Source organism: Castor canadensis, chromosome 14 (assembly GCF_047511655.1).
Source record: "Castor canadensis chromosome 14, mCasCan1.hap1v2, whole genome shotgun sequence".
Lineage (NCBI taxonomy): Eukaryota > Metazoa > Chordata > Mammalia > Rodentia > Castoridae > Castor > Castor canadensis.
This window is the reverse complement of record NC_133399.1, coordinates 45,636,741-45,708,829: the sequence shown is the minus strand read 5'-3', so window position 1 is coordinate 45,708,829 and position 72,089 is coordinate 45,636,741. Positions and strand designations below refer to the sequence as shown.

The following is a 72,089-nucleotide window of genomic DNA, read 5'->3' as shown; positions in this document are numbered from 1 at the left end:
GCTTTCAATTATGTTTGCTTTTTATCTTTTAATCAACCAATCAACTTTCTATGAACAAGCTGATGTCAAGGCTGTAAGTTTTGTAAAACAATGTTTTTATTTCTCAAAGAAGTTTTATTCTTTGGAAATGACAAGAATAATATTAATTAAACAATTAAATAGCAAGACAAGCTAAAAAATGTTGGGATGTTTTAAACAGAATAATGTAGGCAACATAAGACAGAGACTGGTAAGATCAAGGTGAATCCAGAGACCCTAGAAAGAATGACTTTTAATTAAAACTTTAATAATTACAATTTATCAATATCTTTTATTGGCTTTTTTTCCTCTTTGCTATTACTTGTAAAAATGCACTTGTCTTAAAAATAGGAACATAACTTTAGAACACTACATAAATATATTGCTGAACTGTGAAGGTTTGTTTTTGACTACTAATGAAACAATTGCCAATTGTGTAAGATGATCTTATTAGAAAGCGATATTTTGAATGACATGTTTGTGATCAGAGACAAATTCATGGGTTCAAGGAGTTTATATGACCTAATAAAAGGATGATTTTATCAACGAAATGGTAGAAGAAAATGTCAATTATAAAAATCATGCTCTCAATGCAGTTACAGTTAACAATTTCTATACGACATTTCATGGCTGTGAAAGAGTGTCCCATACATTGTGGTTGTTGAGAGTTGGCCCACAGTCTGTAAAGCCAGTGACAGATGTACTCAGAGTGCATAATCATCACAATGAATCTACACAGAGGGCTGCAAACACCTCAACTGATCCAGCAGTTCAGGAGTAACTGATCCACATGCGTTTGAGGAACATCTGGAGTGCATACATGTGTGTGTATGCACACACATGCATACACACAGACAAACACACAAGCACACAAACCTTGGTGATTATGTATGAATTTATCTTTCAGGTTTGATCATTTCACTCTACATATTAAGCTGTCATCCATGGCCACATGTCACCTTCCACAAAATCCAAATACTACAAAATATCTTTCAAAGAATTTAGTTTCAAGAATTCAATCAAAACACGCAAATAAAAATACTAAAAATTTTTTGTTGCTCGTATTATTATTAACACTACCAGATAGTATTCTTCCAATAAGCTGTATCAGATTGTAGAAAATCTTATTTGAAGAATATTGTTTTTACACAGTGTAACATTTCTTTAACACTCATGGTGGCATGTTCACTTGTTTTTATTTTGTAAATTCATCTTTAGCAAGGTTTTTGGTTTTGTCATGACTCTTTTTTCAATACTAGGAAATTCAAATCCAGAACAGTATAAGGTGTGAGACACTGTCAGCCAGACTAGGTCTGAACCTTAATGTATATAAAATTGTAAGAATTTACTTTAGAGATAGAGCAATCATAGGATAAAATATAGAATGAGGGAAAGTAACGGCCTGTATTTAAAGGATTTGGAGGCTAAAGGCACTGACCTGACTGACTTTGGATACGAGTAAGGTTTTAAAATTAGCAAAAGTGGAAATTGGACCCAAATTGTATCCTCACTGTTAAGGTGTTTGCCATGAGGAGATGAGTTGAAAATCTGAAACCAGTGTACACATGTTCTGGAATGGGACAATTAGCAAATGATGTGATCCAAGATTGTTTCACTGTTATGTGAAGTAAGAGAAAAGAAAGAGGAGACAAAAATCATTGAGGTCATAGTAGATTAGAGTTGAATATAACAGCATGAATTCATGTTCAGTTTAATATAGACACAGATTGGAGCATACCAAATTACTCAGGGATATGTGTATATCTGGTCACTACCATGTATTTGTCCTCTTAACATGCTCTGAGAGTGTCTAAATGCAACATACTCCAGTAGCAATGAGTACCCAGATCTTCAGCTGTAATATTATCTCCCAATAGAGCCAGAATTCTTTATAGGAGTTTTTGATCCTAGGACAATGAGTCTGGAATATCTTTGTGTGCCAAAAAGTAAGAAGGTGCTCAAAAAGAAAACATGTATGGAAAACAAGCAGCAAATAACACATAATGTTGGGGAATTTCTAACAGATTTCAGAGGCAACTGAACAGAGTGACTTCCTACAAATCATCCAATATGGAAGAGGTGACGGGACAGTAACTGCACAGGAGAGACAACTGTCAGAGACTACTGCAGGCAAGTGCTCAAGCTTACTGACAGCAGAGTCAAGAAATGTTAATACTATGCACCCTTTACATGATGGGATGAGTGGGGCATTGCACCTCTCTTCCAAAACACATCACATGAACATCACGAGAACAATCTGAGACAAATACCAATAGATAGATATTCTTAATACTATGCAAAACTATGATATTCATAAAAAGTAAGCAAATCAGAGAAATGGTCACATCCTAGTGTTGACTATACAGACCTGACAACTAAATGCTATTTGGGGTTCTGGATGGTATCTCTGAACAGAAAAAGTACTTTCAGTGGAAAACCTAAAAACAATCTTAATAAAGTAAGGATTCTAGTTAAAAATAATGTATTTGTGTTGGTTTGTTGTGAAAAAATATATTATACTATGATTTTACTAATTGGATAAACTGGGTATATGAGATATGGAAATTTTCTATACTCTTTTGCCTCCTTTCTAGAAATCTAAAACTGTTTTAAAATTTAAATTTTATTTTTTAATAAAAGGGGAAATGGCCATTAAACACTATAATCCTCACAGGACAACAAGTCTAAATGCTTTTTTCAATTTCCATTTAACTTCTAAAGAATCATTCTAGTATTCTTTAAATGATTCTGATCCATGCACAGACATGATCATTTGGTTTTACAAGCTTTTATATTTAGGAAACCTCAACTAGATATGAACAAATTTATAAAACAGTACAGGGAGTTATGAGTTATGACATACAATGCAACAATACTGAATGTACTGAATCAGATCCCTCTGCTGCCTTAACAAATCACCACAAATTTAGTGGATTGAAACAATAGATACTTATTATTTGACAGATCTGGAAGTCAGAGTTTATTTTTATTGTATATATTTAAGGTTTTCATATGACGTTTTGATATAAATGGGCATGGTAAAATGATAGCTACAAGTAAGCAAATTACCATACATAATTTCTCACATGTTCACTTTGTGATCCTGTGTGTGTTTTGTGTGTGTCTGTGTTTGGTAAGAGCATCTGAAATTTACTCTGTTGTTAAATTTCCAGTGAACACACAATATTATTAACTAGAGTTTTCATGCAATACATTATTTCTCTATATTTACTCCTCCTACACATATGTAACTCAGTGTCTTTATATGAAACCTTTCCATTCCTCTGTATGTGGCCCTGATAACATAGTTTTACTTGTGCTACCCTCTGTCTTTATGTGTTCAATTATTTAGATTCCATATATGTGATATGCAATATTTCTTCTGTGTGTGGTTTACTTCACTTAACATAATGTCCTCCAGATTCACCTGGGTTGTCACAAATGGCAGTATCTTATCTTTTATGATCAAGAAAGTGCAAATCAAAACCAAAATTAGGTATCATCTCCTGTTAGGACTGCTGTTGACCAAAAGACAAGAGATGAGATGACCAAAGACAAGTGTTAAAAAGGATATAGAGGAAAGGGAACTCTTTATGGGAATGTAAATTGCATAACCATTGTGGAAAGCATAGCAGTTGATTAAGAAGTTAGAAATGGAAATGCTATATGATCAATCAATCCTACTTCTAGGTAGATATCCAAGGGCAATGAAATCCGTGTTACATGGACATACCTGTGTTCGCATGTTCACTGCAGTGTTATTCTTAAGATCTAAGACATCAAAATAACCTAATCTCCATCAACAAATGGATGGATATAGAGATTGTGAGATTGTGTGTGCATGTGAGTGTGTGCGTGTTTAGTTTATCTACCTTCTAGAAGCTGCTCACATTCCCTGGCTCGTGATCACAGTACTCCAAGCTCTGTTTCCACTGTCAAGGCTGTGAGTCTCACTCCTGCCTCCCTCCTCACCTACTACTTGTGTAGTTACACTGTGAATGCATGGATCATGTCATTTTTAAATTCTTATTCAAATGAAAAAAGTCCATTTCGCCATTTCAAATTTGGGGATTGGGAGTGAAACATCTTTGAGGGACTATTACAGGTTTCAAGTACACATGAAAATATTTTCATAAAAACAACTAACATGAAAAATCAAGTGGTTCTTTTTTTAGGTCTATTGATCTATTATATGTCTACAAGTTATCGTATTTAATAACTAGCTCATGAACTTATATAAAGTCCTTTGTTATGTGTTACCATTAACTCATTAATGTCTAACTCCAAGTCACATTTTAAGCTCATAGGTTTACAGACTACACCATAATTACTATGATTGTACTCTTAGGGTTTAACAGTGCCAGATATATTTTGAGTATTCAATAAATAATGTTATACTTTAGAAAAAAATTTACGTTTATTTTAATGAGTACAGTTATTTAGGTTTTGTAAGTATATAGTTATTTTAGTACATAGATCTAGAGTGATATATTAGTAAGTGTGGTTTCCTTTTGGACTGCATGGTTTGTAATCTCACTGGATTCACCCTCTAGATATGTTATCATAGTCAAATCACATAAACCACATATTTTAAATTACTTCTCCCTAAATTTTGATAGTGAGGGGACATAGTCTATGGAATTTGTGAAGGTAACATTTTATATTACATGTAAAACACTTAGAAAAAAGCTTGTTCATATTGTGTATCTTGTGCTACTACTGTTTTTACTGTTGTTATTACAATCTCATTATACTTGGTTCTTTTACATGGTTCTTTTACAAAGCAATGCATTATTTTGTTAATATTACTAATATAAAATGCAGCTAATGTAGAAAAACCTCCATGAAATTCATTAAAACTGATGAATATATATTAGAATTTCTAGTCATGGAGTTTGGATATACTTTTCATAAAATGTATTTTTTTAAGTGATCACAAAATAAAATTTTATTTTTTTTGTTTTTTAAATTTTTTTGTTCATTTATTCACATGTGCATACATTGTTTGGGTCATTTCTCCACCCTATCCCCCTTCCCCACCCTTCCCTCCCTCCCCTCCTCAGTTTCAGGCAGGTCCAGTTCTGCCCTTGTGACTGATTTTGTTGAAGAAAAGACATAAGCATAATAAGAAAGACAAAGCATTTTTGCTAGTTGAGTTAAGGATAGCTATACAGAAACATTCCTACTATTGCTCTCATGTATCCATGTGTTACGACCCATGTTGACTTAACTCTAACTGATCTTTACATTGGTTCCTGATCCCCTGCTAGTGATAACCTGTCATTTTAATGTTTCTGTATTAGTCCCTCTGGAGTGGGGACATCAAACGCTTTCATATTTTGGGTTTTCTACCTATTCCTATATCTCCCATATGTGCTCTCCCCTTTAATTGTGATACAAGTCTAACAACATTGGTGCATTTGCCCTAGATCTAAAGTACACATATGAGGGAGAACATATGATTTTTGGCTTTCTGAGCCTGACTGACCTCGCTCGGAATGATGTTCTCGAGTTCCATCCATTTACCTGCAAATGATAAGACTTCATTTTTCTTCATGGCTGAGTAAAACATAAAATGTATTTTTACCTTTTCTTCTTTGAAAGCAAATCAATTTTTAATATACATTGAATGATATTCTAACCTCTACAGTAGAGAGAAAGAAAAACTACATTTCTTACACTGTTAGTATGATGCATTTTATTTTGTGATGTAAATACATATGGAAAAATCTAATTATATTTGGATATGTATATATGCACATATATATAATTTTTAATTGTCTTAGCTCTACAACAAGGTAGAACTTACCCTACTCTCTGAGCATACCACTGAGCCACTTGGACATAAATGTTGTGCATTTGTTTGCCATGTATATCCAGTTGGCTTTTTATTCATTACTGCTACAATGTATATGTACACATACACAGACAAACATATGACTTCAAAACTGGCATATGTTTCTAATGAAATAGATGACTTACAGGAACAGAATATCATAGTAGCACTTTGTTTTGAAAAACAGCTCCTAGTAGGCAGTGCTATAGAATGATAAAATCTTCAGTGGTTTTCAGGTGTTTCATCTTGGGAGAGGATTGAACATATAAAACACTAAAACTATTCCTTTTAATTATGTACCTCTGGGTTCATAACATTGTGGATTTATCAATAAGTGTAAAACTTCACAATATGAACCTCAATACAAACATGTAATATACATATAATATATACATACACACATACTTATATATATATGTGTGTGTGTGTGTGTGTGTATTTGGAAGAATTTAATACAGAAAATGACAAAACTATAATAACATTATAAATGTATGCAATCACCTCATTGGTGGGTGTGGAGGAAAAGTGCTAGCCTAATTTCTTCAGAAGTATATCTAAAGGTAAAATAAAATATACACAAGCACTGTATTCCCCTTAATAAAGCTGCTTCCTACAGAGGAACAGGCTAAAAAGTCTGATAATGCTACATTTGCATTCATAAAACAAATTGGTAAGTGGGTGATGGGAGACAGATTCTTCACTATTGAAATGAGAGTTCATAGATAAGCAAAGGAAGGAAGGCTGGATAATGCCGCTTATTACCTGACTCAGATAGAGATACACGCACATATGTCTGCATGTTATGGATGTGTGCACACATTGCTTAGTATACACACATGCATGTCCTTGTCTTCACAAGGCACAACCTGGAAGTAAGGATCTGCAGTACAGCAGGAAGGCAATGCCTGAATCTTGCTTTCTACTACTATGCTTCCATAAAATAATCAGTGCAATGAAGAAATGGATGACTGCATGACTGGGGGAAGAAGTGTACAACATGATCCTGCTATGTCATTTAGTATCAGAAAGCAAGGAATTGACGAGGCAACAGCAAAAGCAAGAAGATAGAAAAAAAGTCAACAGTGGTGAGGGTGTGTCACAAAGGTACAGGGGCTTCATGATAACATTCCCATGGCTAAAATTTGAAGTTTCCATAAACAAACTCCAATAGCATTAAATTATAACCAACACAATTTTATTTGTTTATTTATATATTTATTTATTTACTTGGCAGTACTGAAGTTTGAGCTCAGGGCCTCACTCTTGCTAAGCAGGTTCTATATCACTTCCATTACACGTTGTTACACACCATCTGTTTCCTATCTCCTGAAGGATATTTAATATGCACTGATTTCATGATTGGTACTTTGATCCCAACATATCTTATAAGCCAATGACAATATAACTGCCATTTTTGCTAAAAGCTGGAATTTTCAACTTCCTTCTAAGATTATATCTGGAAGCAAGATGGTAAATTTACAAAGATGTATAAAATTTCATTGTTTTCAATGTCATGGGAAAGTCAAACAAGGGCTATTTACATTAAAACGTGACTCATCTGTGGATATCTTTCATTACAACCTAGATACAAGGAGGATTTCCTGTCACTCAGCTATCACTTTATTTTATTTATCTGGTTAGAATAACAGCATGAAAGCACTAATTTATTTTTCTTTAAAATGTATGTGATTTTATAACACACATAATATTGTTTCATTGTAGGCAGTGTTTTAGAGAGTGGAATGAAAATTAAGTAGTATGTATATGCATATAGATACATACAAATATATGTCTATGTAGATGTATGTGTACATATGCACACACATGCATGTACACACAGGATAAACCCATTTTAAAAGAAAATGACAGCAAAGCATTCACCAGCTCATGTAAGTACATGTGTGTTTTGTGCATTTACAAAACTTAAAATTTATTCCCAAAAGGCTGTGCTAATACTTGTTTAAGTCACATAAAAGGGTCAGTTTTTTTACATTTTTCCATGATAAAATAGTTTGGTTGCTAACTGTAACCAATTGCTATAAAAGTAAGTATAAATTATTTCTGTCAAGAGCAAAAAGAAAGGGTTTTGAAGGTTTTTATACAAATACGGTAAGTGTTTGAGGAGACAGATATGACACATAATACATATAACTGAAATGTCACAAAGTACAATTTTATGTGTCAGTTTTTAAAGTAATGTGGTAGTTTGGGTGCTGCAGAAAATCACACTCTTGAGATCTCTGACTTAAAGCTTTTGTCAAAATTTAAATGTATATTTTTCATGATCTTGAAGAAAAATCATGGTTTTATCCAAGAAAAAGATTCTTTCACTGACAGGTTGACTCGCTCAAAGCTAGGGAGGCACTATTTATAAGTCACCACTAAGCTCAGTGCCAAGTTAAAACCTCTTCATAAACTCTTCTAGTTTTGAAACTTATATTTCAGAAAATGTAGATATCCATGGAGGTGAATCTTGGATGCATGAAATACTCCATGACATAAATTTGAAGGCATATTTTAAATATCTATCCTATGTCTTCACTGTGTTTGTGATGTGTAAATAAATATGTAGTGGTGACTATTTGGCATTAACTTTCTTCTTAGGGAAAATTATTAAAGATCTTCCAATTTATAACAGTAGATAAAAGTGGGACTCACATCAGGTAAACATGAACTAAACAGTGAAAAAGACAAAAGATATTCAGGACTCCCATTTCATTCCAGTAAGAGTCCTTACAGCTTCTCCCAAAGTAGGACATAATTAGTGTCTTCTATGACTAAGTTCAGAAACTTACTCACAGGAAATTGTTTAAGCTAAATATTGAAGCATTCACTGAAGAATGCTCAATAGCCCTTCCTTTGGAAGTCAGGACAGTCATCACATCCTAATTTTAACAATTTAGTGAGTACATGAGAATAATCTTGGTTGTTAAAGTTACAAAGCTTCTGCTCCAGTACTGAAGGAATACTCTGTCTGAGGCAGAGAAAGCCAGTTGTTCATCAGCTGCACTTCTTCCTGTGGACACAAATGCACTACTTCTCAGCATTGCAATTACATATTGTACCGATCCAAGTTCTAGTCAGTGGAAAGTAAACCAAAGAGAAAAGACCAATAGTGAAAAGACCTATCATTAACACAAACAGGAATCCTATCACCAACCTCTCACACTCTCTTCTACAACTGACAATCACAACCCACAGTACACTGGAAACCCACTCATTATAAAATCTAATGGTCACACACTCCCCATGCACTTTTGTTCCAGAGTTTACCTTGTGCAGCTTCCCTCTCCACAGAATTGAAACATGTTCATCTCTTTACAGGAATAAGAAACACATTTCTATTTTATTTGAATATTTATTTTCAGTTGTTTTGTTACAGCTATCGGTATATTCTTTGACATGCACCCTATATGTTAAGGTTATTTTAAGGACAGAATAAGAAAACAAAAATGAAGTATATTAGCACAGTAAAGATGATAGCTTTCAGTAAATTGTAACAGGCCCTATCTGAACAAGCACACACAACACCATTATGTAAATATCAATATCACTTTTGGATGGAAAAATTAACTATTTGTACTGACCTTGACTTTGGCTAAGGCATTTGGTTGAGCAAATGAATTGACTTTCTCTGCCCATTAAATATCCATTAAACATCTTTCTGAATTATATAACTGTATGACCATTAGAAATTGGTCTTTAATAGTATTAAAACGTTTGAAGGAGGGTTGGACACACAAGAGTACAGTTTCTGAGACAAGATGATGACATGTCCGAGGAAAAGTGAGAGTGCTTAGAGAAGACCAAATAAACAGGTCAAACAGATCAAAGACATGGTAGGAGCTGACCTAGAAAGTATGTACGATACTGTGACAGCATTCAAGTTGTGAACAGTCTAGTGCTTGGTGTATCTTAAGGGAGAAAGTGTTTGATGGTGTTGGAATCAAACTATAAATAAAATACCCAGAATCCTCAGAGCACTTGATCCAAAGACAGCATGTGTTTCCACACAAAAAGATGTTACAGAAACATGTCACCAAGTACATGTGTATACTGAACAGATACTCTGTGGCAATAAATCAGATGTATCTCTTTGGACTGGTTCAACATATGCAAATAAATAAATGTAATACAGGACATCAATAGAAGTAAAGACAAAAACCACTTGATCATTTCAATAGATGCAGAAAAAGCCTTTGACAAGATCCAACACCACTTCATGATAAAAGCTCTGAGAAAACTAGGAATAGAAGGAATGTACCTCAATATCATAAAGGCCATATATGACAAACCTACAGGCAACATCATACTTAATGGTGAAAAACTGAAACCATTTCCCCTAAAATCAGGAACAAGATGTGGGTGCCCACTATCCCCACTCCTATTCAACATAGTACTGGAATTCCTAGCCAGAAGAAGAAATAAAAGGAATATAAATAGGTTAAAAAAAACTGTCAAAATATCCCTATTTGCAGATGATATGATCCTGTACCTTATATACCCAAAAGGCTCTACCCAAAAACTCCTAGACACCATCAACAGCTACAGTAGGGTTACAGGATACAAAATCAACTTACAAAAATCTTTAGCTTTTCTATACAACAATAATGAACAAACTGGGAAAGAATATATGGAAACAATTCCATTTACAATAGCCTCAAAGAAAATCAAGTACCTAGGAGTAAACTTAATAAAGGATGTGAATGACCTCTACAAGGAAAATTACAAATCCCTGAGGAAAGAGATTGAGGAAGACTACAGAAGGTGGAGAGATCTCCTGTACTTATGGACTAGTAGAAACAACATAATAAAAATGGCTATTCTACCAAAATCAATCTACATGTTTAATGCAATTCCCATCAAAATCTCAATGACCTTCATTACAGAGATTGAAAAATCTACTCTAAAGTTCATCTGGAAACACAAGAGGCCATGAATAACCAAGGCAATACTCAGCAAAAAGAACAATGCTGGAAGTATCACAATATCCACCTTCAAACTATATTATGAAGCAATAGCAATAAAAATAGCATGGTACTGGCACAAAACCAGACATGAAAATCAGTGGAATAAAATAGAGGATCCGGCTATGAAGCCACACAACTATAACCAACTTGTCTTTGATAAAGGTGCTAAAAATGTATGATGGAGAAAAGACAACCTCTTCAACAAAAACTGCTGGGAAAACTGGTTAGCATTCTGAAAAAAACTGAAACTAGATCCATGTTTATCACCCTATACCAGTATTAACTCAAAATGGATCAAGAACCATAATATCAGATCCCAAACTCTAATGTTGGTACAGGAAAGAGTAGGAAATACTTTGGAACTAATAGATATAGGCAAGGACTTTCTCAATGGAACCTCAGCAGCTCAGCAACTAAGAGATTGCATAGACGAATGGGACTTCATAAAACTAAAAAGGTTCTGCACAACAACAGATTTGGTCTCTTAACTGAAGTCACCATGCACAGAAGGGGAGAAAATATTTGGCAGCTATACATCAGACAGAGGACTGATAAGCAGAATATACAAGGAACTCAAAAAACTGAACTCTTCCAAAATCAATGAACCAATAAAGAAATCTGCAATTTAACTAAACAGAACCTTCTCAAAAGAAGAAATTCAAATGGTCAAAAAACACATGAAAAAATGCTCACAATCTCTAGTCACAAAGGAAATGCAAATAAAAAACCACACTAAGATTCCACCTCACCACTGTTAGAATAGCCATCATCCAAAACACAACTAACAACTGGTGTTGGCAAGGATGTGGGAGAAAAGGAAACAGAGTATACTGCTGGTGGGAATGCCAGCAATTGCAACCACTCAGGAAAAAATTTTGGAGGCTTCTTAAAAATCTAAACATAAATCTGCCATATGATCCAGCAATCCCACTCACTCTTGGGGATATACCCAAAGGAATGTAAAGCACTTTAGTCCAGAGGCACCTGTATACCCATGTTTATTGCAGCGCTATTCACAACAGCCAAATTATGGAAACAGCCAAGATGCCCCACTACTGACAAATGGATTAAGAAAATGTGGTATTTATACACAATGGAATTTTACTCAGCCATGAAAAAGAATGAAATCTTATCATTCGCAAGTAAATGGATGGAACTGGAGAACATCATCCCAAGCAAGGTTAGCCACACTCAGAAGACCAAAAATCATATGTTCTCCCTGATATGCAGACTTTAGATCTAGAGCAAGTGCAGCAATATAGTTGGACTTGGATCACATGGGGATAGGTAAGAAATCCAAAACATGAAAGTATTTGATGTCCCTACTATAGAGGAACTAATACAGGAACCTTAAAGTGACAGAGCTCAATATGAGACGGGGGTCAGGAACTAGTGAAAAGGTCAGTAAGAGATGAATTAGCGTGGGATGTAACACATTGGTACATGGAAGCAAAGCTAGGAATCTCTCTACAGAGCTATCCTTATCTCAACTAGCAAAAATGCTTTGTCTCTCTTATTATTGCCTTTGTTTTCTCTCCAACAATATTAGAGATAAGGTCAGAACAGATTCTGCCTGGAAGCGAGGGGGGTTGAGGGGGGGGAAAGAGGGGGTGGGGTGTAGGGGGAAGCAACGACCCAAACAATGTATGCATCTGTAAATAAATGAATATAAATAAAATAAAAATAAATAAATAAATAGAATAAGGTTACTCAGGAGAAAAAGCAGTAAAGCTAGTTTTAAACATAAGTATTCTAACCACAAACACCATCCTTTTAGCAATTGCTAAACTTTCTTTCAATTTAAAATTCTTAATAGAAGCACATGTATTTCATTTGCATTTGTGTAATTTTCCCCAACATGACATTCTCGACCCTCCTACTCCAAGTGCTGATGAGTACACAGTAAAGGACTCAGCACATAACAAATCAAATAATAAGCAAATTAATGGGGAAACAGAAAGAAATTGATTAATCATGAAATATGTTTCTCCTTCATTAACTTACTGAAAAGCTTCAGGAAATCCATCAGTTGATGCGGCATGACAAGAGTTGGAGTACGTGGAACTGTTCTATCTTCGTCATTAAAAAGATGTTGCTGCAGAAAACATAGTCAGCAGGCACAACAGCAAGCACATGAGCTATTCACACAGTTTACACGATGGGAAGATACTTACCATGCCATCTATTGCTGGAGACAACTGAAGCTCATGTCCTACAGATTGCCTCCTAGTCATCCGAATCATCTATGTTTAAAAAGAGTGATTGTATTTGTTTTGAGGAATTAGGCAAAAAACCAAACACCCAAAAGCAATAAATACAGCTTTTCAATCTGGCAATAAAACTGCTTATGTTAGCAGTTTTGTAGTTATCAAGATATTTTCTCAAAAACTGATAGATTCTTGTATTTAAAAAAATCAGTGACTTTTTTGTGATGGTACTGGGGATTGAACTCAGGGCCATGCACTTGGGAAGCAAGTGCTCTATCACTTTAGTCATGCCCCCAGTTTTTTTGCTTTTAGTTTGTTTTTCAGATAGGTCTCCTGCTAACTGCCTGGGCTTGCCTCAGATCACAATCCTTCTACCTCAAACCCCCAAGTAGCTGGGACCGCAGGCGTGTGCCACCATTCCTGGTTTGTATTTGAGACAGGGTCTTGCTAACTTTTGCCTAAGCTGGTCTCAAACCATGATCCTCCTGTTTCTATCTCCTGAGTAACTGGGCTGTAAGAATATATCAGTATGCCTAACACACAAATTTTAAGTTACAGTAATGAATAAAAAATTTTTATTAACCAAGCCAGGTGCCAGTGGCTCATGCCTGTAATTCTAGCCTCTTGGGAGGCTGAGATTGGGAAGATCACCATTGACCCCATTTCAAATAATCACCTGGCATGGTGGAGCATGCCTGCCACCCAAGCTCTGTGGAAAGCTGAGATCAAGGAGATTATGGCTCCAGTGTTGTCCAGTCAAAAACACTTGTGAGATTCCCATCTCAATGGAAAAAAGCATGGTGGTTTATACCTGTTCTTCCAGCGATGACAGGAATTGAGACCCTATCTCCAAAATAACCAGAGCAAAAAGGGCTATAGGGCATGACTCAAGTGGGAGAGCACCTGCCAAGAACACACAAAGCCCTGAATTCAAACCTTAGTACTTGTCCCCGACCCCAAATTTATAGTAAAATTAACCAACACACAAAATATTACCCAATATTTAAATTAAAACCAACTTATGTTATTATTTTATTTGTATAATAAATTAATTTTATTCCTATCTCCTTAACTGAAAATGTTACTTTTGGATTTTAAGGCTTAAGTGGTCTTTGTAATTCAAGTAGCAATACTGCTTTCTTATCAATTGTTTCCCAGTTAAGACAATTCTACTTTTAAACTGGTAAGTTGAATATATGTCACGGCATCCATACATGATCCTTTAGACTTTGTATTTGAAATAATGAAGTGATTTTCACTATTGGTACTTAATTAGTCTTGAACATAGTATATTCCAGGGCAAAACTCACAGTGGATTAATAGAAGCATTATACTTTTCCTACTGTGTTCTGCAAGAGCCTATGGTTAATATATATGCAAATCTGCTACTTCCTAAACACATGAAGGGTCATACACTCTTTCATCAACTTTAAAAGTAGAAATATGTGATTGCAAGCAAGATGGAAAAAACTACAACAGAAATTCCAAAGACAGAACATTAAAAAACAATGTTACTGAGCTGCCAAAAAGCATTTTACTTTAAAATTCAAGGAAATCATCTTTTGTAACCTGAAGAAACAGCAACCACAATTTTATCTGCTATGACTACAATCATTTCAGTTTCTATATATTTCAATTTATATACAATTTCTAGTAAGCCTTATCTTTCCAAATTTCAATCAATTTATAAAAGTAAACTACTGCCATAATTCAAGGAAAGGAAATCAGATTAGTTTTAGTTTAAAAAAGTCTTATAAAAGTAACCCAAAACATTGAAAAACTTAATTTAATTCCTGAAAAAAAGAATAATCCCTAATAGAAAGATAGAAAAGCCAATATTTTAAAAGTTCATTTCTCTGAACAGCCAGTTTTTTTTTCTACCTGAACTGGTGGTTCCAACTCTTGAGGTGGAGCATGAATGGTCAGGCATGGGGGAAGTGGATGGGGTAGACGTCTTGGTGACTTGGGTGCACAAGGAGTCTGTCTTTCAAATGCTGGTGATGGCTGCTGTTCTCTAGTTGTCTCCTGGGGAAAAGGTCACTGTGCTGCACCTGTATTTCCTTCACCTATAGGAAAAGAAGGTTATTTTGAACTAAAATTTTGCCACAAAATAACATAGACAATCCCCAAATATACTCATCTTGCCAGGAAGAATAGTCACTTCACGTCTATATCCAGAAGTAAATTAGTGAGATGGTGTGTCAACAACTGTAAGCTATGGACCCACAGATAACAACCCTTATGAGTTGTGTGGCTTTGGGTAAGTCCCTTAACCTCTTTCAGTCTGTTTTTTGTTGGTGAATGGAGCAAATTTAATATACAAGTAAAAGTAAGGTTATTCTCAAGACTGTTAATAATGGTAAAAAAGTACTTAGCTTAGTTATCATGGCAACACATGAAATAAGGTGTGAAAATTACTTAAGGTCAGACCTCAGAGTACAAGTGTAACAAATAAGATTTGTGGGGGGAGGGGTGGAGAAAGCCTAACATAGTGGCAACTTTTTATTTTGCTCTTTGGTGGGAAAATTACTTAAAGGTCAGCTCTCAGAGTACCAGTGTAACAAATAACATTGGCAGTGAGGGAGGGGGATGGAGAAAGCCTTATACAGTGGCAACTTTTTATTTTGCTTTTTCTACATTTCAAGTTCAATTGACCCTCTTCTGTCTAGGCTTTCTACATACCTTGTAAAGCAAAAGAGCTCTCTTCTACTATAAAAAGTAGGTAAGATGTCACAGACTTAGTAGTTTGTAAGTCTGAGGTCTAGAGTCTTATCTTTGCTCTAACATCTTTGTGACTATACTTAAGTCACTTTACTTCTCAAGGATTCAGATTCTTTATGTACCTACAGTTAGGAAGTTTAGGTAAGAATTTAGGACAAGTAAAGGTGCTCAGAAAAGCCCTAAGTAACTTCTGGCAATGTACCATAATCCATCTATTACCCAGACATCTAGGCCTATTTTTGCTTGGCTGCAAAACCAACAAAACAAAACAGCAACAACAATGAAAAAAATAAAAAGAAGGTCTTGCATGAATATTCAGTGAGCATTCAGTATGTGTCTTGAATCTGCAAAAAATGGCAGAGTTAACATTTAATCTATGAAATGTTTACAGAGACACTTGTTTATTATATAGCTCAATATTCATTGGTTTTTTTCTCTTAAAATTTAAAAGAAGTTGCTTGCATTTGCCTTATATTAAATAAAAATATACCTTTTCCTTTTAAATATCCACACATATACAATAATCCAGGTGCATTTTTCCCATTACCCCACTGGTTTTGACTTTATATTATTATCTGTAAATCTATGAAAATTACACCACATGATCACTAATTCTTTAAAACACATTTTAAAGCAATAATACTAAAACAAAATTATTTCTGTAATTTCCATAAGCCTTTAATGCTTACAAGTTTTCAATGGATCTTCAGGACTCATTCTTTTAGAGATTTAGAAGAAGTCATGCTATATTTATTTTAGAAAGTCTTTTTCCCCCCATTAGTTATTGCACGACAACATCGCAAGTCTCCAATATACACAAATCTTAAAACACGCAGCTTGATTATACTGGCCTCTTCTGGTCGTGAGCATCTATTACACATTCCCGTTTTAATTTTTCCAGTTAATGAGAACAGAAAGTAGCTTTGTTCCAAGTACCTTGGAAATTTCAGTATGTTTGAATTTTACAGCAGTTCAAGGATGTAGGCCATAGTATAATATAGTACTTAATAAGAGTCCTTTGTTCCCAACATATTAAATACAGTTTTATTACCTGAATGATAAAGTACTATTCTAGTTTAGAAAATATTTTCAGAAATATTCAATTTAGAAAAGATTAGTAATGTCTCACCACTGTGTTGAGAATCAGCAGCTCTCTGATTACTTTTACCTCCACCCATATTTTCTTCTGTTTCTGTACCTGGATCAGTCCCATCACCCTCCTAAGAAAAAAACATGATTACTTAAGCTCAAATAAATCAAATAATTACCTTTAAAAACCAGACCAAATGATTAACTAAACCATAGAAAACCAAAATAATCCATGAAACCAAACAAACAAAGGAAAGGCATAAAGTAGGCCTTTCTGTATTATAGGAAAGCAGCAAATTTTCTAAGCAAACTCTTAAAGAAAATGGTCAAAATTTTAACCAGTTACCTCAGCATCATCAGCTTCATAGCCGTCATTACCATCTGCACTACCAGTTCCTTAATTGCTATCTTCACCCTCATCTCCCATCCCAGTGTCATCTTTGTTATCATTGTTGTCTTCTTCATCTTCTTCACAATCCTAGTAGAAGGAAGAATCCCCGTATGTGAATTAAGATCGAGGATATGGCCCACATGGTATGCACATCTTAATACCACACTTAAGGACTTAAAGTTACTCATCATTGATCAGGACAGAGGGGTTAACCTCAGAGTTGTATAGGATTAGTTCAGTGATACCAAAAGCACAGCTATGACCCTTCAGGGAATTAGTACAGTAATGATCAATTCTGATCTCTATTCCCATGGCACTGTGCAAACATTGTAGGTCACAAAGTGTCGAGTGGTCCACTTTAACTCTATTCAATTTGAATAAAGTTGAAAATTAATAATATTATACCATATCAGGAGCTTAAAAAACATGTTGCTTTATTAACAAAAGAATCTAAATGAAGAAACTATCCATGCAGGAATAAATCCCAAAATGAAGTATGAAATTCCACTGAAATGTCACTTAATAATGATGATACCTCAAAAACTTCTGAAATAAGTACAGGGCTCCAAGAGGAGAAAAAACAATTTTTTGTTTCTTTTCATCTCCAGAAACTATAGTGTTTATAATTAAATTCAGATGAGATTTGGCACATTCAGACATTTGTCAAGAAGATTAAGACCAAAAATAAATTATAAATGGCTCAGCAAACACTAAAAAAAAAAACCCAAAATTTTAAAAACTGGGACTTTCTGTTATTGGTATTCTATGTTTGTTTTCATTATAAATTGCTCTTTTCTGAAATAATCAAGATAAGAGAAAAATAATGTAATCTACTGAACCTGGTAATCAGAATTCACTAATACATTGGTAGTATCTAAGATTTAAAATGCATTTTCATCTTGTAGTTTAAAAATACTGAGTCAAGCATGGTGGCACATATTCCCATAATCCCAGCACTCAGGCGCACAGGAGGACTGTGAGTTTGAAGCCAGTTTAGGCTACACAATGAGATCATGTCTCAAAAAACCAAGGGCTGGGATGTAGCTCAGTGGTAGAGAGCCCTAGCTCTCTGCAAAACAAACAAATAAATAAGAAGTTTAAAAATACTGGATCCTTTCAAAACCAAATTCTCCTCACATCATGTTCTCCATCGTTTTTATTATCATCATCTTTTTCATCATCACTGTCAATTACAATAACATCATCTCCTTTGCCTGGGATAAAGTCATATGCTGATCAGACTGAAGTGGTCCAAGATTTATTTGTAGAGATTGAAAGTTTCTTCACTGTCTTCCATAGGGATAATAATCTCCCTGGGTGACTCATGTTAAAAATGAAAAAGTCCAAAATTTACAAACTAAATTAGAAAAGTCAAATACACCTAAAAGTGTGAGATATTACAGATTGAAGTAAAGACTAAAGGATATTTATGGATTAGCAACATTTTATTTTTAAAAAATATATTGTTTAAAAGGAGAATTTATTTAAAATATATGGCAAACTTGACTTTCTTTACTGTCTTCCAGTAGAATATATTACATAAACCTTATAGAGAAATAGTTCAATAAGAATAAACGTATATGGAGATTATGTGGCTATTCAAAACTACTAGTCTGATATTGTAGATGTGTGATATCCAAGAGAATTGTAGACTTTTTACCAGAAACTTAATAAAAGAGATAAGTGGTAAAATGAGTTTTAGTAGTATATTTTATGGAGCTAGCTTAAGCAAACAAAAATACATTTTTTTCAAAAACAGAAAATAGGAAGGTAACAGGTCCTTTCTGGTGGTTGATACCAGTAGGAGGGGGAGTATATAAAGAAAGGGAGTAGGAGGTTGAATGTGGTGGAAATATTCTGTACATATATATGTAAATGGAAAAATGAGACCTGCTGAACTATTCCAGGAATGAGGGAAGAGGAGATAAAGGAGAATGATGGAAAGAGTGAATTCAACTATGATATATTGTAAGAACTTTTGTAAATGTCACAATGTACCTGCAGTACAACAATAAAAAACCAAAATGTTATTTCAATGTAACTGATGTAAAAATCAAATATTTTACAATTTTAAATTATCACTAAGCCTTCAAAATGCAGTGAATATTTTATATTTATTTCAATTGGACTAGCTGTATTTCAAGTGCTCCATTGCCAGTGTGGTAAATGCACAATACACTTGCAGACCAGTCAGACAAAAGGTCCATGAGCCTGCAACATTTTATTAAAATGCTGTTTTTCCCAAACTAGAGATAAAGTAGAAACACACTGATAAAGTAAGCTATTTTATTGTCTTTTTAAAATAAACTTTCCCCCCTGAAGCTGAGTACTTTAAACCTTCTAACTCCACAATAGGGACCTATACTGAGCATCCTAATCTGAAAATCCAAAATGCTCTGCAATCTGAAACTTAAGTGCCATTGTGATGCTCAGAATGAAACAAACAAATTATAAATAGGAAATAGTAATTACCTACAGTGTTTATAGACCACTGTATCCTTCAGTGTAAGTATAGAAAAAGCTAGCATAAGTCAAAGTTCTAATTTTTTTCAAATTACTTTTCTGTTCTTTACATCAGACACTCCAATAGATACATAAAACAGATGTCATTTACAGTACTATGTATCCAAAGGCTTAGCTTTGTGTTTTTAAGTAAAAAGAAAGTGGTAAAATTAATTCATCAAAGAAACTAAAATTCACTTGCAGTCTATAATTACTTAGGGCTAATGTGAAAAAATTCCTTAATTTTATACAGATAAAAATCACAATAAAATTATCCTGAAAGTTTATACAGACAGGAAGAATTATTTCAAGCTTGAGGTTATAGCTGGAAACCGCACAGCCTGGGTTCAAATCCCAGCTCCAATAACGTGTCAACCTGGGCTCATTACTTATCTGGGCATTAGTTTCTTCACCCACAGAGTAACGTTACGACAATTAAATTGGCCAATAAATTTCAGAGTCAAGGATTACTGTGAATTCTCATCTTATGGGGAGGGAAGGAAAGTAGTAACACCATAAGTACATGTGGTAGGTATTATTTTAGGTGCTTTAGTGACCTTAATATGTTACAGTGTTCCAGCAAGCAAAGCAAGTGAGAGGGTTAATGAGACTTATAGTCAGTCATGCAGCTTCTAAGCGGGGAAGCTAGGAATGGACCCTAGAGCTTTGCGACTTCAGAGTCTATGCTATTTCCACTAGTAAGGTTGCTCTGGAGGAGCTTCAATAAGAGTTCTAAACATGAGAAAGTGCACTAGTACTTTTCATTTCATGGATTATTTTAATTCTGAAAGGGAATCAACACGGAAGTACTAGGTGAGGCACTAGGAGTAATAAGACTCAACCAGCACTCTTGTCCTTTCAAATATTAAAATGGTGGATCAATCTTTACTCAGACAACTCATGACTTGGAATAAGCTTTGTCACCTATGAATGAAAACATTCTTTCATGTAAGCCTAGAGAACAGTACACTTACAGAAGTAAAACAAAGCAGAAATGGCACTGGTCAATTCCAGTAATGTTTCATTAAATGTAAAGACAAGTTTTCAAAAGGACAAATGCTTCCATTTATCTCAACAGTGCATATTTTAAGTCTGTTTTTGCTTACTTCTCCAAAGGAATTTTGAGAATCCTGGTTGTACACTTGAGTCTCTACCTCTCCATCAGTACTTTCCTCTGTCATAGCTTCTTCCTAAATTGTATCGTACAATTTATTAATCACAACAGTGTAATAAGACATTAAGACAAAATTCTTTTCAGGATCTGTCACTCAGGAATGTTACTAATTCATGAAAGTAAAATTAATTTAGTAGATTTAATGTGTCAGACAAAACCTAACTCAAACTCATTAGTTTTGCTTTAGCAAAAGGAACATAATTTTGGTTAATCTTTTTCTTTTTTTGGCAGTACTAGGGTTTGAACTCAAGCACTCATACTTGCTGGGCAAGTACTCTACCACAAGATCCACACCCGCAGAGCTTTTTGCTTTAGTTATTTTTCAGATACGGTCTCAAGTTTTTGCCTCAGTCTTCCTATCTTCACTCACAGGTAGTTAGGATTATAGATGGCTGGCTACTTTATGCCTGGCTACTTTATTGCCAGGGCTGGCCACAAACTACAATCATCCTATCTCTGCCTCCCAAACTGCCTCCCAAATTATAGGCATGAGCCACCATGCCCAACCCCTGACTAATCTTAGGAAAAAATGGTAGATAAGAGTGCAAAGTGTCCATGAGACTAAAAACTTCCTTATTCCTCAAATTAAACAAAAAACAACTTTGAAATGGGATTCAACTTATTTCTTCTGTGTTTTTTACTGAAATGAGGACAAATCCAATCATAGATATGTGAAGATACAAAGCACCATTGGAGACAGCAACAATGTATGGGTGATCGGTGAAAACTTTTTAGTTAAGTTTAATAAGAGAATTTTTCAGATAATGTGTTATGACCCCAAAAGGTTAACTTGTCTTCGGCTATCACTGAAAAGAGCATCTTATTGCTACTGATAAAAATAAACAGAAAGGACTTTACACACATAAGTACCTATGGGTGTAACAGTTTTCAGCTTCTTTGAAAGAGGCATTTCCACTGTATCATCAGAGACTTGGTCTGAAGCTTCTATGGTGCTATCTTCTTCTTCACGTGTATGCTTTGGCAAAGAGGAACTTGGTGTAGCTGAAACTTTAAAATCATGCAACTTAAATCTTGAATTAGAGCATGATACTAACTCCATTTGGACAAAGATAATTTTAGAACATTTTTAAAAATAGCTAATTCAGTCACTTAACTAAAGGACATATTAGGCATTTAATTATATAGATTCAAATATAATTAACCAAGTCTTAGATTAATGCTCATAGACATAAGTTTTCTTGGTTATCTATGATTAAACAAAGGGCAACTTAAGCTCTGATTCAATGGTTTCATGCTAATCTAACCTTTCACTAATAAAACTTTTATAATACATCTGACTCACTACAATTACACTGATATATAATTGCAATTTACAAAGTTTAAGTGAAAACATTTAAACTGTATATAAAGAGGCTATGGTCAGTATCTGCATTAAATTAGATATAATGCTTGTGGTTGTTTTGCTTCTAAAACCAGTCAAAAAGTTTAGAACTAGAGAGTAAGAAAGACTTTTACTTAATGGTAAAAACAATGGATCAAAACCAATTCAATAGTAAACATGAAACATTAGGAATATATGCATTCTATTTGATATGTGTTATATCTAAGCAATTCTAAATGCACTCTAACTTCATTGTAAAATATATCTCACCAGTGCCAAGCACTGCTGTGGAAGTAGAAGGCTGCTCAACTGGTGAACTCTGAACAGCCTCGACTATGTTTGAGGATAACTCTTGATTTGCAGGCTCGATCTGAGGATGAGTCTGTGGAGTGGGCTACACAAAAGCTGTAGCCTGTGTTTGCTGATGAACAGTTAAAATGGGTTGAGAAGTGGAAGGCTGGACATTAGGACTAGTTGAACAAAGAGACCCACTTGTTCTTCCAAAAACTAGAACATGTTCCACAGCCCTCTCTGACTGCATAGCTGAAAAATAATTATAGTATTTAATGTAAGTCATCTACCTTTACCAAAACTGGACTTATATTTCTCCATTCTTTGGTATATGTCACATTTCTGTGGTTTTTGAAATTGTTTTTTTTTGGTGGGACTGGGATTTGGACTCAGGGCCTTACACTTGCTAGGCAGGCACTCTACAGCTTGAACCACTCCACGGGCCCACATTTTGCAGTTTTTGTGTACATATTTCTTACCACTTACTATGTAAAAACACTGGGTAAAAGTGATGACTATATACGTTTATATTATTTATGTTATTAATATGATAGCATGCAATAATCTGTTGGCTAAATTCAATAAGTATCGAAACAGTTCTTGCATTTATTTTTCCATTTAAATTAAAACCAAGTAAAATTAATGAAAATTAAGGAGCTCAAAGTCAAATTAGAAATTTTCATCAGGCGTTATTTTGTTTTTAATTAATATCACAACACAAGCATCAAGTTTGGAGCCAGGGGCATAGCTCAGTGGTAGAGTGCTTGCCTAGCGTATGTGAGAGGCTGGGTTTGATTCCCAGGACTACACAAAAAACAAAATAAACGGACTCCCCCCACAAACAGACAAAACAAGACAGAATGCTAGCATTTACTGAAGTCTAACATTTATGAAGATACAACTTTAAGGAAATATATTTTGTGCAGAGTTTTACTTAACATCTACTTTGGAATTAGGTAAAGGGTTCAAATGAGACTCATAACTTAAAGTTCAATCTGTAAAGTAAAAAGTCATTTATAAAATCAAATAAAATACAAAGTTTAATTGCTGTAATGAGTAATAAAGTAACATGGGAACAAAGTGGAGAAAGAAAGGAGAGGCTCAGATAATTTTAGGGAAAAGTGTTATTTGGATTGAACCAAACTAGCCATTTACTATGCTTTTCAAAGAAGATTTCTTATCATCTTTGTTAGCCATCAGAAGCAAACACTTTGGTTCTAAAACTCCATGCCATATGTGTACAGGGATAGATTTTCCCTCTTCATTACCTTATAAACAAAGCAAAGCAGAAAAGAAGAGAGAGAAGGAGGAAATCTGTTGCATTAACAAGTATCCTGGCTGGTGTGGTGTACATGTCTGTAAGCCTAGCTTTTTCAGAGGCTGAGGCAGAAGCATTGAGAGTTTGAGGCCAGCCCAGGCAATTTAGCAAGACCCTGTCACAAAAAATGAAATTTATAAAAAGGTGGGATGGGTGGGAATATAGCTCAGTGGTAGAGTACTTTGAGTAGTTGACTATCATGCTTGAGGCCCAGTAATCCCTATTATAGCAAAAAGATAAACAAAATTTAAAAAATAAAATAAAAACTTAAGCACAAGTATCTTAAAAGGCACATGCTTCAAAATGTTAATATCCACTCAGATGCCTTATTTATCCTTTGAAGTTACTGTCATCTTCTCAAAATAACTAAGTAAGCTGTCGGTCCCATCACACTTATGTTACAAACCTTCCTGTGATTCTACTTGTGTCTTGGGTATCACTGTCACTGTTGGGGTGGTAGTTGGATTTGTAACTGTTGCAGGTGTAACCACTGGGCAGATACTAGCCCTCGGTGTTGACTTATTCCCAGCCATAGCTCCAGCTGTCACTTTACTTGGAGTAGAAACAACAGGAGTTGGCTTGATATTGGCTGTTGCTGGATCTGTTGTGCTGGAACTTACAGAGGTAAAAATGCAAGAAAACTGTATCCATAATTTTAAATATTCCTTGTAAGGTACATATACTCTATGAAAAATAAGATACATATTTCTTCAAGTGAGTGTTCAGCATGTATGGCTTAATATGATCCAGACCTTATTTATTATTGCTCCTATCACTGTTTTGGGCAGGTTTGGAAGATTTAAAACATGAATTTTTAAAAAGACACTGAGAGCAATTTTAAGTTTTTTTAGTCACTGAATGTTTCAAAATTCTTACTGAAAAGGCTTTGAAATGTAAGCACTAAAAACTGCAGGTAATGTTTTAGAATGGTGTATCCTGACAATGTAAAAACACATCCAACTGTTGAATTGCTGAATCCATGTCTCAGCTCAGAATTTCACGCTTGTCATATAACTTCACAGGGGAAATGAATAATAGCCTATCTTAGAAGCTAGTCACAAGCTAAAAGATGAGAGATGTTTTCTCTGTCACTAATCTCTACTGATAAGACTGAAAGTATGCTAAAAACAAAAGTAGACAACTATATGACACATTTTGCAGATAAACAGCTCTTTAGTACATATTTTTATGGTATAGTATTATTGATTTGTTATTTGCCTCACAGATAGTTCATCTTCCCGGAACTTTAATTAAGAAAAACATTATGAAACAACTGAACTCACATTCCTCTTTCACCAAAAGCTGAAGTAGTAATCAATGTGATCTGTCACTGCTGTTCTGGGACCTAAAAAGAAAAAGCAATACATTGATTTCTGTTTCTACTTCACCCAAGAGTCTGTTAAATGGCACCAAAGATTTTACTCTTGTCAATTCTCTCTGCTTAGTAGAATTTTAGCTAAAATTCACTCCAACAAAGGCTCCTAAATCACCACTTTCACATAAAATGTTCACAGAAAAAACCAGTTAATCACCTTACTAGTTGGTTCTTAACCAATGTTAAACATGAACCACAAAAGTTCATCATCCTAGAACACAGTCCACAAACAGCAATACTATTGCCAATTAACCCTTGAACTTGACCTATCTGAACACTGGACTGTAACATTTTGACTTTACTAATTTTTTAATAAAAGGAAATTTATGATTTAGAAGCAAAATCTAGCTGGGTAGAAATTTTTTGTGCTTTGTGACAGCAAATCTGTGACTTGCTCTTGAAGCATCTCAAGCTGCTCATTTTGTATTTTTTCATGGTCTGCCTTTTCTTTTTTGTAGTTCTCAAATTTTTCCTGTAACTAAATATTGAAGATCTTTAGAAGATGACACTATGTTCTCTAAAACCCAAACCCTAGATAATCTATGATCTTAAAAAAGCATGATCCTTACCGCTTTAAGGGCAGCTTTAGCTTCTACAGCCTCTGTTGATTCAATAACAGACACTGTAGCAGGAGTGGAAACAGTCTGTGAGGTTCTTGATCGTTTTGGAGTGTCAGACACAAGAGAAATATCACCCAAGCTTGAAGCTTCAAAAATAAGGAGAAAGACTGATGAAATGTTTTGTTGGCTTTCATAAGTCAGCTTCATTTTATGTTTACCTGTAAACATATTACCAATTCAAGAAGCCAAATTTATTTAAATGAAAAATGAGAATACAAGAGTCCTGAAATAAGGAATCTATTAACACATTAATAGTGTTTTTATTTTATTAAATGAAGTTTATTACTTACAGATTTAATTTTTTTAAATATAACCAAAATAAGTTTTATAATTCATTGATTCTAAAATGTAGAGATGTCAACAATACTCAATATTTCTTCTTAGTAATACATAAAACAATGTCTCAGAACTGATGACATGTTATATAATCAACTGTACATAGTAGTCAAATTTGAGGCTACCATATTGAGTGCCTATTGCTTAGGTCACAAAATCTATTCCTTAACTTAACATTTCAAAATACTCCATTAAAATAACATAAAAACTTACCTTGTAGTGTAATATCAAACCCTGTTGTTTGTGACAATAAGATATGGTACATATCAATGCTGATGAAGGATGGAATCAACAAGCTGCATTTGATGTTGTCATGACTCATGAAGTTGTTCCAGCTCAGTAAGGGAGCTTTCAAGTTTAACCTGAAGCTCTGCGATTTTGCAGGAAAAAAATAACTCTATTTCATGGGCTCTAATTAAGAGTTTTCTTTTAAAAAGAAAATTTAATTTCTTCTATAAATTATGAAGTACCTTCATATACCTCTAAGCATACTGTTTTCATTTCTTTTATCTTTTTTGCCCCTTTCTGCTGTTTTAGAACCACCTCTTAAAAATCCTCACTATACAATACTCAGGAAATGTACTCATCAACACCATCTGAAAAATCTGTTTGCAAAAATTAAACCAGTTTTACTCAGATTAAACTCATCTTCATGCTTTTATAACCATTTCTCCTCCTCTAGAGCATCAGAGACTGTCTTTCGAAAAAAACTCTTTGTTCAACTTGAGTAATTATTCAAATCTTCCCCATGAAATCTGGCCTGTTTCTTGTAATTCAGGCTAGGACCTCCAGCTATATGCTTCCACACCTAGTGGGAGTACTTGTCACACTGAACTAGATTTACTTATTTAAACTGTTTTTTGGGGGTATTTGTGATTGATTTTCTTTTTTCTATCACTATATCCCCAGTATCCAGCACTATTAGAGGCATATTAAGAAGTTTTTGGTGGAGTGGCTCAAGTAACAAGGCTTCTGCCTTATAAGTGTGAAGCTCTGTGTTCAAACTGCTGTACCACCAACAGCAACAACAAAAAAAGAAATTTCAGTGTTTGCTGAACAAAGTGAAGTAGTGAACTGCTTACTTAGATGAAGTTGTTTCTTGCTCTTCTCTTTCTCTGATTTCTGCCAGTTCTCTCAGAGCAAACAAGAGATGCTGATTTTGCTGCTGAAGCTCTTCAATATTTCTGTAAGATATTAGATGCTGTGATATTACTTCACATGAGCTGCTTATGTCAGCAGAGCTCACTTCCTCATCATGAATTACATGATTACCCCTGGCTTCTTCAAGTTCCATCAAAAGCACTCTAATCTAAGAACAAAATTTTAGTATTATATAATAGTATTATCTTTGATTCTGGGAATGTTAGAAGAAAAATTTCAAATGAAAATATAACTTATAAAAACCTTCAAGTTAGCCTAACTTATATTACCTGAAAAAATAAAGCAGTATTATCTATTATCATTTGAGATACTAAAATCTAAGTAAAGAAAATTTTAATGGAATAAAATTATTTTAAGTTTAATATAAGTTGTTATTTATTAAAAAGTAGTAAACTCTTATTCCAAATATATGGCTCCACTTTTCTAAAACAAGATTCAATAGTATAGAGACCACACAAAGATGCACATCTATTGTGTGTTTGTGTGTTTGTGTTTATACATATATATTATATGGTAGGGCAGAGGGAAGAGTATGGACAACAGATTTTTAGATAAAAAGCACACATACAATGCCACTCATATGATACTTTCAGTAGATGTGTGTTGTGTATAAACAAACAAAATTAGAGTAAAACATGAATGAGATAGAACTACATCAACTGACTTGTTCATTAGAAAAACAACAAAATAAAACCAAACTCAAAGCAAATGGCCATGGTGGTTAGGCACCTACAGTTCTAACTACTCAGTGGACTAGGAAGGAGGATGCCTTGAGCCCAAGAGCTCAGGGCCAGACTACATTAGCAAAATGTGTATATGTCTCTCTCTTTCTTTTTTCTTTTTCCAAAACAAAGCATACTGAGTGATTCTATTTGTATCAAAAGCAAGCAAAACTAGTGTGTGGTGTTGGGTTCACAGTTGAGGACAGAGAGACTTTTGATAACAGCATTATTTTGGGGTCATCAGTCACATGGCAGTCATCTGATGCACAGCATATTTTAATTTGAATATTTAAATGTCTATGGGGTCACTGGTCTAACCACAAACCCTAGTGCAGGTTCCTAGTCAGAGACATTTTGCATAATTTTGGGAATCAATGGCCCAACAAAGAAGCTGGAAGCAAAGACCTCTCTTTCTTTTTTTTGCAGTACTAAGATTTGAACTCTGGCCTTGTGCTTGCTAAGCAAATGCTGTACCACTTTGAGCTATGTCTCCTGCCTTTTTCACTTTTTAGTTTACTTTTTGATATCATCTTAACACTTTTGCCCGGGACTGCAATCATGCCCTCATCCCCAGTGCAGCTAGGATTATAGACCTGCACCCCTGGCCTTACTAACTTTTGCCTGCACTGGCCTCACATTGTAAATTTCCCATCTCCATCTGCAGCATAACTAAGATCACAGGCATGTGCCACCATGTCTAGCCTGAGACTATGTTTCTTAAAAACAACAACAACAACAAAAAATAGGCCAGACATGGTGGTGCCTGTCTGTCATGTCAGTATGTGAGAGGCTGACACAGGAGGGTAGAGTTCAACCCGAGTCTTGACTACATAGTGAGCTTGTAGGTTAGTCAAGACCCTGCCTCAAAAAAAAGAAGCCCAAACCAAAACCATAGTGTAATTTTATTTCATTAAAAACAAATTTTACATATGTTTACACACACTCATGTGTGTACAGATTTAAGACAGATATGAAGGAATACATACCAGTCTGCTAGCATACATTCTGAGACATAAAACAATAGGGTACAGAAGCTGGAGAAAAACTATTTCTGAATTGTTTCTGCCCTTATTGCAAACAGTACCTACAATTTGAAAATTTATCAAACACGTGGAAAAAAGAGAGAAGGCTTTGAAAAACAATGCCTAGGATATAACTTTGCTAAAGTGGTGCCCCTAATTGATTAGAATTTCCTATGTGGTAATTCTACTTAAGCTATCTTCAAATAGACTTATATATTACTCGGCAACCAATATTAAAAAAAATCTGGAAAAGAATCAAAATATTCTAACCTGTTCTGAAAGATCTTTATTTGTATGTCCATTCTCTGATTTTCTCTTTCAAGTACAGATGAATGTTCATTGGCTTCATCAGTGTCTTCCTGCAATTGCTGAATCTCCTTTAAAATGCAAACTCAATTGAAAATTCTGTACTTCGTTCTATGATTTATAAAAATAAAGCTGGTATGCGAATAATTTTGTAATTTTCCCATCTCCATCTGCTCAAGTAATGTAGCCATAAACTTATAAAGAAACATTCGACAAAGAAGTAGCAACCAAAAAAATACTGAAAGATACGAAGACATTTCTTAATATTGTAAATAATGCTTATTATTAAAATGCTTGTCACTGTATAAAAATGATAGGGAATTTTCTAATTCTTCATCAAATTTATTGTCAACTATAATCTTACAAAATGTATCAAATTTGTAGTCTATTGCCAAAATATCACAAAAATGTTCTTGAAGCCTCTGCGACTAGAACAAACACACAGGACTGCATTACAGGGATAACCTTTCATATACCAGTCATTTTGAAATAAATACCCAAAGTAAAATATATTGGGCAAGATACAAAGAAGACTTGATTTACTAAAAAGTGTATCAGTAATTCTAACAAAGCAGCTGGCTACAAATCACAAGGCTACTAAAAACGAAGATAAATGCAGTGCTTCACAGCACAGTATCATTAGAAGTTTAGGGAATAGTTTTGGTAAAAGCATCAAAATTGGACAGCTTTGGAATCTTAGTTTTATTTCATATTGATGGAAATTCTGCTTCTTAATGCATTATTTTCATATACTACTGTTTTAGCTACCATTCAAGCTATGATTCCTATTTATCCTGGTGTTTCAAGTACCTCTGAGCATACTTCCTTAAAGTTATGCATAAACCAGTTTCAGAAGGAACAAGTATGTGACAAAATGAAGTAGACAGGCCTCCATGAAATTAGAAATGATGCAACTCTATTAAGTCCAAAACAGCACTAATTAAAATGATGAAGTTGAAACAATTTGGTAACAGAAACATTAAAACCTTATAAATGAACATAATAGGATTTAGACTAAAGGGTACATGGTACATGTTATGGACAGAAAATTCAGCTATAAAAAACATACAGGAATTATCTTTAAATTCTCCAGCAGTTTTGAAAAAATACTAAAAGAATTTCTGTAACCACATTGTATATTACGAAAGAAGGAACATAAATAGGTTTTTTTCTGTAATAAACAGTTGTTATTTTAATTCTTAAGTCTTTCTACCTCACTACCCACCCTGCTCAATAATAAGCTCCAGGCAAAATCCTCATTCTTAACAGAAAGATACTTAAAAATCTGAGTGTATCAGTTTAGAATAGCAGATATGCATTAATTTAGATTAATGTCCTCAATTACAGAGCACACAAGGGAGGGGTGAGGATAGGAAAGACACCTAAAAAACTAGCTAGCATTTGTTTCCCTTAACGCAGAGAAACTAAAGCAGACACCTTAAAAGCAACTGAGGCCAATAGGAAAAGGGGACCAGGAACTAGAGAAAAGGTTAGATCAAAAAGAATTAACCTAGAAGGTAACACACACGCACAGGAAATCAATGTGAGTCAATGCCCTGTATAGCTATCCTTATCTCAACCAGCAAAAACCCTTGTTTCTTCCTATTATTGCCTATACTCTCTCTTCAACAAAATTAGAGATAAGGGCAAAATAGTTTCTGCTGGGTATTGAGGGGGTGTGGGGGAGAGGGAGGGGGTGGAATGGGTGGTAAGGGAGGGGGTGGGGGCAGGGGGGAGAAATGACCCAAGCCTTGTATGCACATATGAATAATAAAAAAAAATTTTTTAAAGGTTATTATAAAGGGTAAAAAAATAAATAAATTGCAGAAACTTCCCTCATATTAATAATTGAACCCTAAGATCAAAACATTTACAGTTTAATCTTCAAGTAAAGGCTCGTGATCAACTTCCTTGATATTTTTAATAATGCAAAGGAACAGTGACACAATGTATATTAAGATATGCCAAGTTGTGAGATGGCATCAAAATAGTTCTGACTTATGGTCAAAAAATATTATCATTTCTAGAGAGGCTATCACAACCATCTGAGAAAGAAGGATTATGCTAAATTTAGGAAAATTCGATTACAAAGAGATTTGAAGAGTGGTCCAAAGATATTTGGCAATTATCCTCCACAAGAAAATCATGAAGAAAACATTATCAAATGCCTTAAAGAATATGAAAGGCTCTCATAATTGTGCTGAATAAAAGCACAACAGTTTGTGATTGGGGTGTTTTAACATGCTGTAAATCTTCAAAAAGTGTAACTGTCACATCATTGGAAAAGATATTTAGCTTTCTTTTTCATTTGTTTTTTCCTCCCCCAAAGCGAAAATTGAGGAATGGAACCAACCCTCATGGCTTGTTCAAGCTTAACAGAGAAACTTGCCACAGCCTTCTGTGCACGTTCACACTCTTCACGCTGGCATTTCAAAAATCAGTGCTTTTGTTTCAACTTCTTTCACTATTTCATCTAGATACCTCTTAATTCTTTTGTTCTCTAGTTTTTCCAAGAACAACTGATCCTGAGTTTCCACATAAGCATTATACAGCTAGAAGTACAAGAAGGGGCATTTCAAATTGAAGTATAACAACAGAAGTTTGTAGTGTATCTGGTTTCACAAAAAATATTCCTCAGCACTTACACGAAAAGGAAAAGTTTGCTGTATGACTCCCAGAACTAGAACTTTCTTAGACTAATCTTCAGATGATCTAAAAGAAGGTTTTTTTGGGGGGGGGGAAGAATTGAGTTTCAGAGAGATCTGAACATTTTCTAAGAAGAAAAAGGTAATTTAACAAGATTTAATGCCATTCTTACCTCAGTTAATATCATGCCCGGTTTCACTATCTTAGCTATGGCTGCCACAGTGGAGACATAGCTGCAAGTTCCTCCTCAAACAATATAGCCCCTGGGGCAACATACACAAATTTAGCATATTTTTTTAAAATTTCAAGCCTAAAAGCCACTGAAAATTTTTCAGTGACAAGTAAAGGGTAAGTGACACGAACTGTATATTACATATTCTTATGAAAATAATTTAAGGTATTGCAACACAAACTCATGTCATAAGACCTAATTCTAAAAAGCACACAATAATTACAGTTAACACTTCTTGGGAGCTGACACACAATTATGTGTGATCAAATGGTACTTATATACTATGGTTCAGTAAAGATACAGATATGGCATTAATTGTAAAATAACAATAAATTCAAATGATATTACTTAATTTAATTTTCTGTATCACACCTTGAAAGAGGAACACTATGTAGACAAGTTCTAGTATTTCAAGGAATTAACAAACACCTACTAGTCATACCTTTATGTTTTGTTGCAGAAAGCAGGTCATTTGTGTTCTCTAATTTCTTTTACAATTTTCCTATTTTCTTAAGCATTTCTTTTTCCATTTGATCTTTAGATTCCTCCACCTCCAAAAGATGATCTTGCTTTGTTGGCTAAAAACATTTTAAGAAGCAGAATATCCAAACATGTAATTACAACCTTGCATTTTATAAAACTGTAACAGAACAGTCATTTTCCCCCCTCTACACACATGAAATTCTGCACCCAATGGTTATTATTTACCAAAAGCCTTTGTTTACTTATAATCCCTGAAATGTCTTGGCCTAGTGAGTTTGTTTCTCCTTTGATATCTCTTATCCACAGGAAATCAAGGGAATTCAAATGATAGAAAAGTGGCTCTAGGAATACCTTTGGTTTCAATTTTGATCTTGAATCTAGAATATAAGAAGTGAGTGCAAAAGACTATTGGCCCTCCATTTCCTTATATTCCATGTTGTGTTTCAATCAGCCAGATCAACAGTACTCAGAAAAAAATTCTGTCTGTACTGATCATGTACAGATTATCTTTACCATTATTCCCTAAATCATACAGCATAACAACTATTTAGACTGTATTTGCTTTTGTAAATCATCTAAAGATTATTTAAAGTAATTGAGAGGATTTGTGTAGCTTTTATGTAAGTTCTATGCCATTTTATATAAGGGACTTGATCACGCTTGATTTTGATATTCTTTGGGCTCCTGAAGATACCTAGAGACATCTAACTGTGAATATCTTCCACTTTAAAAAAGCAAGAATTTAAGGCAACAAAAAACTTTACCAAATGCTACTTGAACTTAAAAAGGGAGGCTAACTTATTCAGTAAGACAGTACGCAAATGGTTATAAAAGGGGAAAGAAACCTGATGTCAAGTTTTTTCAATACACCATTTGCTTTAAAATGTAACTCTAAGTTTCTTTATCTAAAGATCTTTCTTCTATACTAAATTTTGTCCCTAATACTGTCTTCTAAATCTAACAATCTATCTAAAGCAAAGAAAAATGCACCACCTATCCATAACTAAAGCCACATACCTTCTCCAGCTTCTTTCAGAAGTTTGTGTAGATCATGCACTGCCTGGGTTGTTCACTACTCTTTGCCTCTGAGTCAGCAGCAGCACTCTAAAAGTTAATCATAAAAAGTTACCCACTGTCCAGTCATCCAATACTCAGATATTGACATGTGTGGTGGAATATTTACCTTGTATATAATAGAGAGCTTTATGTTTGCATTTAATTCATTGTGGAATTTTTCTTCCATACTGGCCTGTTCTTCTTTGGCCTAAAAAGAAAATATCCTAATCAACACAAACTACAGTACATACTAGCAAATCTAGCACACTAGCAAATACTAGTAAATTTAGTTCAAACTAACTTTAGAATGCTTATCAAATGTTAAAATGAAAAATCTGCCAGGTGCTGATGGCTCACTCCTATAATCCAAGCTACTCCAGAAGCAGAGATGGGGAGGATCATGGTTCAAAGCTAGCCTGAAGCAAATAGTTCACAAGACCTTATCTTGGAAAATCCCGATACAAAACAGGGCTGATACAAGTGGCTGAGTATCTACCTAACAGGCTTCACATGAGGCCATGAGTGTGAGGCCCTGAGTTTAAACCCCAGTACAGACAAAAGAGTTTCTGCTGGGTATTGAGGCGGGGGAGAGAGGGAGGGGTTGGAGTGGGTGGTAAGGGAGGGGGTGGGGGCAGGGGGGAGAAATGAACCAAGCCTTGTATGCACATATGAATAATAAAAGAAAAATGAAAAAAAAAAAAAAACAATAACAAAGGCAGTCAGTAAAAATCCCTGTAAACAAGTGATTTGATGAAATTTAAAGCATAAGAGAAAACAGAAAAAAAAAGATTATTTGATAAACTCAAACATCGATTTATAATAAAACCCTCAAAAAACTAAAAAAAAAAAGATAGATTTTTCAATTTATTTTGTAAAGTAAGTAAGAGATAAAAGATGAAAATACCAAAATTGAATTTTCATTATAAAAATGTATTACTTGCAGGATAATATTGAGATTTTAAGTTAAAATAATTAAATTATATTAAAATTAACCTATACTCAATTTTTATACAATATTTTATATATAGCATATATTGTGATTTCTGATTCTCTTTAGACTATGCACACTTGGAAGTATTCTGGTTGTTTTATGGTATTACAGACTGATTATAACATGACATCAATCAGTTGTAGTGATGCATGCCTGTAAATGGGGGAGGGGAAAATATTATATTAACTGAAATTAATTTGGCAGAAGGTTTATAACACCAATCAAAAGCAAAATAGCCTACCCCACTCACAAAGGGTGAGTTTACAAAGGTGATTTACAAAATGTGTGCATACTTTAAAAATGAATGTAACAATCACAGCTCATGGAACATGTTTGGATTTAATTCACAAAAACTTAGGACCACTTCTTAAACATGGATCATTGGAAAATAAGGTAAAACGTTAGCTATCAAGAGTCTTTAAAAAATACTATAAATCCTTTAAATCCAATTAGTCATTTTTCTAGACCAAAATTAATGAGTTATTTTCTCCACACTTGGCCAATAGTCTAAGAATATGACTAATTATGCACACCACATGTTTAATAATTTGACACAAGAATGTAAGTTGTATCCAACATGAAGAAAGATATACTATCTTACCTCTTCTTTTTTGTTTTCAAGATTACACCTAAGCTCTAGAATCTCATTTCCTTTTTCTCTTCCAAGAGCCAGAAGTTCATCTGGTTTGGTTTTTAACTCTGTATTCAGCCATGTATTCTGACCATGTAGCAATTCCTTTTCTTGTTCCAAGCATTTTTCTCGATACTAAAGAAATTTGAGAAAATAACATTTACATATAGTTAGTCAAAAGACTTTCATTTATGGCTGAGGGAACATGCAGAATTTTATTTTAGAACAGAAATACTTACATAGATTCTTAGCTTGCAGAAAACATAAAGAACCACAACAAATTTCAAATAAGATACTTCAAATTGTTCAAATGTTTAATTCCTTTACATTTAAATTTTAATCTAGATGAATTTTGAACAGAGTCCTTTCTGCATTAGAAATTACTTATTACTTGCCTTTCCAAAAACATCAGAAGCTTTGAAGTTCATCCAATGTTAGCTGAAGTTTTTGTTGCAGTGCTTTCTTTAAGTTTTCATTTAGACGTTTAACATCCTCTAACAGAGGTCAAATGAGAATTCGAAAGAAAATGACTAGTTAACACTCAGAGCATAAACATCAAAAAAACCCTCTAGAAATACAAACTTTTAATACAAAGTTAGCAGTTTTCAATCCCTTAAGGTTTCTGTCATAATTAGAAATATTATTTTAACCAACAGATTACAAAGAACCAAAATTTGTACATCTAACCAGATGCATTAATTGTACCACCTATTTTAAGTACATTATTTAGGGTAAATATTCAACATTAACCTTAACTTTCAAGCTACATACCAAAAGCTAAATTTGACAAATAATTCTTTAAAGTACAAAGCAATGGCTAACTCAAAATAATCAAAGTGTATATTTTAAAAATTTTTTTATTCCTTAGCATTCATGTTTTAATGAAAATAATTCTTTTACCAAAGGGAACATAATACTGCTAGGAGTTATATTTGCTTAAGTACAGTGGCTATATTTTATACCCTGATTTTTCTATGTTTACATACCCTATATTCTCTTCCATCTATTTTTAAATACTGGTTTTCCTTTTAGGTTCTAACATTCAATGCTTATTGATAACAACAATGACTGCATAAAATGAAGAACAGGAGCTGGGGCTATAATAAATAGCAGTGTAGTAAAGATTTCTGCTTGTAAATCATGGTCATATTACTATTACTTTGAGATGTTTTTCATTTCTGCACTTTCTAGATACTTCTTCAAACCTTTGATAATAGTTTAAAGAAGGAGAAACAGCAAGACCATTACTCTAAACTCTTTTACACTGATATATAACTGAAGAGGAAGATAGCCTTGAAATGGGGTCATAAAACATGGTAAGCTGTCAATTAAAAGCTGTAACCTCAGACAGAGCCCATTAGAGTCATGCAAAAAGTTCAGGATCGAGGTAAAGGGCACCATACAGAGATAAACACTCATTCCCACATTCCTTTTTCTCCACTTGTAAATAAACTTTCCAAAGTAGGACTCCCCTGCTGTTCTTATCTAAACCTTGGGTCTCTAATCCACTACTAGCCCCTAATTGATGGGAGAGCACATTCCTTGTAACCTGATGCCCTGCACTGCCTTTTAAGTATCCTGTAAATCCTTAGCTTAGTGCTCAGACACAGGTACACGTCTGAGCCCACTGGCATAAAAAATAAAATCTGAGTTCTCCACTCCTCCGAGTGTTGCTTGGTTTCTCATCTGACTATATTGGCAAAACATAACAAAGAAAGATCAGCATTAGAAATAGACTGGAGAAATGGCCCAAACAATGTATGCACATATGAATAAAAGTATAAATAAACAACAAAAAAAATAGCCTGGGGGTTAACTTCTAGTAGCCAGCAAAGAAACTTTGTAGTTAAAGGCTAACAATTTCTTCATACCTGTTGAATACTCAAGTACTTGAAACAATCTCTCATTCATTCTGAGTCTCTTTTTTCAGCTTCTAATTCTTCCCTTGTTCTTGTCAATTGGCTCTGTCATACAAATGAGAAATAAATTAAAGTTGAGCAATCAATATAGGAACTTGAACCTGGAATTGTCACTTCACTTATTATCAGCTGCAATTTCAACTGTACTCTTTCCCTTACATCTTATGTCAAAAAGTTTTTCAAAATTATTCATAATCCCCCCTTGTATTCTTATTTTTTATTTTAAAACATTATTCCTAGGCTCATACTTTCCTCATGTCACTTTTTATCAAGTGGAAGTGTCCTAATTTTTCAAACATGCTTTTTACTTTCTTTTTTGGAGAGGGGGGCAGTACTGGGGTTTAGGGCCTACATGTTGAGCCACTTCACCAGCCCATTTTTGTGAAGGGTTTTTTTCAAAATAGGGTCTTGCAAACAATTTGCCTAGGCTAGCTTCAAACCGTGATTCTCCTAATCTCTGCCCCCTGAGTAGTTAGGATTACAGATGTGAGACACAAGTGCCCAGCTTAAACAAGCTTTTAGACAGTATTTAATATACTTCTAATTTGTTTGCCTTCATAAAGTAGTTCTAAGAAAAAATCACTGCAGTGTTGACTCATGCAAGTAATTCCATCTATTTGGAGATAGGAGGACTTTGGTTCAAGGCCACCCTGGGCAAAAAAGTTAGGTAGACCTTCCTCAAAGAACTAGCCAGGTGCGGTGATACACAATGTAATCACAGCTATGTGGGAGGCAGAGGTAGGTGGATTGTGGATTGAGGCTGGCACCTGGCAAACCTGTAAGACCCTAGGTGAAAAATAACTACAGCAAAAAGGGTTTGGGCATGACTCAAGTGGTAGGCACTGTGTTCAAATCCCAGTACTACCCAAAAAAAAAAATACACAAAATTCTCTTAAAGAAAGAACTACCACTGCATTTGCACTTGTACTTTAGTTCAAATGTTTTTCAAGAAAGAGCCATAGAAATGGAATTTCTTAAAGCTATTTTGTCAAATTGCCTTGCAGTAAGACAGTGGCTAAGTTTTTCTATTTTAAGTACTGATCTCAATCCACTTTTTAAAAAGCTGATTATTTAAACTGAAGGGGAAAAGAGAAGGTGCGGGGCTGGGGGGTGGGGGCAGGGGTGGGGATCAAGTGCTAACATGGGGAGACAGGCAAAAAATAATGAACGTGCTGTTGTTTTAATCTGCAATTTTCTGTTACAAATAGAGAAACATTTCTTATTACTATTGGTAATTTATACAGCACATTTCCTTTGGTATTTCTCCCTGAATGACTTCTTTGTAATTTGAAAGTAGTCAAGTATTAAGGATGCAAACACTTCTTAGTGGTTTATTTGCATTTTAAATTTCTATTGGATTGAGTTTAACATTCATTCCCATTGTAAGTTTTTAAAATATTTTTATGCTCAGAACTCTTAATGTTTTATTGTGTATATTTGAGGTGGACAAAATAATATGGGATACATACACATATGATAGTTAAGCAAACTAATAAATCCTCTCAATCATTTCTATAACCTATTTCACAAAAATCTCAGCACAATACAACTTTTACTATTATCCTCACATTGTATGTTTAATTTTCAGATATCATCCTACATTTGCTTCTTATCCCCTTTAACCTACATCCTGTGTACCACCAAACAGTTTTATTCTATATCTCTGCACATTTCAGCTATCTTACTTCAATTGTTTTAGAAATTTCACCTGCAGATAGAATCGTGTAATATTTTCCTTTGTCTGTGGCTTATTTCACTCAGTGTAATATTTTCCAGGACCTTCCACGCTGTGGATCATGCAAGATCTTTTCAGAAACAGAGTATTACATTGTAACACACGCACACACACACATGCACACACGCACACACATGCACAGGCATGCACAAACATGCGCATGCACACGCCACACCCACACATGCACACACACGCAAACCACACACACACATGTGCACATACACACGGACACCAAACACACACACACACGCACACATACACATGCACACACGCACACCGCACACATACACATACACACCACATGCTTTCACACGGGCACCCACCACACACGCACACACACATGGACACCAAACACGCACGCACACATACACATACGTACACACACGCAAGCACACACATGCACACGCAAGCACACACATGCACACACAAACGCACACACATACACATGTACACAAACGCACACATACACGCACACACACATGCACACACGCACACAATGCACACATGCACACACATGCACGCACAAATGCACACGCACACCACACACATATGCACACACACAAGCGCACACATGCACAGATACACACACCACACACGTACACACACATGCACACACACGCACACACATACAAATGTACATGCACATGCATGAACACACATGCACACACTCATACGCACACGCACACCACATATGCACATGCACATGCACGTGCGTGCACACCACACACACACAAGCGCACACATGCACACCACACACATACACACACATGCACACACACTGACACACACTCATATGCACACGCACACCCCCCACACACACATGCACACACAGGCGCACATGCACGCACACTCACACGCACATGCACACCCACACACCACACTCAATTTTCTTTATGCATTTCTCAAACAACATTGTTTTGATATCTTGGCTAATTTGAAAAGGGCATCAATGAACATGGGAGTGCAGAGTGTAGCTCTCTTTGCAAGGTGACTTCATCCCTTTTGAATACTGTACCCAGAAAACGGATTGCTGAGTCATATGGCAGTTCTCTTTTTATGAACTTCCATATTATTTTCCATCAATGGTTACATGAATTTAGATTTTAATCAACAGTGTACCAGAGTTCCCTTTCCTTGGCATCCTTGCCACCATTTATCAATGCCTATCTTTGATAATAGCCACCATAATGATTTGAGGAGCAGAGGTAGTATCTCATGGTGGCTTTTATTTTTATTTCCCCTTGAACAAGTTTTGAGCACCATTTCATACCTGTAGCCATTTTCATGTCTTCTTTGGAGGAAGGGCTATTTAAGTCCTTTGTCCATTTTTAAAACAGGTTGTTTTCTGCTACTGAGTTTACAGAACTCTTTAAACTCTTTATAAATTTGGGACATTAATCCCTTAGCAGATACATGTCTTGGAAATATTTTTTCCCTCAGTCTTGGTAGATGCTGTTTTGTTTTGTTAATTCCCTTTGCTCTACACAGCTTTGTAGTTTATTGTAGTCCCATTTATTTTTCATTTTGGAGTTTGAACTGCTGGTGTGATTTTACAGAAAGATCATTGCTGAGGTCAACATAACAGAGCTTTTCCCTATGTTGTCTCCTAGTTTTATGGTTTCAGGTCTCACATTTAGGTCTTTCATCAATTTTGGATTGACTGTGTATGATGTAAGATAAGAATTGACCTTTATTCTTTTGAATGTGGAAATTCAGTTTCTCAAATACCATTTCCTGGAACAATACTTTCCATATTGTGTCCTCTTAGTACCCTAGTAAAAAATTAGTGGACAGTATATGTTTAGATTTCTTTCAGGAATCTCCATTCTATTTTACTGGTGTATGTTTCTGTTTTCATTCAGGTACTATTTATATATCTTTGTAGTATTATTGTTTGTTTTTCTGAGACAGTGTCTTGTTATGCAACCCAGGCTGGACTCTAACATGCAATCCTCCACTTCCCAAGCACTGGGATTACAGGTGTGTGCCACCAGGCTCAGTTCTCATATAGTTTTAAGTCAGGAAGTGTGTAACTTCCAACTTTCTTTCTTAATATTGCTTTGCCTATTCATGATTTTTTTGTGGTTGCATACAGATTTCAGGATTATTTCTTCTCTGTTAAGAATGTCATAGGAATTTTGTTAAGAATTGTACTGAATCTGTATATTGCTTTGTGTGATGAACATTATTCTTCTGATATGTGAGCATGGGATAGCTTTCCATGTATTTCTGTTCTCTCAAATTTCTTCCATCAATGCTGTATATAATTTCAGTGTAGAAACATTTTCTCCCTTTGATTAAACTTACTCCTTAAAAGCTTTTTTAATGTTTTCACACACACAGTCCATGTGCTTCTTTTTTGCATCCTAACCATAAGGTGAGATCATATACTCCCTGCTATGATGTTTTGCTCACCACAGGCCTAAACCAACAGAGCAAATTAGCCATCAACTGAAGCTTCCAACTGTGAATCAAAATAAACTTTTCTTCTTTTTAAGCTGATTGTGTTGGGTATTTTGTCACAGTAACAGAAAGCTGATTACAAGGCAGTCAAATATATTACTTTCTACATCCTTCATAATTTTTTGTTCTGTAAAATTTTTTGTATGTTCACAATGCTTTATGAGCTGTAGACCCACATTTTTCTCTTTTTTTAAGTGGATTTATGAAGATTTTGTGACAGCCCGCCTCCCTAAAAGTTTAAGATCTTGCTTTGAGTTTTATTTCTGGACTCTCTGTTCTATAGTTCTCTATATTGATACTTATACCAATATTATGTTTTGATACCTATCACTTTAAAAAATATTTAATTATGTCTAGGCAAGTACTTTCAAACTGATATAACTTTTTTAGAATTAATCAAATTATTTCCACATATTTTCTTCCCAGTCACCTTCAGAGCTACATTACCACATTTCAACATATCTCATTCAGATGTAAGAGTCAAAATGCATGAAATGAATGTATATTAACTTGGAAAAACCTTCCCATCCAGCAGCATGCTGTAACTCCATTTACAGTTTTCAGCAAAATGTTTGAGTTTTCTTAAGTATTTCACACTTTTTGCAACATTATTTCTATGCCATATAGGGCTTTTGTGTTTTTCAGATTCTGGAGGCAGAATTTTTTATCTCAGAGATTTGAAAAAATTATGTTTCTGCCCCAAATCCAATGCATCTTTACAAAATGTAGTAGCAACAGTCTGTCTGGTTAATAAATCAGTGGGCATGACCACTTTATTAACCAATTGTTCACTTGCAACCACTCCTTCTTACATCACTGCTTGAAGGAAACTGTCACCAATGTGAATTCACCCATTGCTTTGATTGCATCAAAACACTTGGACTAATGCCTGAATTATATCAGACAATCAACAGATAATTTCTACTGAGTAAAAAGAATGTCCAACCTATCAATAAAGCATGCAATGATCCAATCAGGAAAACTGTATATACAAACCTGTATATATGCATCTTTTGGTAGTTCTTCCTAATAGGACTTCTTCATCTTCCCATTCACCAAACCCAATCAGAATAGACAGTGTCATATTTACAATTAGCTTTATTTACAGGAATAAATTTTACCTGAATGGCAGTGTTGCAATCCTGAGCAATTTCAAGTTCTTTGTTTTTCTCAGTTAGTACCTCCAGTTGACTGTCTAAATAGAATTTTATAAATATGCATATATTAGATTAAAACTTTCAATGAGTGTTTTTATCCAACTGCCACCCTTACACATTTTTAAATGAAAAAAGTGAAGCCCAGAAAGACTGGGTTGGAATTACACTCCAAAATTGTGAATACAAGTGCATTTTACTGTATTCTGGACCAAAATTTTAAATATGTTACCCAGTGTCCAAAATTAAATGTGTAATAAATAATTCTATTTAATATTTGAAGCAAAAGCATATACAATTAGCAAGTTCCTTATTTTCTAATGACATCTTCTAAATTGAGATCTATCATAACCAGTGAATTTTATTCAGAAAGGAGAAAATCCAGTTATAAAAAAGGACAGGATCAAGAAAGGAAACACAGGGTTGCTTCTAGAAGGAAAGCTATCTAACTCATTCTATGAAGACAGTACGACACTCATCCCAAAACCAGGCAAAGAAACCTCCAAAAAGGAGAACTACAGGCCAATCTCCTTAATGAATATTGATGCAAAAATACTCAATAGAATAATGGCAAACTGAATTCAACAGCACATCAGAAAGCTCATCCACCATGACCAAGTAGGCTTCATCCCAGGGATGCAGGGGTGGTTCAACATACACAAGTCAATAAATGTAATTCAGCACATTAATAGAAGCAAAGACAAAAACCACTTGATCATCTCAATAGATGCAGAAAATAACCTTCGACAAGATCCAACATGACTTCATGATAAAAGCTCTAAGAAAGCTAGGAATAGAAAGAAAGTACCTCAACATTATAAAGCCATATATAACAAACCTACAGCCCACATCATACTTAATCGTGAAAAACTGAAACCATTTCCCCTAAAATCAGGAATGAGACAATGGTGCCCACTATTCCTGCTCCTATTCAACATAGTACTGAGTTGGAGCCACCAGTGGAACCGTGCCTGTGTGGTTTGGCATTTGGCCTTGTGAGAAAGCTCCAAGGAACTGAGGCAAAGGTCTCAGGAGTAGATATCCAGAAAAACAACAGGGCTCAAGGTTCCCCAGATGGTTTCAACAATTCCCCTTTTTTATTTTTAGCTTTCTCACAAGGCCAAATGCCAAATCACACAGGCATGGCCCCACTGCTGGCTCTAACAATGCTGAAATTCCCAGCCAGAGCAATTAGGCAAGAAGAAGAAATAAAAGGTATACAAATAGGTTTTAAAAATTGTTAAAATATCTCTATTTGCAGATGATAGGATCCTATACCTTAAAGACCCAAAAAACTCTTACCCAAAAACTTCTAGACACCATCCACAGCTACAGCTGGGTGACAGGATACAAAATCAACTTACAAAATCTTTAGCTTTTCTATACACCAATAACAAACAAACTGAGAAAGAATATATGAACAAAATTCCATTTACAATAACCTCAAAAAAATCAATTACCTAGGACTAACTTAACAAGGAATGTGAATTACCTCTACTAGGAGAACTACACACTCCTGAAGAAAGAGATTGAGGAAGACTATAGAAGGTGAAGAGATCTCCTATGCTCATGGATTGGTAGAATCAACATAGCAAAAATGCCTATACTACCAAAAGCAATCTACATGTTTATTGCAATTCCCATCAAAATCCCAATGACATTCATCACAAAGACTGAAAAATCTACCCTACAATTTGTTTGGAAACACAAGAGACCACGAATAGCCAAAGCAATACTAGCAAAAAGAACAATGTTGGTGGTATCACAATATCTGACTTCAAACTATATTACAAAGCAATAGCAATAAAAACAGCATGGTACTGGTACAAAAACACACATGAAGACCAGTGAACAGAATAGAGGACCCGGATATGAACCCACACTACTATGCCCACCTTATTTTTGACAAAGGTGCCAAAAACATATGATGGAGAAAAGACAGCCTCTTCAACAAATGTTGTTGGAAAAAGTAGTTATCTGTCTGTAAAAAACTGAAACTAGACCCATGTTTATCACCCTTTACTAGTATCAACTCAAAATAGATCAAGGATCTTAATATTAAATCCCAAACTCTAAAGTTGGTATAAGAAAGAGTGGAAAATACTCTGGAACTAATAGCTATAGGCAAGGACTTTCTCAATGGAACCCCAGCAGCTCAGCAACTAAGAGATAGCATAGATAAATGAGACTTCATAAAACTAAAAAGCTTCTGCTCAACAAAAGAAATGGTCTGTAAACTGAAGAGAACACCCACAGAGTGGGAGAAAATATTCACCAGCTACACATCAGAGAAAGGACTGATATCCAGAATATATAGGGAACTTAAAAAACTAAATTCTCCCAAAATTAATGAACCAATAAGGAAATGGGCAAGTGAACTAAACAGAACTTTCTCAAATGAAGAAATTCAAATGGCCAAAAAACACATGGAAAATGCTCACCATCTCTAGCCATAAAGGAAATGCAAATCAAAACCACTCTAAGATTCCATCTCACCCTTTCAGAATAGCCATCATCAAAAACACCACCAACAACAGGTGTTGGTGAGGATGTGAGAAAAAAGGAACCCTTTTACATTGCTGGTGGGAATGCAAGCTGGTGCAACCACTCTGGAAAAAAATTTGGAGACTTCTTAAAAATCTAAACATAGACCTGCCATATGATCCAGCAATCCCACTCTTCGGGATATACCCAAAGGAATGCAACACAGGTTACTCCAGAGGTGCCTGCACACCCATGTTTATTGCAGCGCTATTCACAATATCCAAGTTATGGAAACAGCCAAGATACCCCACTACTAACGAATGCATTAAGAAAATGAGGTATTTATATACAATGGAATTCTACTCAGCCATGAAGAAGAATGAAATCTTATCATTTTGAAGGAAATGGATGGAGCTGGAGAACATCATTCTGAGCGAGGTCAGCCAGGCTCAGAAGACCAAAAATCGTATGTTCTCCCTCCTATGTGGACTTTAGATCTAGGGCAAATGAAGCAATGTGGATGGACTTGGGTCACATGATAAGGTGAGAGCACACAAGGGAAATATGGGGATTGGTAAGAAACCCAAAAAACATGATAGTATTTGAGGTCCTCACTGCAGAGGATCTAATACAGAAACTTTAAATCTACAGAGGTCAATGTGAGAAGGGGATCAAGATCTAGAGAAAAGGTCAGTTAGAGATGAATCAACTTAGATTGTAACACATTTATTCATGGAAGCAATGCTGGGACTCTCCCTGTATAGCTATCCTTATCTCAAGTAGTAAAAATGCTTTGTCTTTCTTATTATTGTTTATACTCTCTCTTCAACATAATTAGAAATAAGGGCAGAACAGATTCTGCCTGAAAGCAAGGGTGGGTGAAGGAGAGAGGGAGGGGACTAGGCGTAGGGGCTAGAAATGACCCAAACAATGTATGCCCATATGAATAAACAAGAAAAAAAGAGAACACAGTCTGAGCTGTTATGTCCACAGTGTTGCTAACACAACCTTGACACCCTGACTTCTGGGAGGAAGGATGTCTAGAGGTGCTATAATTGAGCACTTCCCTTGCTTTAAGTTAGTTAGGTTGTGATAAAACTCCAGTGGATTAGACTGTAGTAAAATGATTTCCTTTACAGTCAGATATTGTTAAGAACATGAAGAAAATGCTGTGTCTGGATTCCAAAATAGCTATATGTTTCTTCCCTCTGCTAGAGTGAAGAGGGTCTTTTTGTTATTTTTCATGATCTTTACTGTAAGAACCTCATCATGGGGCTTTTAGAAGTAAAAACAAAAAAAGCATAAGTATGACAAGTAGGTAAAAATAGATCCTCTTGGACTTTTTAACTTTCAAATTTGCCCATCCTGAGACTCATGATTTCATAAAACAAGGTTTAAGTGTTCTTAACCTGATTGTACTTCCTGCAGAGGTTTTGCTTCTGCATTCAACTCTGATAAGCATGATTGTTGGTGTCTCACTGTGTCTTCAATTCTGAGGTCAGCCTTTTTGCCAAGCAGCATCATTCTCTGATGGATCTTTCAAAAGATGAAAAGCTGATTTTTAGTTTGCTCGGCTTTTTATTCTTGTGAAAACTGGACTGATGGCTTCCAAGTTCATTAACATTCTGATCTGGAAGGCAGGCACCTTTTCCTTTTATGTTTATACCAAGTAAAAACACAATCCAGCAATCCAACAAACAGGAACTTTCATTCACTCCACACACTTTGTTTTCTACACTGATTTCCCTAGATCAGCCATCATCTTCTGCCTCAATCCACAACCCAGGGTTAATCTGCTCATGCACACTGACTCTTTCCTGAATACTAAACCAAACAGACACTTTTTGACTCTCATTTCAGTTAACTTATCTATAGAATTTTCAGATATGAGAAATCATTGAAGAACTATTCTCTTGATATGATTTTATTTTCTTCTTTTCTAGCTACTACAGTCTCTTTTATCACTTTTAAGGCCTTAGTGTCAGTTTGCTTTTCTTTTTTCTTTCTTTTCTTGTGTGTGGTGCAGGAGATGGAACCTGAGATTGAGAACATACTAAAAAGGTTCTCTAATTCTGATCTGTGTATGTTCTTAGCCTTGTGTGTCTTCTTAACTTACCATCAACCTAGGAGGTTTGTTCTAAGTCTTTTTATTTTATATTCATCTCACAGATCTCATATTCTTCTAAAGTATTGTTCACTAAATCCTCCTCCTCAGACCACAAGCCTGTTGTACTACATTTGCTTCTGATCTAAAAATGACATCACATATCATCCTTTTGAATCTGTAAGTTGTTCATTCCTTGTAAGGAATAACAAAATAATTTTCATTTTATTTTATTTCATTTTATTATTACATGTAATAATAAATAACCACATTGCTGTTACATATTTTATTTAAGCTTGTGGTCATTAAAGTCACTTTAGTGATTTAAGGTCCTCTAAATACTATGCATTGATATCAAACATTTCATTTAATTATTCTTAATGATCCACTTAAATAATAGCATATGGATGCAAAGCATTTTCAGCATAAAATTGAAATTCAAGAAAAGTAAGAACAGAACCACAAAACTAAAACCTTAATATTAAGCCAAATCTTCACCACAATAACACAAATCATACACCTAAACTTTATGAATTTCTGAGACAAGTCCACATTTTTCCTGCTTTCCAGCAAAATTGAAATAACAAAATCTAGTTTTTATTGTTCTGTAGCGAAAAGCCTGCTATATCAATTTGGAAGCTGATTTTTCACAAGGTAGAAATGGGACCCTAGTGCAGCATGAAATATGGTTCTGATTCAACAGATATTATCAAAACCTGCATTCCTTATCTTAATTGTAATCATACAGGGCACCTAAATTCATTCTTTCAACAATCCTCATGACTTAGTTTTCCCTTGGGGGTTTTGTGTACCTTTGTGATTTTATACAATTATAACAAAGCTCCTTCTTGTGTCTGTATGTGCAACAGTAGCATTGGGTACTTGTATGCACTGTTTATAAACTCTGGTGGAGAAATGCAGAAGTCGTGACTCTGTCCCAAAGGTACTTATAAGGCCTTTCCTGGCCACAGTGCCAGGCTGGACACCACCTCCAGGAGGGCTGACTGCAATGCCAGCTTACTTTGCTTTCAAAAACCACACTACATTTTTAAACTGAATGACTACTCCCAAACTAAAACCACAAGAAAAAATCCTCATTCAAAATCAGTTATAAATAAGGAAATCTTAAGAGCTGATACTAAGAACTTTAAAATTTTTAGGGGTATGAGGAGTATCACCAGTTGAACAAGTACAAATGTACACCTTTGGAGAAATGTTTCCACTTCAGTGTCCTTTTCCTCATCTTGATTCACTGGGATACAACATTTGCTAGTTGATCTAGACTTTGTCAGTTTGTCAAAGAAGAACTTTCTGAGTTATGCATCTACTGCTTAAGTACATTCCACACATCAAGAAATTATACATTTTTACATTTAAAATATCTTAATACATCTATAATGTAATATACTTTTGGTCACAGTACAAACTGGAAGAAATAAACAAGGCTGTATAGGTGATTTTTGCACATTTCACAAAGAAATCATGTATAATAATACTCTAATTGCTCCAGAAAGTCAGTATTCTTGCAGCAAATGCATGGAGAGGATGCATGATAGTTGATTTCACAGCAGTCAAGATACCTTTCCCTGGACTCCATTATACCCCAGACCAGGATTTCAACATGAAGACAAATAGAGGTGGGGAAGATTTTCTGACTCAGAACATGCATATTATGAAAGTTACTTTATGAAATGGTGTGACTAACAATGATTTTGGGTGTAGCTGTCTCTGTAATGGATGAATAGGAGTTTCAAGGCTCCTTCTGAAACAGTGAAGTAACAGTGTGTAAGGGAAGAAAATGAGAGGAGGTGGGAACAGAAGTGAGCACACAGTTCTTTGTCACCAACAAATTCTCTTACATATGCAGGAGGCAGTTCCTGGAGGGAGTAAGTTTTCTGAAATGAGCCCTGAAGAAGGTTAGAAGGGCAGCTATTCAACAAATGTTTGAAATAGTCAATATCACAGTGTTAGTCATCTTCAACCAGCATCTCTGATGGTGTTCTTTTTCTCCATTGCAACTCAAAAAGAATGGAATTTGAAGATCTGTGAGACATATGCTACTGAAATGTTTTTAACAATATAAATCTGATTACTACATTCTTCCCCATAGATCATACTGAATTTTCCCATAAAGCATGAAAAACTAAGATATGTTACAATATTCGACATTAGCTTAAAGACATTGTGAGCAGATGCATAACTAGGTTACAGTGGTGAGTGAGGATGAAGAATATTGAAAAGCTTCCTGGAGCCAAATGCAAAATCCATTTTTACATGTTCACTCCCAGTACCTTAGAGAAGAACTACCAAGAAGAAGCTACCAAAGTCAGAATCCCAGGAAGGAACAGATCATTCACCACCTCCTTCCAGCTGAAAACATAGAGTAAGGGAAAGGGCTAAAAGAACATTCTAGCTGTTCCAGATACCCAGGAATTAAAAACAACTTAATTTGGTGGAAATGAAGATCAAATCCATGAATAACAAATTGCCTAGGAGGTATTTTTTATACAAAATATAGGAGTTCAGGATTCACATAAGGAAACGTTAAAGCTGATTGTGGAAAATATGTGTTATGATTTGAAATGAATCCAATGACTAAAATGACAACTTATGAAAACTAGTAACTTCCATGCACTTGCAGAACCTACACTGACCTTTGTCAACAGGGATAAGGACGATCCATGAAGTGAGATGAGACATTCAAATATGGCTGCAGAATCTTTGCTTTGCCAAATTTTCAGTTACTCTTTGTAAGCTAAACACAGATTCAGTTAGCATGCTGAGCATAAGGAAATGAAATTGTGTTGACTTACCCAAACCTGAAGCTATCAAGTTAACAGAACTCCAAGCACAATGGTAGGAAAATCAGTTTAAAAATTCCTCTGATTATTGTATGTACGCCATCTAAGACTTCTTTGCTACACAATTAGAAAAAAAATCTGAATTATTTGTTTGCTCTATATAAGTTCAACAATATTTTTTGTCTTGCAGAATTAGTATATTAATAAAATTAATGTACTTATTTTGATATTGCATTGTATTTTTAACCTAGAATAACATAAGCTATCCTGTAATATTATAGCATCATAAATTGATTAGCCATTTTATCTCAAATAGTTATTTTTATAATAAAAGTATTTTCAACAGATGTTATTTCCTAAAGCAAGTAGTTAACACTGTATATATGAAAATGTCTTACACTGCTGTCTATTTTATGTTCACTTAAATACTGAAATTCTGTTACTTATTTTATTATTTTAGCAGCACTGGGGTTTGAACTCAAGTCCTCACTGTATTACATATTTTTTTGAACGCTTATTTACTTTATTCACAGAACGGAGACCATCAGTGCAAAACAAAAGAAAGCACCAAGTAAAAATCAAGTGAAAAAGAGAAAAAAGAAGAGAACTACTAATTAAAGCTAACATGGTTATTTATTTGTGTATGTACTATTAAAAGGATATTTATTTAATGCTAAAAGACCATGGGTATTTTTTTATTCAAAATTCCTTTTAAAACAGGAAATTTTTGTAAACCTTTTTTAAAAATTATGCTTCTAAATAAACCTTCTGGGGAACTTTTTGGTCTGTTAATTTGCACAAAAACTCAACTCATCTATAATCATTGTTGCATAAACTACTTTCATAAGTGGCTACAATGTATGCAAAGAGCTGAAAAACAGTAGGGCTCAGGTTTTCCACTGTTCTGAAAACAATTGGAGTCTGTTCTCAAGAGGAAGGGTTCCCACGCCCTAATGTATACAAACCAAGTTAGCCTTTCTAACTGACATCCTGAAGTCATTTTTACATCAAGTATTTGACTTAACAAATATTTCCAAATCAATTTATTCTTATTATCCTGACAGCTGGCATCATAACACTTTAGCAAAATTACTTAAAATTAGCCAAATATCTAAGATAGATACATGTATAAAAGATAAATTAAAACCATTAAAAAGTGATAGATACCATAATTTGTCCTTGGCGGTAACTTGGACAATATTCAGAAATGATTGTGAAATTAAAACCTAAGATAAAAACTGTACATCATGTACTTGAATGACTTACATTTTAGAAAACAGGCAGTCTTTCACTGTTAAACACTTAGTGTCTCTGGTGGGTTGAATTTTTGTACTTCTATTGATGGTTGTGCACGGTGTGGTGCTTTGAGGTAGGTCTGGTGAAGGTCCACCAGAAGAGGCTTAAGATTTTCCAAGGTGTATCCAGTCTTTCTCACTAATGATTCAGGTCAACTTTGTCCTGTGACTGTGTAGAGTACTAAATGAAAGGCTACTCCAGCAATAAATGATGGTAAATATTTGAGGTATGGGTCAGCATCTATCAAATTTAATTCTCCCATAAACATTGCTAAACTTTCAACTTTGCAGTTTGCAGGCTGCTGATGCAGAAAGTATTGGGTAAGAAACTGGCTTACTGTTGGTGAAACTAAGTCAAAAGCAAAGACTTTCAAAACCAGATGCTCCATCCTTAGAACTTGTTTCTTAGTATAGGTGTCATCTGTAATGTACACAAACTCTGCTACTTCTGGGGGGTATATTAATTCAAACTTGAAGCTAGCAGCATAGCAGCAGTGCCCACAAGCTGAAGCTTTCCTCTCAACACAGACATTGAAGAGAGGAATCCATCAACGTAATTCACAGTCAAGTGCAGGGTCTCATTCTGTAGTTTATATTCTTCTCCCATTTCAACCATCCAGTCCATAAGGATAGCCCTCAAACTGTTAGTGATGTCTGGCTGCTTCTTCACAGAACCCACTTTAGGTTTACATTTAATCTTCATTTCCCAAGGTGTGTGTGAATATCTTCATGGTAGTCTGGAACTTCATTAACACTCACTGGCTTTTCATCTTCTAATACAATTGACGTATTATAGTTTGTGGTGGCTCTAAACTACCATGCATAGGATAATCAAAAGGTACCAGGGGTTTTCTTGTTCCTGGTAAAGCAAGAGCTGCATTAAAAGCTAGGACATCCTCAAGCTCTGTTGGGTTAGATTCAGCCGGCCTCTTTTGAGTCTGTTCTTCTGCTTCATCCAGATGAATGGTGAATGGAGGCTGTTTACTGTTTGCTGTACAAGGATGAACAGTAGCCGCATGCTCATCAGTTACCGGAAAATCCTTCAGAGGTGCAACCCATCGCGTCTTGGCCTCTGCAGCGGCGGGGGACCCGCGCGTTCCCAGTCTTCAGTACCGCCAGAGCTGCCTGGGTCCGCGGCTGCTGGGTGGGCGCTGCCTTCTCCAGGTTGATGTCCTGGTGTTCTTGGTGCTCGGTCTGCTGCAATGTTAGCTAGCAGTGCCAAGCCCAGCTCGCGGGACACAGGCCTCAGCGCTGAGCTGCCTAGCATCACTGCTTCCGGTGCAGGTGGCGCGATCAGTCAGCGGTTCCAAGCAGCCTGCGCTCTGCCCCGCCGACCCATGCGCCCGCTGCAGCCTGTGCCAGCCTGCGCACCCACCGGCTCACCCGGCTCCGCCCGTGCAGGACGCACTGCTGAGCGTGCAGGACCAAGAGCTACCTGAAATGTGTGCATTACGTAGTTAAAGACGAAATAATTCAGAATCTCTCGAGGAACTGGCCAAGGAATAAAGAGATATTTATCATCTTCAGATGCTTTTAGTAGGTTTTAAGTTCTTGTCTTACTTTTTCCAACAAGGAGCATAAAGGATAAATTCTTAAGTTCACTTGTGAGGAAACGCTGTGAGACAGTGTGCCTACTCATGTAAATATAGAGGACAAATCACCAGTAATCAGAAAGCAGTCATTCTGGAGAATAATAAACAAGTGAGACTCTTAGGTTAATAAAAATGTCACATGTTATTAAGTTAATGGCAGTGTAGATAAAAAGTACAGCCAATTGATTTCTTTTTAGTCCTAAACCTCATTATTGATTATTAAAGTGTCAAATCAACACACTTCTTTCTTTCTTTCTTTCTTTTTTGCTTTGCATGAAACCCTTGAGAGAGCAATTATTTAAAAATGCCTCAGAGGCCAACAGGAAAAGGGGACCAGGAACTAGAGAAAAGGTTAGATCAAAAAGAATTAACCTAGAAGGTAACGCACACGCACAGGAAATTAATGTGAGTCAACTCCCTGTATAGCTATCCCTATCTCAACCAGCAAAAACCCTTGTTCCTTCCTATTATTGCTTATACTCTCTCTTCAACAAAATTAGAGATAAGGGCAAAATAGTTTCTGCCGGGTATTGGGGGGGGAGACGGAGGGGGCAGAGTTGGTGGTAAGGGAGGGGGTGGGGGCAGGGGGGGAGAAATGATCCAAGCCTTGTATGCACATATGAATAATTAAACTATAAAAAATGCCTCAGAGGATGCAGCTTGTTACTGAAATGCGTTTTACCATATGTGAATAAAAATGAAAAATATTCAGAAAGTCATTGATGAACTGACTTAGTCAGCATTTAGTCTACACAAGGCTTATAGACGTGGATTATGTAAGTGGTCCTGTGCTGTACGAATTTGTTACCTAACATCATCCAAAAAGGTGGCTTACCATTTATGAGAAACCGAAGGGTCATTTCAGTCTTCTACTGGGAAAGACGTTCACACTGTTGCCCTTAAAAATGAAGAAAGGAGCCAGATTTGGTGGCACATGCCCCTGATTGGATTGCTCTGGAAGCTGAAGCAGGAAGATGAAGAGATAAAAAGCATAGCTATACTGTGAGTTCAAAGCCACCTTGGGCTACATAGCCAGAAACATTCTCAAAAATAAGTCAACAAATAAATAAGTGATAAAATGTTTTCTAATCCTTGAGTATATGGTTCATGGTCTAGAATAAATGATCTATTTATTTATTGGGGGATATTGATCAATTAACTTATTATGTGGATTTGAAGTTATTAGTTGAGGTACTAGAATGCATACTGTGGCTCAGACTGGGGCACCAGTACTGCAGTAGAGAATTTCAACATAAGAAATAAATAATGCATAGCTAAATATTTCTCTATAATATTATCCGAATGGTTGGGGGATGTAGCTCAGTGGTAGAGTGCTTTTCTAATTCACATGTGGCCCTGGGCTAGAACAACCACCACATAAATGAAAACAATATTTTTCTCTTAATTGATGAATTTTTGTGTTTTGAAAAATATAGCTGGGTTTGTCAATATCCAATTATGCTTATTCAGAAAATGATTTCTGACGTGATATGAATGTAGACTGTAGGTGTAAACTAAACCCTAGTAGTACTTGGGATTGACAGAGATGATGGGAAGAAAAGCTTTTGAAAAATTGGTGGTGAGGGAGAACAGAAGGACTATGTGGGAGATGAAATGCTACATGAATGTTCACCATACCTTCTCAATCGTAACTACACCCTGCATCTTCAGCACAGTCCTATCTTCAACATGACTTTACTTCCTGGAAGAGAAAGACAGAACTTTATGCCTGGGTCTGCCAGACAGCACATAAAAAAGAGTCATGAGATAATAAACATGGCACTCTTTTGAAACTGGGAGGAGTAAATATCTTATCCAGGTTGGGAAGTCAATTATTTGTAGCAACTTAGTCTAAATATATGAGAACATAAAATTGACATGTGTTATAAGTTAGGTTGCTTATGTCCCTTAGCATAAGATGCTCATACAGTGTCATTGTCCCTACAGTGAGTCAACAATCCATTTCCCCCATGATTTCCACTAGCTTCAGTCTCACAATAGCACAAAAGCTTGGAATTAGATGCTCCAGTAGGAAGTCTATTGTATTCTTTGTTATATGTCACTGTTAGAGAGAATAATCCTTCAAAAGTAAACTGTCTCTTGAAATTGCATTGCAGATCTAATTATGAAACCTTGTGTTTTAAGAAATTACAATGTGCTCTAAAATGAAAAAGAGGTAGTGCTATAATTAATTAACTAAACAATTCAAGATATAGTATTGAACATTTAATAATATCAGTCATTCCTTTATGTGTTGCTAATATATTGTAGAATAAAACTGGCAAAGATTCTTGTGTACATGGAGCTTATATTCTACTGGGAGGAGACAGGAAATAAGCAAAATTCTTCAGTAAGAAAATTAGAAATTAAATTAAATTGAGATAAATATTTTTGGGAAAATAAAATAGAGGCAAAAATGCAAGAAGGACATTTCATAGATTTATATAGAGTAAGACACATTGAGAAGGCAATATTTGAGAAATGAAGAATTACAAATAGTCATATGTATATAATATGGAGGAGAGATGCTCTTGTCTATGGGAACATCCAATGCAAATATTATCTGTCAACAGAATGGTTGGAGCATTAAAAGAACATCAAAGAGGCCATAATGGCTGCACTAGAATGAAAAAAGACATAGCTCATAAGGGACTAGATTGTGTAGATTCTTTTATATCACTGTGAAACGTCTGGATTCAGTTCCATGAAAAATACAGATTCACTGGCAGAATGTGGATAGAAAGTCATATGATCTAGGTTAGCTAGTAATGGGATCACTCTAAATTATTAATTATCTAAGTTATCAATAAGATCTAAATTAGTTATTAATAGATGATCTATTAAGCATAGGGTCTATGGAGACAAAGATAGAAAAAGAGGAAATAGTAGGAAGTCTCTGAAATAACTAGACCAGAGGTAAGGGTGAGTCAGACCAGGGGAGTATTTGTTTCAATAGGATGAAGGGATCAGATACTAGATTTCCTTTATAGAACCAATGGATTCCCTGATGGATAAAAGAAGACTATAGGAAAGAGGAGTTAAGTAGGATTGTAAGCATTTGGTCTATAAGAATATAGTTGTCATTATTTTAGATATAGAAGATTGTGAGGATTGGAGAGAGATATGTCAGTTTGACATGCGGAGTTTGAAATGTCTTCTAGATCTTCAAGTGGAATATCAAATCTGAAGTTCCCTATAGTACAGCCTGTCAAGGTAAGTATCTGGGTGAAATCTCCAGCAGTGACTGCAGATAGAGAAGTATAGAGGCCTAGCCCTCTAACATTAAAACCTTTAGGAGAAGAAGATAAATAAGCCAAAGTGATGTATAAGAATTTAGTGTGAACCAAAGTTATTCTTCTGGGCTTCTGTTATCAGCTCACTCAGTTGGCATTGCTCACTGAGCATAGAGGGTGTTGGTTGCCTTCAGATTATTTTCAATAATTTATAGGACTGTGAGATGAAGAGAGGATTAGAATGCCAACCAACAGTAATTCCCTGAAAATCAAGTACATTTCTGGGGTTATAGGATGTTCACTACATTAAATGCTACTCACTTATAACTCAAAGATGATAAAATCTGAGATTTCTTCATTCATAGTTGTATAAAAGACTGCAGAAAAGCTTAATAAAATATTGAAAAAAGATTTAAGTAAGAAGTAAGAAGAAAGTTTGAGACAGGTCATTCGTTAGGAGTTTTGCTGAAAGTGAGAGCAAATAAAGGCATAAACAACTGGAATAATGAAAAAAAGCATCATTTCTCATAAACAAGGAGAATATGAAGTACTATGTGCTGATTGATATGATTAAATAGAAAAGGGAAAATGAGGAAGGTAGAAAAAGGAGAAGTTGAGCATTGTCTTGAGTTGGCAAGATAGGAAGGAACTTATACACAAGTAAGAATGTTGCACATACATAGGAACAAGACAGGTCACAATACAGTGAGTGCTACAGTTTGAATGTCACCTCTGAAACTTGGGTAGAAATTTAATATACCTTATAACAGCATCAACTGGCAGAACCTTTAAGAGGTGATTTGGTAATGGGAGCTTTGCTCTTATAGGGAATTAATGTCTTTATCATGGAAGCCATTTCTTTATAAAACAAATTTGGCTTACACTCTTTGTATGTTTGTTCTCTCTATCTCAATGCACAAGGGTCAAGGGTCACAAGGATTCTTCCCTCTGTAATGGGACAACAGAATAAATTGGCCATTGCCATTTTATTTTGGACTACACAGCGTCCAAGAACCATGAGAAATAGGTCACAATGGTTTATAAATAACAAAGTCTGTGGTATTCTGTTATAGTAGCACAAAAAAATTAAGGGAAGGAGGAAAAGGCAGGTAGGTGGAGAGTTTGGTATTGTACTTAATGGAGGTGTTCCTGTAATTGCTTCAATTATTCTTGTACAAGTAGGGAGCAAGATAAACCATTAAGAGTAATTGTGGGGTATTGACGGATTTAGAAGATTGTAAAAGAATGTGGTAGACAAGCAGGTGAGTGGGAGGGTGAAAGGATTTGAGAGATAAACAGTGGCAATGATTCTATTGGTATTCAAGTTACACAGTTAAATAGGAAACACAGCTTTTGTCTTAAATTTCTTTTCAGGCATACTCAGCTTCATGGGCACAGATGTAGGAAAGACAGAACATTGCTTTTTTCCAAAGTTGTTATTTAGTTAAGGAAGTGCAATGAAGCAAAAGTGGGGGAGGAAGTAGAAAGTGTGTTTAAGAGGGTCCTTTTAACTGTTGATTATTCTAAGTGCATTTGAGTGGGTTTATTCATGTGCCTTACCTGCCAAGATGGAATTTCATGAAGAGCAAAATGCTAATGTGTGGCTGTCTCTCAAGCAAAACTGAAAAATTTTTGGAGGAAAAGAAGCTATGGTATTTTTAAGAACCAGAGAAGATTTCAGGTAGTGGTTACTATATAATCTCAGATTTTGTCAAAGTACTACAAATTGAATGAGCTCATGAATGGTTCTGCCTTAGGAATTATGCATTGTTTGAGATCAACACAATAATTCTCTTTATCAGTTCTTATTTCTGTGACAAAATAGCTGAGAATAATGACATATAGGATGAAGGACATATGTTGACCTCACAGTTTCAGAGGCTTCAGTCCAAGGACAGCAGGATCCATTGCTTTGGAACTGAGGCAAGGAAGAAAGAAAGAGCATGTAGCAGAGGAGGACACTGACCTGACAGCCATGGGGAAGCAGAGAAAGAAAGGGACAAGGAAAGATACCCTTCAACGATACACCTCAAGTAACTGGTAACAGCATTTCAGTTTGGAAACTTTAATAGAACCCAATGTATTATTCAGCTTAAACACCTTTGTTAACATGAATAAGAAACCATATCCATATAAGCAGATTATAGTGGATATTGTTCAGTCATCCACGAAATTTGCAAAAATGACAAAAGTGGCCTGCTTAGATCAAATCATTTCAGGGGTAGATAATATACACTGTTCTTGGAAAGCTATAAAGACACATGATTCTCCCATCTTGCCCAAATTTGTGATTTATTTTCTGTTCTCTCACTCAGTGACAGCACATGGTTGAGGTGATAATGGAAGCTGGAAGCATGAGCTTATCATGGTGAGCTGAAGTCCACATATATACCACTGAGTAAGTAAGGATTATGATAAACAGATCTACCTTCTTATTAGAAATCTTGTGCAAGACAAATTTGAAATTCTAATGAATAATCATGTGTATATGCATATATACATTTATTTACACATAAATATATGCCTATGTTTATATAAATGAATATTGATATATTTATATAGAAACATATCCATATTTATACATATAATTTTTTACTTATAAGAAAGAAGTCACCATAAGACTTGTGTAACTAGCCCTCATTGTCAAGAAGATCACATACATATGGAATAGATTTCAGAAAAAAAGAATTAATGGGCTATTAGAAATTGCTGAGGTTAGAATTTGTCTTTGCCGCAGTAAAATATATATTGTTGGTTTTGGGGTAGTGGTATTGAGATTTAAAAAGCTGTAAACACATTATATAGGGTAACACAGCAAGTGGATGAGTCAGGCTTCCAGTCTACACAATGGAGTTTGCTCTCTTTTGGTTGATTTCTAGAGAATAAAATATGAACATGAACCAATCTGGCAGAATGTATAAGCTGCATAGTAGATGTGACCATAAAACTCTGGGGAGGGGCCCTGTGAAAGCTAGACTTTATCTGAAGAGCCTACTGTCCATTCCATAAGAGACAGAGACACAGGATGGTTATAGCTGAGAGGAAGAAGGAATAATGGCTGAGAACTTATGCTCTCAGCTGATGATTTATGCTACACAAAATTAAACAATGGAACAAGTATCATATATCTGACCCTACACATTTCACTGCTACTCATTTATCTATGAATGTTTCTTACGATGCGAAGCAAACTATATCAAGTTGGAATATATTACATATGCATGAAGCTAAATGACAGAAGTGAGACTCAAGAAAAGTGACTAACACATCTCAATTTATCAAAGGCATGGGGTCAATTCACAAGAAACTCCTCATAACAATTTTAAGTAGTTTTTTAAATAAAATTTTTAGAAACAAAAGTTAATTTTTAGGAAAAATAGTGGATAGGGTGAATAGACCTCTAGGCTTGAAGTAAGTGGAAGATAAAGATGAATATGAGTCATATATTTTCTTTCTACTACTCCCTACTACTTATAACAGATTAGTCCTAAGGTGTTACATTAGGATACTGAGCTTTCTTGGGTTGAGATAGCATCTCAGGTGAAGAAAATTGGACTCAGCAAGTAAAATGGAAAATCATTCCACACTCCAAATTTTGAAACCTTTCTTTCTCCTGTTTTTTCATTTAGTCTTCCATATTTAAATATCTCATCACAAAACCAAATGTGATTTGACTGTTTTTCTGGAAAGAGGAGTGGTACTACCTGCACAAATAGGACATATAGATAAATCAATTAATCTCAGAAGAATAATGGACACAATCAGGCAATGACATCAGGAATTAGGGTAGAGAATTCACAAGTCTAATATGAAGGTTACTGAGCTAAGCAGGTTGCAAACATAAGGATTGATCCTTCTAGGTTCCCTAATATCTCAAAGAGGCAGGAAAACCTAAACAAAATTTTCGTTATACTCAGTTCTGTAACTATTCAGACATCTTATTTTTCTTCTTCATTCTCTATTTTCATTCTAATTTATTTCTTGCCATGATTATCTAAAATAAAGGACAAAGTGAGAACGAGAGCCAGTGAGATTCAGGTCAGCCATTCTGCCATTACTAATAGCTCCATTGGTAGCTTGATGATATTTAGCTTTCTGAATAGTAATTATTTCCCTAGGGTACTGCATAATTTTTAGTGACATGAAAGTAGAAATGTAGCTGTTAAAGTAACCCAACTTATAATTTGTTGTGTAATTTAAGTCTCAGACATTTTATTTGTGATTATCTAACCTTGGCTGCAAAAAGGCTGTCAAAGTAAGTGTCAAGCATTCTAGGAAGAAATTGTCAAAGAATGGTACTGTGCAGCACTCACCAACTGTTTGAAAAAAGAAAACCATTGGCATTGTAATCAAAGTTTTATATAAATATTATGAGTTTAACCTCAACAATGCACCAGGAGTAGGTGTTTTGCTGCTAAGAATATTAGTCTGCAAAATTATTTTCATTGAAGGTATTTTGAACTTCTAGTTTCCAAAGTTTTTAAATAACAAAAAGTAATGATTTTTTAACCAGCACATATATTATAGTTTTACATTTTTCTCTTAACCAGACATGCACTGATAGAAGTGGATACAGAGGCAATGAATTGCTGAGGGCACTGTGCAAATCTAAGCTGTATTCAAGGAAGCAAGTGGTACTGGTGAGAGGCCTCTCTTCTCATTTTCCATAATGTTTTAACTCTTAATCAACATTCTTGGTTTTTCAAGAAAAAAACGTTTAAATGAAAATTTATAATCAGTAACAGTTGATTATTGTATTATTCTTGATACTGCCATTTCATTTATTGCCAATGGTTTCCATTCTGAGGAACAACCAAGTTAGACAGCCCTAATACCTTGGAGTATATATAAAACAGTGCTACAAATTCTGTTTTTCATTTGATATTCGCAATAAAAACCATCTTCTCATAAGTTTTTTAAAAAATTGACTTCTTTTCATTGTGTAAATTAAAATGGAATAGGTTAAACTATGAAGGTTGCACATCACTTTCTTCGGGTAGCAAGCCTGCAAACTAATTCCATCAGTCCTACCTCTCCTAAAGATCACCTTACACTCTCTCAGCACAGTGTCCTTGTCTCTCACTCATACTTGAAGCTTGCTCCTGTTGCCCCATCATACATAAGAATGGCCCACAGAAACATTTCTCTATGCCATTAATAATTCACTTCTTCTTGTTTGAGACAAAGGAAAAGGAGTCTCTGTGATCTGGCATTTTTTCTTTTAATTATTACATTATTTTCAAAACTTCATTGATATGGGGTTGGAACTAAATAAATGTTTTGTAGATGCTGCCTTCCCTCCAGTTTTCAGAAATAAGTGTATTTGTGAATATTAGTCTCTTTTAATACCGTTCTTTTCATCTCATTCTCTCCAATCTCAGCTAGGTTCTTGGCTCATTACCCTAATATCTTTTGAGAAGCAACATGGAATATTGATTGGTTAAAGCAATTGTGACAGGCACCTGTGTTCACTATCTAGCTGTATCATCTGCTAGCTTTGTGACCTTGGATACTCTGTTTTTCTGTCTGAAGTTGGGCATCAGCTGCCTCACAGAGTTACTAGAGAAATGAGTAGGTTACATCTGGAATACAGATAAAGCAATTGAACCGTTCAGTACTCTGCACATAGTAACCACTCAGTAGAACTCACTCAAGTTCACAGCCTCTTCTCTTGGACCATCATTTGCTTGATGTTCCCATATTACAAAACAAAAATCTTCATGTACATTGATTGTCCTTTGAATTCATTTCTTATATTTGTGCCTTACTTTATTGACAAACTTTGCAGAAAACACAACAATTATTTTTTACTTTTTGGAAACCCTTAATTTTGTCCTTTTCCTACCTATTCCTTGATGGAAAAATGGTTTCCCAGTCATTCCCTACTTAAATTGTGCATTAGGACTCAAAGTTGATCTCTGCTTTAAAAGTCATATTCTTCATTTACAATTAGAAAGGTCCATAAAGCAAATATCTACTATCTTTATAAATTGTTGGTTATTATGAAGAAATGGAAATATATAGTGAAGCAGGGCTACTTTGTGAAAGACAGTAGCAAACTTTTTCCTGGAGAGGCTGTTAATACTTGTGGTTTTATGAGAAGGAGTCATGTGTTGTGAAAAAATATTTCTGGTAGATAGAATATCATATCTAAGCACTGATCAAGAAATAACGTGTTAAAGGAGGAAGAATTAGTGTCATGGTGTTTTGTTCTACAAGCAAAACAGATCAACATAGGTTCAGGGAAGTAGATGAAGAGATTTGCTGAAAATGATTCTGACTCAATGAAGAGCCAATATTAATGGTAGGACTTTTAGACATGATTTTTTCTCACAGTATTGAAATTCATGGTGTTTTGCAGCCTCTGTATAGATGAAGAAATGAGAAACTGTAATTCAGGTGCAATAGAAACAATGTGTCTTCTTTCAAATAATAAATACCACTTATTTACATTTAATGACCATTCTATCATGGTAGTTATTATAGGTACCAACATCTCCTATTAGACTTAGTCTTCATAAAAGTAATTTGAATGTAAAAATTGTGACTGTGTGTACATATGTACTTGAGTACACAGATTCTATTTCAAATTCAAATAATGTGAAAGAAATGTTTAAGATTGACTTTAACCTCTCAGACTCAAAATATTGTGGAATTTAAACAAAATTTCAGGAGAAAAAAACTCAGCAGAACATTGATAAAAGCCATGCTTTGAGTCAAGTAAAGGAGACTAGCTCAGGATATTTGACAAAAGCGTGTTCCAAGAGGGAGGTTTTCCCAGAGAAAGTGAAAGGTGTTGATTTAATCAATAATGGAAGACAATTTCAAAACAGAGGATTGTCATTGCAATGTGAAAGGTAAGTTGCAATTGTCCAAAACAGATTCCCATATATTCCCCTTCAAAAAGTGAGTAGCCTCTTGTGTTTCATAAAAGTCAGCTCTAATTTGCGGAGGCTACTCTGGACACTCAGCTTCAAGACTTAGCTCTCAGTGTTTGCTCTGTCCAGGAGAAGTATTAGTATTCAATCAATGGAATTTCAAGGAGGTAGAATATCCATAAAGAATAAAGCCCACCCATTTCATATTGCTGCAATCAGAAAGCTTGGACTCCAAGGGGGATAACTGGTTATTTTGCAATCTTGTATGTTTTAAAGCTCCAACAACCAAAGTAGCACTCAGAGTTCAAAACCTTCCTGCATTGCCATAGAATTCTATGGGAATTTGTAAAACCTACACACTTGCAACTGCTTATGCTTCAATGAGTTTTCCCTAACGTCTATTGTCCAGAGGACTCATTTTAGACTACTTGGATATTGTTTCTCCTTTCTCTTAGTAATTGTTGTACAAACAGATCTCACCTGACAATTACTATAAGTAAAGCAAACAAACAAAAAAGGTAAAAGAGTAAATAGTTACTCTGAGCAAAACAAACACTATCTTAAATCTCCATAGTTATTCACTTTCTGTAGATGGCAATAGAACAAATGTCTGCAGACACTGCCTCCTTGAAGTTTCAAGGAATTCAGGTTTCAAGGAACTCCTGAAAAGGAATATAGATGGCTGGAAGGAAATGCATGCTGCTAGTAGAGGCTATAGAAAGTGATATCCAAGAAGAAGTGGATTCTACCAAATAGACAATTAAACCAGCACTACTGATGAAATTATGATGTGAGACACTTGATTGGTGGATGGTAAACCTGAATGACATGTGCTTTCTGCAGTGATGGATGACTAATCCCAGCAGGACCAAATAAGCACGCTGCTTCTCTGATATTCCTCCCATTTTATATATATATGGTGGTACTGGAATTTGAACTAAGGGACTCTTGCTAGTCAGGTGCTCTACCACTTGAGCCACTCCATCATCCCTGTTCCTCCTATTATAAAGAGGTCTGAGCCAGGGTAATTCTGGATAGATACCTTGAGTAAAACTTAATGTAGGCTGAAAGCAACTGTCCTTCACCAAGGCACATTTGTTCCCAATTTTCTTGGCTTAAGAATTGGGGTCAGTGAGATGTTTGTAGAGACCAACCCTAAAATGCTCTCCTATGTTTTTCCCCCAGGTCCCATCTATACTCACAGGGTACCATGGTTTGTAGCCCAAACAGAGGAGGAGTGCTGACCTAGCTGGAGGAGCTGTTATTGTTTATTTTCCAATTAAATTCAAATGTATATGTTACCATTACTCTGTCATAGATGATATTTTGCTTCAGAGTTTAGACACCTGTTCATGAGAGCACTCTTCTGAATTGCAAATTTTGATATGGGTACAACTTAATCATTATAAGACCTTATTGAACTCAAGAGAATATTGACAACTAGATAAGGCTTATGTCCTTCCCAAGGTGATCAGAAAAGGCATGCACTAGTCCCAAACACAATTTCAGAAGAAGATGCTCCTCATTTTCCAGAAAAAGAAAAAGAGGAAGGGGGGCAACACCAGAAAATACCAAAAGCAAGGTATAGGCTGTACACTAAAGATATACCCTTGGAACATGAAGAATTTTGTAGAATAGACTGTCTTTGATTTGTTTTATGAACTCTTAACACAGGAACTGCATTTGCTTGTCTATTGAGATGCTAGGTATCCTCAAATGTAGTAAGGGAGAACTGTCACTCATGCCACATTTTTTTTCATCAACCATGCCTGTTCTTTCTACCAGCTGGTACTTGCTAATAAAATGGGCTATTAACAATTGACTGTGTCTTAGACTCTGAGAAAAATATTCAAGCTTCCTAGACATTGGAAGATGTTTGGGAAAAGAGAAGCTGGTCCTGGTTAGCCAATTCTTGATCTCTTTTGCCATTAGTTCATTTTCTACTACAAATACAACAGACTGGGTAATCTACAAAGAATAGAAAAATTTCACAGTTTTAGAGTCTGTCAAATCTAAAGATTAGGGCACTAGCAGGTTCATTGACTGGTGAGGGTGAAGTGCCTGCTTTTAGAATGGTACATGAATTCTAGGTTCTTTAGAGGCAAGGAGTTCATTCTCACATGGCAGAAAGAAGTATCAGGAGGACATAATTCCCTCTGTCAAGCCATTTTTAATGCACTTATTCTCACTCACAAGGGAATCAACATGTCCTAATCATCTCTTAAAGTGCCCTTATCTTAATACTATCAAATTGTAGCACCTGAATTTTGAGTGCATTCATCCATGCCTAGGTACCTGTCTTACGACAATAAGACGCTGGCCATGTTCAGTTCTATGCAACACTTAACATTTGCCATGACAGTGAATGGAACTTCCTGAATGCTCCTCCTTGGTTCATCTATGAGAACACAGAGACTTCCTTTGTTTAGTGTAAATGTGACCTGCACTTCAAGCTATTAAAGTATGTATGCTTGGTTATTAAACAAATTAAGCATTCCTTCCAGGACCTCTTGTTTACTTACTGACCAAGATTTCAAAAGTGATCTTCCTGAACAGGGGAATAGCACTGGTAGAAGATGTATTTCAAACTTCAATAAATATACCATTCCTGGACAAGCTGATTTCAAAAATATTTGTCAGCCACATAAAGGCTAATACCCAGTTGTTACCAAGCAAGAGTTTGAGGCCCAATAGATTGATCTGCTTTTCTTGGCCAGAGTCATATGAGACAATAAACCACCCTCACCTATCTGTAGTCCTGTAAGAAGAGTTTGTGTTGAGCAATTCATCATGTTATGCACAGGTTAAAACAGAGTAACCAATGGAAAAACCTTGTCTATTTATTATGGAAATCAGTTTAAGTTTGGGTTTTCTTTTCATGGCAGTTTAATCAGTACCTTATTATCTATTTTCATAGTTGACCTGGGCACCTGTAAAAGAGACTGTCAGGTATTTCCCATATACCTCTTCAATTTTTTCATCCTTGTTATTCTCTATCCTCTTCTTCAGCAAAGTCAGCAAGAGTTTTTCCCACAAATAACATGGATCAAACAAACACTTAAACAATGTAAATGATGTTGTTTTGGAAGTGAAGATAAAGAACTTTAAATTTTTTATCCGGAATGCATCCCTTTGTTTCTTTTCCTAATTTTTTTAAATGACTATTTATGATGTCTATAAACTTGATTTTGTCATCCCATGTTACCTTTTTGAGAATTATGAGAAAAGTAAGCTTTTTGCTACATCTTTTTTTCCCACGATTTTAGTTTTTAGCTTCTAAGGTCATCATTAAGATTTTTAATATTTCTGTCAGTCATCTTCACTTAAAAATAAATAAATACATGAAACCACAAATTGTTTTTATTAGCACATATTGTTTGTACAAGGTAATTGATTTTGTTCTGGCATTTCCATACATGCATATCATGTACTTTGATCATACATAATTCCTCTATTATCATTTGCCTTTCCATATCTAATAGTCCCCTTTGTACTTTCATATCCTTTTTATTATTCTAAATTCTACACGTGAGAAGATGTGAAATAATTGTCTGTCTGAAAATGACATATCACACTTAATATGATGCTCTCCAGTTCCATCCACTTTCCTGTAAATGACATAATTTCATTTCTCTTTACAGCTGAATAAAATTCCATTGTGCATAATACCAAATCTATTTATTCACTCATTTGTTGATGGGCACCTAGGCTGATTCCATAATGTGGCTATTGTGAAAGCTTGCAGTGAAAAACGTGGGTAAGCCAGTATCTATGTAGGTTTTCTTTGTCTCTACTTTGTATCTTAGCTCCTTCTTGTACCAAAAGGATTCTTAGGTTTGGTCTTTTGATTGTGTCCTTGAGTTCTTGAACATTGTGTCATGAATGTGTTTTCTTTTTCTTTATTGCTAACTGAAAGTCATAATTTTTTGACTGTGTCTACAATTCCTGACATTCTGTCTTCTCTGTGATCCAGTCTACTGGTAATAATTTTCACTCAATTTTTTATTAGATTCATTGAGCGTTTTCATTTCCAAGATTTCCATTATTTTCCAAGTATTTCTATCTCTTGTTTGAATTTCTCATGCAAGTTGGTGAATTTCTCATCTATGTCTTAAATTGATTTCCAGATTTCACTCATCTGATATTTCAGTCATCTTTGAGATCATTGATCATTTTTTAAAGAAGATTTTTCTATTGTTCATCCAGCATTTCAACCACCTCAATACCTTTAGATTCAGTTATTGAGGAATTATGAACTTTGGGAGGAATAATTTTGTCTACTTTTCATATTCTCTTGTGTTTGTACATTAAGATTTTTGTATGTATTGATCTCAATATCTCTTCTTGTTTTGTGTGTGCGGTCTTCTTTGTGGGTTGCTTCTTTTAAGATTTCAGTCTCTACTACTATTCAGAAGACAAAGCAGACCACACTAACAACAATTCAAAACAAACCAGGTATTTAACTGTAATAAAAACATACAAAACAATTGGAAATATCAACTATGCCCCAAATAAAGATAGAAAAGAAAGGAGTTAGAACACTTATAGGATAAACTGGGAGCTTAAATACTATTAAAGCTAAAGGTACTAATAACTAAGCAATAAAAACAAGTACAGTGGAAAAAGGAAAAAAGAGGGAAGCAATAGAGAACAGAGAGGAACAGTACATGAGACAAAGATATAAGAAATAATAGTGAGGGAAAACACAAACAAATACTGAAGAATCAAGACGATTATAAACAAAATGAAAAAAAGACCATTAAAATTTATTCCGTGCTGAGGAGTTACAAGATCAACAGACTTCATGGTTTTCTCTTTTTCTTTTTTCAGTTAATTTGCTATAAGGATGAAGGGGTTTTGAGTCCATTTCTGTTTGAAGACCAAACACTTTATACTTGAAAGTTTTTTTCAAGCTGAGCCTGCACTGCCTCTCCTGCTGGGGTGCATGCCACTATGACACCTCCTAAGCAGAATTCCTGCCAACATTTTCTACTTACAGGCCCTTCAAGGTGCAGGAATCACCCTCAAGCTGCTCCTGCCAGCTGATCCAGTGGTCCACCCAGTTGCATGTCCTCTCACAGTAGAGGTGTTAAGCCAGTGCAGGCATGGGTTTGTGAAATGCTCTAGCAGTCTATGTTTCCACCAAGTGTTTCTGGGCCTCTGAGAGTGCAGAAATTAGTCTGACCAAAGCAATCTGTGCTTGAGGAGCAAGGCATAGACAGAGTGAACCTGAATGCCCTGACTCTCCATCTTCCCACACTCCATACATTAACACACAGCTCCTTTTCCTATGCTGTGTTCCCCAGGTGTAAGCACTCTCTGCTTACTGCCTCAACTTAACACAAATTTCCCTCCAAGTACACCTGTGTTCCCAGTTCTGTGTCCAAGTCACAAGCAATTCCTTGGGACACACTCATTCTTGGTGTGGTTGCTCACTTAGCCAGTGGAGAGGGGGACCTGTAGGGATTGACCATATAAATATGCAGGGGTTTCTGTCAGGAGGTTTGACCACAACACGTCTCTTAAGATGATTCCCTACTACCACACCAGTGTGCAAGCAAGGAAGTTCAGGGGGACCCTTCTCTGGTATCTGTTGCATGGGTCACAGATATTCCATCTTAAACTATATTTTTGTAGGGTGCTGTATTCTGTGTCTATGGCTATCACTAAAGTTTTCTTTTCTCTTTAGCTTAAAGCCCCACTGAGGGGCACCCCCAAACACACCTTACTTACCATTTTGACTAGCACCTGATTTTAAGGTCGAGTACTTTACAAGTCTAAAGCTCAATATTTCTGGATTTCTCCTCATCTCTACCTAGCTAGTCTTTACTGTTGCACTTCTAAGTCACTATATATCACTCACTTATCACAGTCATGCACCTGATGTTTTGTTTCACACTCATGGAGACTCAGGAAAGTCCTGGATGTCTCTACTCCACCATCTGCCTACACAATTCTCATCTGCCATCTTTGCACCCAGTCCTTGAATTTTCTTTTGATGCATTAATTCTAAGCAGTAATGAGGATATGATAACCTCGGTCATTTTTTTTTTGAAACAAAACTTGGTGGCTGAAGATTTTAGCAACTTTGTCTTCTATCGGTTTTTGGTGGAGTAAAAAATATGTTGGGGCAAATTGCAACTCTATCTAAGTAGGATTTATTCTGCTCAAATGACAAGGGGATGTGACACAAGAGTGGCTTCATGTCCTTGGCATTTTCCCCACAAAAACTGTATTAAATCACTTTTAAGTTGATGCTGACATATTGACTGTATCTCATTCTGCAAATGAATAAACAAAATGTCCTGGGGAATACTGAAGCCACTTGGTGTGACTTAAGCTTCATTTACTGTCCCTAAATTGAGGAGTCTCCTCTTTATGTCTGTGCTGGAAAGTAAGAATATAAATTTGTATATGTATTATTTTAAATAATCTTAAGGCTGGCATTCCTATGACAATCTTAAAAGGGTGCTATTCAGTGATTTTGAACCTAAGGACTTAGGATAATTATCACCATCTTCTTTAAATTACAGTGTGTGTGTTCATGTTTGGACAGTAGTATTAGGAAAAGATGGAATAGGAGATTTGATTCTTGGCACAAGACATGAAGACAATAATATTTCAAAGTTAATTTAAAAAAATTGTACAGTTGTTTCAAACTAGAAAGTTGCTTATTTGGATTTACAAACTTTAGTAGTCTGTACTTTAAATATTCAGCTTATGATGCAAGCATATTTGGCATGACAATTAGCAATTTCAAATTCCATTATCAAATGAAAATATGAAATATTTTCAGATATTTCAAAAATAAGAGAATTAGTAGCCACTTTGAAGACACATGTAAAAGCTCAGTTTTGTAGCTTATAGGCAAAAGGGTAAATTGTTGATATCTATAAATTTATGTGTTTTATCTATACTTCTAAAATTACTAATTTTCATTCTTATGGCCCATTTAGCTAAATTCCTATCTCAAGTTCACTTAATTAAGCAAATTTCTTACTGAGATCTTTTATTTGTGTCCATAGATATTCTTCAACTAGTTTAAAATATAAATGGTGAATAAGTAAACTCTAAAAATCTTATATATACTTCCACTTTAATTCAGGTAGACAATAAGTAGGATAAGCTATCCTAAGAGGTGCTTGCACTGCTTTTGTTGAAAAGCATAGACTCCTTACTTAGGCCCACAAATTAATGAAAGGCATGAGAAAAGCATGGAATTTCTCCTTCATTTTGTGTTCGTCTTTGCTCTAAACCATTGTCTCTGCAGTCATTTTGCAATCAACTTGGATCCTAGGAAAGACAAAAGTGATAATGTCTTCATGACAAGGAACCCAAACTCCCCCCAAACAGTAGAGCCTTCTCAGAATGGACCACTCTCCAGATAACAACTCTGGAACCTCTTCCAGAACAAGTATTGAGATAATGACCAATTGGACCACATCTTTCCTGTAACTATTTAACTATGCACACATTTTGTCCACTGTCTCCAGTTCTTTATTCTACTTAAACCTGTAGCTCATGTCTATACCCTGAAAATGACTAAAGATGGGTTGAGTGCTTACTCTTCCTCTTCCCATTGCATGTCCCAAGGCATGTAATAAATCTTTATCTGACTTCAACCATGCCTCTTTATCTGTCATATACGGGCAAGGAGCTGGACTTGGCCTGTGAATCCCAGGTGTTTGGGCCATGAGTCCAAAACTACAGCTGCACTATGAAGTCATAGTTTTACAAAACCATGAAAGTGCTCAGAGTCCTAAGATCTTCCACACTGATCTCACAATAGTTACAATGCCTTCCTTGTGATGAGGTCATGATTGCTTTCATCTGTGTTAGCATGATTCTAGGGAAAAAAAGCATCAGACAAAACTAATGTCTTATTTAAATTGATTTTTTTTATAATTATGCATGCCCAAATAACAAATTGTCCTGTATAGCCTTAGTCATAGGTTGCATCCAATTTTGTCCTCCAATACTTTTGCATGGGCTGACAAGTACACAAGAAAGCAAATCAAAGACTGGGTCAGGGTAGAAAGATTGAACTAGAGGCTCTTAGCTTGTACAGTCTTCCCCAAGTGTGGATCAATGGCTTGCTGAAAAGTTAAGTAAGCTCTCTAAAGGACCACAGGACTTCACACATGTGCTTTAGTGAGAACCCAATGGCTGAGTTAGGGATGAACTACTCAGAGAAATGAATCCCTGTAAGATATCCTGGACATCCATTGGCTCACCTGCAGTAGACCTCCAAAGGCTGGAGTCAGGACTATCTGGTGAGTGGTAAGAGCCAGAGGCACGATTGCCGAGCTCAAGAACACACAGCTACACAAATTATGAAAACAAAATACAAAATAGAAATAAATATCCCAAGAGTTTAGAAAGCTGGTGATTGAGTTGTAAGTTATAAAGTTCTCCGTAACCTCACAGGTGCTCAGAACTCAAGCTCTGCTGCAGGAAAAGTAATCACATCCTTCAAATATTTGAAGCAGGTGATTAATTTAAATGTAAAACTGAAACAATGCCTAGACACTTCTCAGTGACAGACTAAACTCACCCAATTATAGGTACCCATTGTCTGACATCCTGATATAAATTTCATTACTTCTATCTGTACAATCCTTCCACATACAATTTGGCATATGAAATAGAAATAATGTATGCAAAATATAGAAAAGATGTACACCTGTGAGCATGAGTGGAAATAGTCAATTAAAAAAACAGAGACAACAGAGAATTTGGAATTATATGAACAATACTTCAAACAACTAAGGGGATTGTGGGGAATGTAGACTCTGCATGAATAAATAGATCACTTTAGCAGAGCTTTATTTTTAAAAGCAAATAGAGGTGGGCACCAGTGGATCATGCCTATAATCTTAGCTACTAAAGTGGCAAAGAACAGGAAGATCATGGTTTGAGCCAGCCCCAGTCAAATAGTTCCTGAGACCCTTTCCCAAAAAATACCCAATGCAAAATAGGGCTGGCTGAGTG

At 35.3% G+C, this 72,089-nt stretch overlaps 2 pseudogenes; both read right to left on the bottom strand.

The window, feature by feature from the left end:
• Positions 1–12,824: 12,824 nt before the first annotated feature.
• LOC109676473 (nucleoprotein TPR-like) lies at positions 12,825–46,719 on the bottom strand (annotated as a pseudogene).
• Positions 46,720–51,394: 4,675 nt separating this feature from the next.
• Positions 51,395–52,662, bottom strand: LOC109676475 (cyclin-A2 pseudogene; annotated as a pseudogene).
• Between the last annotated feature and the right edge of the window lie 19,427 nt (positions 52,663–72,089).